The sequence below is a fragment of the Amborella trichopoda genome, chromosome 11 (assembly GCF_054954075.1).
Source record: "Amborella trichopoda isolate Santa Cruz 75 chromosome 11, AtrichopodaSantaCruz75HAP2 v2.0, whole genome shotgun sequence".
Lineage (NCBI taxonomy): Eukaryota > Viridiplantae > Streptophyta > Magnoliopsida > Amborellales > Amborellaceae > Amborella > Amborella trichopoda.
Window position 1 is genome coordinate 32,861,151 of NC_142346.1, and position 72,089 is coordinate 32,933,239.

General features: G+C 37.2%; 1 protein-coding gene across 6 annotated transcripts; it reads left to right on the top strand.

Annotated features, from left to right (window-relative positions):
* The first annotated feature begins 13,132 nt into the window (after window positions 1-13,132).
* On the top strand, window positions 13,133-48,164 carry LOC18441060 (putative magnesium transporter NIPA4). 6 transcript variants are annotated; one of them, XM_011627595.3, is made up of 9 exons: window positions 13,133-13,726; window positions 20,462-20,518; window positions 25,166-25,256; window positions 25,339-25,499; window positions 25,669-25,796; window positions 25,909-26,046; window positions 37,091-37,183; window positions 47,436-47,553; window positions 47,683-48,164. In XM_011627595.3, the coding sequence occupies exons 1-9, from the start codon at window positions 13,567-13,569 to the stop codon at window positions 47,787-47,789; spliced, it is 1,053 nt and encodes a 350-aa protein (XP_011625897.1). In that variant the 5' UTR covers window positions 13,133-13,566; the 3' UTR covers window positions 47,790-48,164. The 6 variants fall into 6 exon arrangements, with proteins under 6 accessions (XP_011625897.1, XP_006851256.1, XP_011625898.1 ...); XM_006851193.4 differs by having other exon boundaries at window positions 47,436-47,541; XM_011627596.3 differs by having other exon boundaries at window positions 25,196-25,256.
* Window positions 48,165-72,089: the final 23,925 nt, after the last annotated feature.

The following is a 72,089-nucleotide window of genomic DNA, read 5'->3' on the forward strand; positions in this document are numbered from 1 at the left end:
AAACTCAATGGAATCAATTTTTCTATGTGGAAAAGAAAAATTGGATATATTCTCTTTCAAGATAGGGTGCACTATGTTTTAGGTACAAAACCACCAATTTTAGAACCTAATGTCAATGGTCAAGCCAAAAGGCGACTTGAAAAATGGTTAGAAGATAACAAAGTTGCTAGGACTACTATATTGCGCTTTATGGAAGATGATTTAATTAGAGTATTTGATGATCATACTACAACTCAAAGTATGATGGGTGCCCTATCTGGAAAGTATGAGGCCACTTCTGAGACCCATGTAAAATTGTTATTAGAAAAATATAATTCTTATAGAATGAAGGAATCAAACTCTCATCGTCCGAGCATGTGCTCCCAAAGGACGTTGTTGCGGCCGGGATTCCAGTCCCCAACGCATGCAAGTGTCCATTATTCTTAATAGTCTTCCTCCATCTTGGGAGCCTGTTGTAATTGTATTGAATCACTCTGCATAAGATATAATTATGTTGAATCTTCCCATGCACCTCAATATTGAAGCTGAGAAAAAATGATGAAGAAGTCAAATGAGCTCCACTTTACCCAAAGTTCATCTTCTCATATTTCCAATAAACCTTAAAATAATCAGAACTATAATAGGTATAAAGGAAATGAGTGAAATTTAAAAATCAAATAATAAGGTTGAGAATACTTGTTTTTATTATAAGGAAATTGGGCACATCAAGTTTAATTGTCCCAAGCTAAAAAACAAAAATAGGAACCAGAATAATAATCATGCTCAAAATAATCAAAATAAAAGAAATTACTTAATCTGCATAGTCTTAAAATCTTTAGTTGCCAATCATGACCTGAGAAATTGGTGGGTTGACTTAGCCGACCAATGACGGATTCACATAATTGAACGATATTGTAACCGGTAACTAGCGAATTTATATAGGAAATGACAACTATTTTGTGAGATACTTGGTATCAGTACTTTCAAGTTGTGTTTACCAAGAGGAACAAATGTCCTATTGATTGATACTTTGTATGCGTCCAATACAATGCACAATTTGATTTCTATTCCTAGATTAGATAAGGGTTATAAAATAAAGTTCAGGTCTGGTTGGGTCACCGTTGGGAAGCATTCTATAATTATGATGTATCGTACTAAAGTTGACAATTTTGGTCGATTGAATATTAATAAAAGTTCATTTTTTTCTGGTTATTCTGATGCCTCTTTTGATGCTTTTGTATGTGTGGATTACTTATATTTATGGCACTTAAGATTATGACATATAAATAAAAATAAAATCAATTACATGATTAAAAGAGGCTTGCTCCCCAATCTAAGAGAAATTGTGTTCAAAACATGCGAGCCATGTATTTCTAGTAAATTAACTAAGAAGCATTTCCCTAAAAGGAAAATGTCTAGTGAACTACTTAGTATTACTCACTCTAATGTATGTGGCCCATTAAATGTAAAAACACATAAAGATAAGGAATATTTCATAACATTTATAGATGATTGTTCACGTTATGGATATGTATAGCTAATTAGTATTAGATGCATTAAAAACATTTAAATAATATAAAGCTGAGGTTGAAAATCAATTAGGAAGACATATTAAAATTCTTTGAAAAGATAGGGGATGTGAATATTGCTCCACTTATTCATGGAATTTTATAAGGAGTATGATATAATTCACCAAACCACCATGCCATATATACCACAACAAAATAGTGTAGCTGAAAGAAGAAATAGAACTCTAATGAACATGGTTAGGTTCATGATGAATCATTCAAACTTATCACATCATTTTTGGGGTGAGGCTTTCAACAATGCCGTGTATATTATTAATCGTATTCCAACGAAATCTATAGACTTAACCCCATATGAATTATAGACAACTAAGAAACATACCCTTATTTTCTTGAAAGTTTGGGGTTCTTGAGCCCATGTGCTTTTACCACTACAAAATAAAAGATAAATAACAAAGTAAAACTATAAAATGCTCTTTTATAGGTTATTCAGAAAATTCTAAGGGCTATAGATTCTATAACCATAATAATATATCATTAATAGAGAGCCGTGATGTTCATTTATTAAAAAATATAGATGATGAAAATATTTTAAGTAAGTCTATTGACTTACACGAAATTAATAAAGATAAGGGTCTCCAATACCATATTTCTTAGTCTCACTCTACAATTTGTGAGAATGATTCAATTGAATAGAGTATAGCAGATAGGCCTAAAAGAATTAGAGCCTCATCTATGACTTTAGAAGAATTTTATATATTTATGAATGCAGATAACTATTCTTCAATGAGTGATGATTCAATAGATGAACCTCGAAGCTACAGTGAAGCTATTAGTTCACATGACTCAACTAAGTGGACTCAAGCAATGAATGATGAAATCAATTCTATTAAAAGAAATCAAGTTTGGGAGTTGGTTGACATTCCTAAAGATAAAAAAGCCATTGGTTACAAATGAATCCTAAAGAAAAAGCTTAATACAAATGGATCTATTGATAAATATAAAACTAGGTTGGTAGCTAAAGGATTTACCTACAGGGAGGGCATAGATTATGTAGCCACTTATTATCCAGTAGCCAAATTTTTATCTATTATGATCATCCTAGCATTAGTTGCATATTATGATCTAGAATTATTTTAGATAGATATCAAAATAGTTTTCTTAAATGGAGAATTGAAAAAAGATATATACATGAAACAACCAGAAGGATATGTAATTAAATGTCAAGAAGACAAAGTATACAAACTTAAGAAATCTTTATATGATCGAAAATAGTCTTCTAGGCAGTAATACTTACTTTTCATAGTGCAATCACTAAAATTGATTATGTAGCCATGATTAGACCATTCTGTATATGTCTTGAATAGTGAGAGCAATTTTGTTATATTATTATTATATGTAGATGATATTTTGATAGCCAGTAATGATATTGGCATAATTAACTATATCAAATCATGGCTAAGTTCTCATTTTGAGATGAAAGATATGAGAGAAGCCTCATATGTATTGGGCATTCAGATAACAAGAGATAGAAGTTCGAAACTTCTATGTTTATCTCAAGAAAATTATTTAAAAAGTATTTAAAGAGATTTAAAATAGAAAATTGCAAGCCTATAGATACACCCGTTTATAAAGGCTTAAAATTATTAAAGAAAATGTGTCCATTAAATGATAATAATAAAGCTGAAATGGAAAAAATTCTATATGCTCAAGCTGTAGGATGTATAAATTATGTCATGTTGTGTACAATACCTGATTTGAGTCATGTATATGGTCTTGTGAGTATATTTCAAAGTAATCTTGTTATGGCTCATTGGCAAACGATAAAAAAGATACTCAGATATATTCAAAAAACTAAAAATTACAAGTTGTGTTTCTAAGCTGATAATTTAGAGATTACTAGATACTCTGATGTAGACTTTGCACGAGACACAGATGATAAAAAATCAACCTCAGGACTTGTATTCCTCTTTGGAGGTGGATGTATTCTTTAATCTAGCAAGAAACAAGGTTGTGTAGCTCGGTATACTGTGGAAGCCGAGTATATTGCTTGTGGCATTGCTACAACGTAAGCCGTCTGAATATAGCCAACGAACCCGTTAAAATTTTTTCTGATAATCAAGCAGTCATCTCATCAATTAGAAATAGTGCTTATCATTCTAAGGGTAAGCACATTGAAATTGATTATCATTACATTTATGATATTATTGAAAAAAATAAAATAAATATAAGTTATTTGTCACCTTCAGATATAATTTTTAATAATGGGATTAAGTGTAGAAATAATATCAAAGCATGTAGCTTTGATGAGACTCAGGAATATTTAAGTTAGGAACTCCCAAATGCGATATTTTTCTTTAATATCTTAGTCAAGAGAGGAAAAGCAGCATTAGCGTGAAAAACCCCATGACATGACTTTGAATATAGTTTTTTTGTTATGAGATATATAACTGAACTGGCATAAAAAACCTCTAGACAATTATATGTTCATAAATATTAAACTCACTATGTGGTATACATTTTATAATATTTCAAAATATCTTGCCCCCATGGCCAAGTGAGAGATGTTGGTACATATGGGTGGCCATGAGGCCTCAAACATGCCATGTTTCTCTCTCTCTTTATCTTTATTATACATTTTAATATTTATCATTGGAAAGGCTTCTCAGAGAGAGAAAATGCCTTCATCCAATGGGTAGAAGATAACTGCCCACCTCCCAAGATTACAGAGCCACGTTTCTCAGAGATTCCAGGAGGAAAGCCGAATGTTGGAGAACGACCTCATCTCATCCCTCTTTAAGAAGGGTTTCATGGCTATGCAGAGAAATACATAGTTCTCAATTGTTCTGGTAAAACCTTATCTTTGTGATCCACAGTCTTACGGCATTACCTTCGACTTCTGGGACTTTGATGCGTTCATGTCTTCCCATTAATAATTCAATAGTTTTCTATGTAAATAGGATTGACTCGTCTAATTTCAATGGAAACTCTGGCTTGGTTTCTAACACACTATAGAGAATGTACACAATGATAGCATTGACTTTCTATTCATATGATAAAAGCATTTGGCAGCCACCCATTTTCGATATAGTTGAGAGATCATTTATGATCAGTAGGCAACTATGATAAGTATTTTTGGTATGCCAACTCTAAGTTTTTAGAATTTTAAAATCAAAATCAAAGTTATAGAATAAGAATTATGATTATCAAAATTTTGGACAACCATATCTAAGACGTAGTTTGGATGTCAAATAAAAACCACCTTCAAGTTGTAAAAAATTGCTAGTTTTTTCATCTTCAATTAAGAAATATTGTCATTTTATTTTATATTACTGGTAGACTGTTTGGATGTCTGTGAAGATATTACAAATAAATCTTAATAGTTAGATATGCATGTCTATTAAAATATTAAAAGTATATATTAATAGTTAGATTTGTCTGTTTGGATGCTTTGCAAGTAAATTCCGACTTCATATTTTTTTTTTTTTTTTTTCTTCTTATAACAACTGTAACCAACCTTGATAGTAACTTTGTTCTTTCGTGGGTTTGATAAATAAATAGTATAGAAAAATTAATTGTTTCCGACATAAAAATAAGAGTGTTTATGCCAAATCCATAACCCATGGAAGAAAATCTTAATATAGTGCAATTTAAAGATATGGATCCCAACTCGTAATAATGCAAGCAAAACTATGTATTAACCAAAATAAATGCCACAAAATATTATAATCCATAATCTGTCACAGAAAAGAAGCATGAAAAACACAATTATAACCAATCATATCTTTGTATGCTAATTTGTACTCAATGGTGAGCACAATAACCATCCCAAATTGCATTAGCAATACAATCTCACAATTCATCACCATCATTTTATTAGCTCAATGATTTACTTTGTTATATCGATCCGATCTCAAGTTATTTGTTTCTTCAATTGATCCAAGTTCAAGATCGCTATCATACTCCTCACAAAACCAATCATCACCACCACTTATAGTTCAGATATGGCTATATATAACGTGCAAGCACCAATGACTACCTTAACTTGTGTTCTCATGAGGAAATGATGTTGCTACTTTCAAGAAAGGGAACAATTTCTTCAACAAACCAAAGGCACGTTCAATAACATTTGACAGAGATGAATGCCGAAGGTTGAAAAGCTTCCTTACATTTTGTGGAGCTATGAAGTTTCCTGTGTTCACATAACCGGCATTAACATGATAATATTTACTTGCATGTGTATAAATGACAATATTTAGTTATATATACTAAAAACAAAGTTATTACTCTTGTAGGAAGTCGATAAAAACTACGAACTTTAGCAACCTTGCAATGAAATTCAAATATTCTATAAAAAAAATATTTTTTTTACAATTAAAAAGCACTTTAGAAGGTAAAAAAAAAAAAAAAACTGTGACTTGGAAACCTTAAAACCAAAATTTAGTATGACTTTTAACACATAGAATCTGATGATGATCCCTACCAGCTAGCAAGTACATATAAAAAACTTTTCCTATTATGAGATAGAGCTTGATCTCCAATAGTAATACTCATTAGGATATATGTAACATCTTCTTCTTTTTTTGATTGTTAGGAATATGTGTAACATCTATTACCCCAATTCAATTCTTCAAAAAACAAAATAAGAAAACTTTAATATAATTTTATCGACAGTTTCTCGTAACTCTAGAAAGATGCATGCATTTAAAATAAATCCGTTGAAGAAAGGATAATATATGGTTGTTTTGTGAATTTCTAGAGGTGTGCTACTAAACGAAGATGAACATAGTAAAACGATAATTTATATGCTGCATTGAGAATGCTCTCAAAATGATAGCTAATGGTTTTCGCCTTAGTGTTGAAACCAGTCTTGTTCTGTGCGTTTGCTCCAGGTCTTTTCCATGATGTATAACAACATTGCCAACCGCTTTTCAACCTTTACACATCGGTGTCACTCAAAAGATGTCTACTTGGAAGAATTTCACAAAGGTTTTAAAATATATGTAACTCCATACGACAAACTTGAATGCATCGTTCCTTATGACCTTTAAGTATTTTTTCCATTGATGCAGAACCAGGTAGAGAAGAATTACAAGGAGGTATATTGTTCATGTAAATTTCATTATAATTACAAAGTGCAAGTGTATGTATTAGCCGTCTCTTACGTTGTTGCCTCTCATGCTATTTGGCTAGTTCCGTCTCAATCATGCTTCTTTGTTGATTATGCGTGACCTCACAATTAAGAATAATTGAAAGAGATTCAACAAAATTGAAAACAATAGTTCAACATATGCATTGTTAAAAAAAGGAATCACATATTCTTCTTTAAATTAACACATGGCAGATAATAACAAAAGCAACAAAACCCATTTATTACTTTTAAAAAATATATATCTAACTCAAACATATCAAATACATATCTATTCCAAATATATCATTTACCATAACAACTCAACTTCAAGAAACAACAACCGTTACATTATTATTCCTCAAAATATTATGTTAGCCAAATTATGAAGTTCTTCAAGTCCCTCAATGAAGAATCCTTAGCCAAAAATTAAAATAGAGAAAATAGATGTATCTCTACTATCCTCCGTGACATTTAGCAGACAACCAATCCAAACTTGGTTCTCCTTCAAGAGTCATAAATGCAATAGTCACTTTTTCATTAGCAACTATATTGCCTGCAAGCGCTCATTTTGACTTAACCCCTCCAACTGTTGCAATTCTATCAAGCACTTCTTATACGAAACTCTTCATTTTCTATTGGCTTTTGTATTGTGTGTGAGGCGGACATTTCTAGCCTGACCAAATTTTCAATTGTTGCTACTTACCTACTTGCAAGGCTAGACCTCTTTTTTCTTACCATGATGTGGAATTATTTTTGTAGTGGCTTGACGTGTGCTCCTTTTAGGTATTTTTATTGGTATCTCATTTGAAGAGCTCAAATCATTCTCATCGTCATTATTTTGGAGGTCTAATTGTGGACTTTGCTTGGAATCGTTGTCATCTATGCCATCTTCTTGTGGCTCTTTGACAAATAGTTGATAATTGTCCTTTCCATGTAGCATGTCTAGCAATAGGTATAAAATGTCATCTTCTAATGCATTTTATTGTGTGATATGAAATAAAGTAAATATTAAATATAATCAACAAAGTGGTAAAAATTTCCGTCTAATATTATGATAAGCTGATCATAAAGGGGGAAACTCAACCTTTTAAGTAGTTTTGCTTCAAGATATGTATGTTTTCTTAGATATGTGAGTTTTCAAACATTTTGGATAGATAAATTTGAACTATAATTAAAAATAACATTTAAAACTTACTTGCAGATATCAACCCCATATGTCATTCACAACAGTTACAACATGAGCATGGTCATCCTAGCCAAAACCACTTTGGCCAATAAGATCCTTCACAATGAAATATTACTTCTTAAGTATGGCCTAACGAGTTTTCAATTCTTGTACGATATTTTGAACGCCAATATTTTTATTAAATGCATCCAAGATAGACCTCCAATCCTTTTTCTTCCATCCAATATCAGACCTCTTCCCAAAAAAGTGTAATTTTTTCAAAGGAAAGGCTTCTATACTTCCCGTACTTTATAGAAGGTATATACTTCATCCCATCTACCCATCCAATTTAGATCAAGTGGGCTACTGACCATTTGATCTAGATCCGACACCTCTGGATAATTTATTTCAATTTTTTTCTAAATATTACATGAATATGGAATTTGGTGCATGCCATCATCTCAGTGGGGCACACTTAAAAAAATATTAAAAAATATTTTTGATAAAATACAATGACTAAAATACGGCTAAAAGTTTTAGAGCCATTTTGGTTATTTTATTTTATTGAAAATATTTGTTTTATATTTTTTATAGGTGCAACTTTGAGAGAGGAGTGGACACCCATAATTTGGTGTCAAAATATTTTGTAAAAAAGTTAAAAATAAAATAGTGTAGAGGTATGACATTGTAATTGGTGCCATCTCAGCCGTCTATTTAGAATGGATGGTTGGATAGGGGGAAGTATATAAGTTTTATACAGTAAGGGAAGTATCGAAAGCTTGCCCTTTTTTCAATTCGTTTAACCATGGATTCATCGTGTGTTGCACTCCATTTGTCTTTTTAGGATCTTGAGCAGTAGGGGGGTTGTGTAGACATCTCTAGGTTGAATAACACCCTCTTACACTTGTCCATAAGAGTAGTAAGGGGTTGTGTCAACATCTCTAAGTGGAATGACACCCTCTAACACTTGCCCATTTATTACACAATTTTGACTTTATGTAAATACACTACTACAAAATTGAAATAATTATGTGTTGTACAACAATACTTTATGATTTTTAAACATTATATCATGAGTTCTTTATAATTTAATCCAATATTACAGTAATGTATATTGGTTGAAAATTAGTTTAGGAGTTGATTGATCAGTTTGCAAGTAGAATGATCAATAACAAACTACTTTGGATAGAAGGGCACGTTATTGTTGCATAAACCTCACCAAAACTAGCTGATGATTCTTGTTTACTGTTGTGATCACTAAAATTCAATAATGAATCCCTATAATTTGGCCAGACAATAATATGTCTTTTAAATGATGAATTTCATGACAATTTAGTTACCATCACTCTATCAAAACTTTATGACCGCAATCATAAACTGATGTAATATCATTTAAAAGTAATTTACAACAAATTTGAATAGAATCAAGATTAAAAACCAGCTGAATTTTTGGTGATCCTTGCTTATTAATTTTGATCTTTAGATCATAATCAACTTTATTTGATTTAGATTATTTGATAAGTTAGTTTAAAAGCTAGATTGATCAATTAGATGAATGATTGATCAATCAATTTGATCTTATATGGTATATGCTGCTAAAAACTACAACAACGTGTAAACCAAATGACTAATCCAATATATATATATATATATATATATATATATATATATATATATATCATACAAACTAAAAACTCGAGAAAATTATGTAAATATCTGTTATTTTTTCCGTTATTATGAAAATACCTGAAAGTTTATATTATTACACATATGTTCTTTTTTTCACCATCATAATGTTTTTTTTTTTTTTTAAAGATCGAATTGCTCATTTTCGGTCTTTCAAAAACCAAAATGGAAACCGCCAAAGAATTATTATGGCAATTCACATAAGCTGCTGGCTCCCATTAAGTCTTTTGTTATTTGGATTGATTTTAGTTGTTTTGAAGTATTTGCAGTGTTTGTTGACTGATTGTTGTATGTGAGATTTTAAATCATATGACAAGTAATATGTAATCCCTATTTCAAGCCTATTGATATCAATTTAGAGGGTAGAGCGCAGGCATTCCAAACTGCAATGTGCATAACGAACCTAATATTTGATGACATTGTCGAGCCATATATTTGATGAAAATAATAGGTTGCCCTCATAGGAATACAAGACCTGGTATCGCGGAGTCACTCATCTTATAATCCACAATGTCGCAAACCCATCAAAGGATATAACGCAACCTAGTAACCAACAAGAAGAAGAGGTGGATCATGTACATGAACCATAATATATTATGAGACCTTGATGTTATAATGACGAGATTGTATGTTTCTATCTACCTCAAAATTATTTTAGTATTATACTTACGTATTAGTCTCTCAAAATTGTTTTAGTACTATACTTACATATCTTGTTTCTGCTGGTTAATGAAGTTCAAGTTAATACAACTTTGATAACAGAAGCATTGGCCTTGTGACAAAAGTGAAATCCAAAAGTTATGGATCGTGTTACCAATGTGTTTGAAATTATGTCCAAGTATATGCCTGTGGACCTTGATGAAATAGAAGTCAGGATGACAAATTTATAACGTGAAATAAATGTTGAAGGGGTACATGAGGAAACCAATGCTGAAGAGGTGTATGATGAAATGAATGTTGAAGGGGTGCATGATGAGCTTAGAAGTGGTGTAAAGGGTAAAAGTAGTCGTATTGTAAAAGACCTGGCCCCTTCCACACAGCCTGTGGTTAAATAGTCCAGAAGGTATAATACCTGAAAGAAGCAATATCAGCCCAAGAGAAGGCGATGACTCCTAATTTCGTTTTATCTTCTTATGTACAATTGGCATTGTATTATGTGTTATTTAATGTAATGGAATTTGCCCCAGATACTCTTGGAATCTGGGCAGTTTTATACTTTTGAATGTTTTGTATTGATCAATTTATGAAGAAGTACATGATACTTTCCTATGTCATGTTCCTTACTGAACTGTATTAAATAAATACCAAAATTTGCGTTACAGACAATAAATAAAATAAGACATAAAAAAAATGGGATATATAACTAATTGAAGGTTCATAAAGTATGAGTTTTACGTAATAGATATGGTGTGTTGGCTTTGCCCATGAGGCAAGTCTGAACAATACAATGTACTAGTAAATAAATCAATTATTCAATCAAAATTTATCCAAAATAAATCCACTTCAAAGATAATTAACAAATATTAATTCAAAAAAATTTACTCAACAGTATAAGGCAAGAGTAAGAAATGTGACAATCTAATGCAACTATGATTCCAATTGATGTAAATTGATGCAAAGAAATAATAACACCATAAAAATAAAAAGAAAATATTAAGAGAATATACCCTCGTTTAAGGTCTGCAATGGAATCCACCATAATGTTGAGAGAATATACCTTATCTCAAGGTCTGCAAGGGAATCCACCCCAAGATAATATCTTAACGCAACATTTTATTAACTCTTTCACTTTTTCTTACAATGAAGGGAAACCTCCCAGACTAAAAAATGAGATAAACATTAACAAAAAAACAAAAAAACTCTCTCTATACTTTTCCTATTTTATCTCTTCTTCCCTATTTTCTTTCACCTGTTCTTACAATGAAAGGAAACCTTCCTTTAAATAGACTAAAAAATAACAGACACGTTAACAAAAAAAACTCTCTCTGTACTTTTTTTATTTTATCTCTTCTTCCCTATTTTTTCTCTGTTAACATCACGTGCTAATTTTTCCCTATCTTCTTTCTCTTTAATTCATGTATATCTTCTCTTTCACCTTTTTTTATAATGAAATGAAACCTTCATTTAAATAGACTAAAAAATAATATAAACGTTAACAAAAAAAACTCTCTTTATACTTTTCCTATTTTATCTCTTCTTCCCAATTTTTTCTCACTTAACATCATGTGCTAATTTTTCCCTATCTTCTCTCTCTTTAATTCGTATCTATCTTCTCTCTTTTTAATTCTCGCCTTTGATTATCCTTGATAAGGATAAACTCTTTCTAAACTTAACCTTATCTTATTTATATTCCTAAACTACCTCCTCTAATTTAATCTTATCTATTTATATTCCAAACTAACTATTTATATTCCAAACTAACTAACCCAAATCAATCAATAATTAATTAATTCAAATCCATAAATATCAACTCACACACGAACTCAATGCCCACAAATATCCTTGCACACCTCCTTTCTTATTTTTGAAGAGATAAACTAAAGAATAATAAAAAATTAAAATAACCTTAATATTATTTGCATCACAATTAAAATAACCCTAATATTATTTGCATCACAATCATAACTTGACAGGGAGAAAATATGTTCAAGTTCTCGGATTAGAGAGAGAGAGGGACTTTGAGAGGTTGAGTGGAAGAGTAGGGGAGAGAAATTTTTTTGGAGCCCTAAAATATAGAAAAAATGCTTGTAGGATAATGTTATTTGACGGGTTTTAGCACAAAAATTATTAAGTTTTCAACAACCGAAAAAGTTATGAATTTGGATTTTCAAAATCCAAAATTCTTAAATTTTTTTTTTTCAAAATTTGAAATCTTAAAGATTTCCGTTTTTAAAATACAAAATATTTGTAAAAAATCAGTTTTTGAAAAACCGAAAAGGGCAATTCTATTTTTTTAAAAAAGTATTATAAAGTTGGAAAAACGGATATAGGTATAATAACATAAACTAAAAAGTATTATAATAGATATCTACTTAATTTTTCCAAAAAACTATAAAGTAGAAAGAAAATCATATGAATACATGGGTTAAAGGTTTGCAAGAGCCATGATTGAATTTAAGTTTTGCAAGAGCCATGATTGAATTTTTTTTTGCTTATTTTAAGTGGTTGAAAGGTCTCAATGGTAATGTATTGGTTAATGGCTCCAGGATAAAAGAGAATAAGGACAAGTACAATGTATTCTCTAACAAAAAAATGAAAAATGAAAAATAAAATATTATTTAATATCAGATCTAAGATGAAATGGTTCACTTAATCTAAATTAAATTTTACAAAGAGGAAATATATATTTTCAATGCCGTAGGCAAATATAAAAACGTTTCCCATATCAACTCCTTATCTCCCCATTTTCCATTTATCCCAACATTTTCTTTCTTCTTCAACACTTACCGACTTCTCTGAAGCCTGGAGAACCTAGAGAGAGAGAGAGAGAGAGGAGAGATAAATTTTAACTTTTTTATCCCTTCCCTTCCCTTCTGTCTCTGTCTTAACGAATCAATCCTGCTGCACTCACTCACGAAGCATACGACGCAATCATAATGACATCTCTCTATTTCTCCGATCAACACCTTCTTCTTGTCTGAAACTCCACATTTACTCGTCCTTTCCTTCTTTTTGTTATTAAACCCACTGCTCTCTTATTATTCCCTCCATCATTAGAGAGAGAGAGAGAAGAGACAGAATATAGAGAGACAGCTACTGCAGAGAGGAGAGAGAGAGAGTTTGTCATTTTCAAGATCTGCATTTGTGTCATTATGCATGTTATATGAATCGAGTTTTCATGGAGGAGCGAACGCATGGATAGGAGGTTAGAGGCTCTGTGCATGTAAGTGGATCTGGTTTTTTGCTGGATCTCTCAGCGTTTGGATTCATGGGTTTTGGTGTCTCTGGTTTCGAATCGAGGTTTAATTCATACCTTGAGAAGAGTTGGAGTTTAATGGTGGCTTTGAATCGGAGTTCTACTGGTGGTTTGGAATTGAAGTTTTAGTGGTGGTTTTGGTTTGGGGCTTTTTTAGATTTGGATGGCGACAGTTTCAGAAGGTTGGCCCTCTTACAAGGGCATGTCTTCTGACAATGTCAAGGGTTTGGTCCTTGCGTTGTCCTCGAGTTGTTTTATTGGTGCGAGTTTTATTGTGAAAAAGAAGGGGTTGAAGAAAGCAGGAGCTTCGGGAATTCGAGCAGGTAACGCGTTTTTTTTGTTGAGAAAGTTAACTTTCGAGCAGGTAATACATTTGATCCAACAATGGACCATTGCTTCATTTTTCTCATTATTTTTGATAATTTTACAATTGATTTATGTTGGGTTTGATTATATTATTGAATCTGGTGCCAAAAATTTTAGTGACGTGTTGTGATTTAGTTTGATGCTGTGTTCTGGAGGTTGCATGAGTGGTGACTGGTAAGGGAGGGGGAAATGGTTAGGCCTTTCGTCAAGATTTCAAACGTTGGTTGGAGTTTGGAGATTTGAAGAGATCATTTTGCTCTTTGGCCAATTGTGTAGTTTCGTGACAATAAGTGAATAATTTGAGAGGAATTATGGAACGATGATTCATCCTCAATAATCAACTGAACTAACTTAACTCAAGGACTGGATCTTATCATGATAGCTGTGCTTCTTAAACCCTCTTTTGCAATGACAATTGCTGTATTTTAGGATTTGGAACATGTAGTCCTGATTGCTGCCCTTGTACTGTGGTACTTGAAAGTTGAACGGTCTTGTCTTAGGCGCAACTTGGATGTATCAAGTTAATATATTGCGTTGATTTAGATTCTTCATTTCTAGCCACACAATAACTGGTTGGGATTCTAGAGGTATGCTAAGTTGGTAATAATCCTAAGTTTGTTGTAGTTGTTTGATAATCTCTGTTCTGGCATGAGATGCTTTTTGGGGCTCTCAATATGTTCTATTAGTTCTAAAGGTTCACTCTATCCCCTTTGTTTGAAGTTACACAGCAGAATAGGGGAATTATCTTGCTATTTAACTTTTTTGATGCAGCAGAAGTTTGGATTTTTGATTTGGATCTTCATTTTATATGGTTATGTATGCTTTTTATGCTTTTTTCTCCTGCAAGTTGACAGTTATTGTTACTTGTAATTGCACATGTTTAATTCATTTTTCTTGCTACAATCATCACCTGAGATGTCCCAAATCATATGCTTCAACATAGAAAAGTATTCAAGTGTAGAGACGCACATGTGACATGAAAATGTTATGGCTTGTAATATTTGACTGTTGGATGGTCTTGATCTATTTTAGTGTTTTGTGTATCGGTGTATGTATGTTGGGTGTGGGGAATTTGGGTAGGGACCGGATCCCATAGTCATAAGGGTTCTGGCATGCCTCCACTAGAGGTACAATCTTTAGACTTTCAGAGTTTAAGGACAGGCATCATAACATTTTATTATATTGGGATAAGGGAGACATTCTATTATATTGGGATAAGGGAGTCAAAGGATGGGTTTATAGTTGAATTGAATCTTGTGTCCTCAATGCATTTGAATTCAGAAATGTTTTATTCTTCTTTTCTTGTACTTTTTAATGTTTTCACGGTGTTAGTCCCTTTTGTCTTCATATAAACATGGATCTTTTTGCCCTTTCTTTTATAATGATCGTGTGTGTAAACCAATGTTCGCAAAATCGAACCGGGGCGGTTAACTGGACATTGGCCTGGAAGCGATTTAACTGGTCTAACCGGTAAACCGGCCGATTCAACCGCTCTAACCGGGCAAGTCCTGAACGATCAAAAAAATGTTGAAAAAAATTACAAAGATACAAAAAAAATCTACTAAAATATAAAAAGCATATAAAGAATGTGATTAAAACAAAACACTCTCAAATGAAGTTGAAAAATAATAAAAAAAATGGATTTTAACGAATCGATTTGTTTCTAGGGATATTTTTAAAATTTTCTGAAAAATATGAGAAAATATAAAAGAGAGTACCAATGGCCAAATTTTTTTTTAATCTTTACCATAATGAAAAGAATATTAAAATAGTGTTAAAAATTTACATGACCATCTCTTTTTTTAAAAAAAAATGAAGAAAAACATTAAGTTATATACAATATAGGCCATTTCTTTTTGTAAGTACGTAGTAAATGGCTATTGATTAGTGAGTCTAATAGGCAACTAAATAGTAAATGGTGTAATGGTTAGTGGGTTTAATAACAATGATTTCTTTACAAGAACTTTCAAGTTGTGGGCAAGTAATTTTTTTGAACCAATGTAATGAATTCTTGTGGGTAATTAAATTTTTTGAACCAATGTAATGAATTCTTGTGGGTAATTAAATTTTTTGAACCAATGTAATGAATAAAAAAACAAAACCGCTGAACGGATGTAATATGTAATGAGAACCAATGTAATGAATAAAAAAAAACAAAACCACTGAACAAATGTAATATGTAATGAATTCTTCTTAAAAAAGCAATTGCACGCTGCGGGATTTGATCCACGATCCTTATAAACTTTAACCATCCACAGTAACGAACATGGCGATCTAAAGTATTTGGCGTATTATTTATTTAAAATTTAAAAAACCGGTTGATCACCAAAACTGCCCAAAATCGGAACCGGCCGGTTCCGATCTAACTGGGCTGTTAGCGGTTAGATCGGCGGTTGTGCGAACACTGGTGTAAACTAAAGAGATTAATAAACTTGCATAATATCATTTTATTAATTACTTCCTTTAATATGTTTTATCGGAAATTTGGGACTTCCCATCTACTTTTTCTTGTATAAGTCTGGTAACTTTTATTTGTATATGCATATTCCTATGTGTCATTACTTACACTTAAAGCTGGGCTTGTTGGTTATTTTTTGAGTAAGTTTTAGTGTTGTCTCTCTCATATGTGAAATTTTCCAGATCAGATGTCACTTTTTCCTTGGGCGTTTTATTTCGAGTGCTCTGGGTATCGAACTTTTGCTTTCATTTCTTCCTGTGAGCATTGTAATTTTTGTAAAAAGGGAACCAATCACAGTTACAGATGCATGTGATGATCTGTAAGCCACCAAATTATATACAGGGGCTCTATGCATCATCCATGCTGGTGCATCATGGGCAGATTAGGTGTTACTATATACTATTTAGCAGGAATTCAGAATGTGTTGCAGTGTCTGTCTTTTTCTTTTTTCTTATGCTGCTTACGCAACATCCTTAAATGAATTAAAACAGTTCAATGAGGGTCACACTCCTTTATGATGAACATAGGGATACATCGTATGTCCTAGCATCCGTAAGATATGACCTAGGGCTAATTGATTAGGGGCTGCCTCTAGAAATCTGGAATATGTAGCTTTCTGGCAACAGTCACAGTTCTTGTGGTTAAAGGTAGAGGATCGTGTCCATGGTAAATGACATTGCTAACAGGCACTGGAATGCCTGTGATGAGAGGATGTTGTCTATGTGGCTTTCTTGTCTGGAAACATGGGAAACAGACCATTCAATTCCATGGAAGACAAACCTTATTTTGGAGTGGATGTTATGACAGTGTGGTAGAGGCAGTCTGAACTTGTTTTTATTTCTTTTACTGATTGAGAGGGCTTAAACTATAAATATATGCTAACTTCTAATTACCTTCAGCCTTTGAAACATAGACAGGCGTGTCTTGGGGTCCAATCATGAGTTGACACTTGGCTGACACTAACATGTGTGTCGACACTCTTGGACATGCATACGATACCTTTTATTAGTATCCACTACTTTGTCCCCTTTTTTAGACACGTTTCTTTTTTTGAAAGTGATGTTTCTTTTTTAGAAACTTCATTCTTCATTGAAGAGTATTTATTTTGAAAATAACAAGTAGTTTAGAATAAAATAAGTAGTTTAGATAAAACAAAAAATATTTTTATTTGTTTATCAAAAAAAAAAAAAAATTTAGGGTTTCCATAAAACATTGTTATTATAAATAAAAAATACGATTTATTTCAACTGTCATGAAAATTGTTAGGGTTTCGTCCTCCTCAACTAGTTTCTCCCTTTGGAAGCCGTGGATCACTGGTTTGTCCCTTTTGCTCACTAGGAGGCAAGATGAATACAAGTCCATGTAGGTATTGGGATGTGTGCGTCAATAAAGACAACATATAAGGACCTACAAAAATTGACATTGAGATCGTGGTGTCTGATGAACCAATCTTAGAAAAAAATGGACCTATTGAGGGTGGAGTGGGATGTACTACGTTTTGAAATAATAATTAGCTAATACTGTATAGCTTTTTTTCCATATTGTTAGGATGCAACTTTGGATTGGTCTATAATAAATTTTGATGAATAAAATTCTGACTCACAAGTCACAAAGCAACCTTTTATGGACTATTAATTTAATAAGTTTTATTTTATGGATGCTTTACTATTGTTGTACGGCATGAATTGTTGTATGTATAAATGTAGTTTACACAACTACACATAGATCTCAATATATGCATATATAGACACGCATTTATGTAGATACTTGCATATTATACGGACGTGTCATGTCTAGATGAAGTTTTTTGGGGTTCATGATTTTGACACTCGTATCTGTGTCATAAATAGACATGCATGTCCGTGTCGATGTAACATAGCCTTCAGCCGATATCCTAAATCCATTCTTGCTATCACTAATTCAACTTCAGCTCCCAAAGAATAGATGCCACTCGCACCTTCTCCCAGTTTTGAATCCTAAATGCGGCTCCTAAAGAAGTTCTTTTAATGTGACCCTTGCCATAGTTGAGCTTGTCATCTGAGGTCCTTAGGTTGTTCTTGTCTCTGTGTGTGATGCATGCTCAGCTGTTGTTCCATTTTTTACACTGAGTAGGTTACTTCTGATGTATCCAGCTGAATGTGTCCGTTAAACATGCATTAGTTGGTTTCAATGAATAACAAACTTTTTCACTAAGGCGGGTACTGTTTCTTCTATTCCCCTTGGACCATAAAATCAGCTTTAATAAACCTTTTTCAGCATGTCTACTGATGAGTCTGTTTTATGGTCCTTGTTCCATCTTGTTGTGGCATTTGGGAAGTCTACCCTTTCGTCAATTTCAACCGGTGTCACATAGACATAGGTGGTTGAATCTGGTTCCTACCTAAGTGTCGAATGCAGTAACCTAATATGAACATACACAGATGTGGGATTTATACATATTCACCATTTAAAAATGTAATTTTTTATTGACAAAGTTTTTCGGTTGCATTTCACCATCATATTTGAACGCATTGCTACTTACACCTTCCTCTCTGTCCGACAATGTTCGGCCCCCATGATCAATGGGGAGAGGGGGAGAGAGAGAGAAGGGGAGAGAGATAGAGAAAGAGGTGGCCCATCTACTCAATTTTTTGATGGTTTTAGAGAGAGAGAGAGAGAGAGAGAGAGAGAGAGAGAGAGAGAGAGAGAGAGAGAGAGAGAGAGAGAGAGAGAGATGTCTCATCTTTCCTTTATTTTGCTGCGTTTAGATTGAGAAATCAAATGTCTACCCATTTACTATTGATTCAAGAGAGAGAGAGATGGCACATTTACCTGACAGTTTGTTGGTTTAGAAAGAGAGAGATGGCCCATCTAAACATAGAGAGAGAGAGAGAGAGAGAGAGAGAGAGAGAGATTTCCACTTTTCAAGAAGCAAAAACTGAAAAGATTAACTTGCGGACTCCTTCATCCAATTGTAGAATGAAAATGGAAGAAGGCTGTTGGCGTCGGGGGGAAGAACCGTAGGGTGATATGGTTTTACAGAGTGAGATGAGCCACACAAGCTCATTGAGAGAACCAAACTAGACATTTGTACTCATATCTATAAAGAAAATGAATCTAATGTTGTTGACTATTATACTATAACTTGTTTCTTGATGTTCTCTTGTATAATTATGTTCTTTTATATAATCTGTATTTTGCAAAATAGTGTCTTTTTCTTGTTGAAATTATATTAATATTTAATTTATCGCATAAGGCCGTCAACAATTGGAGGCAGAGCTTGTGGCTTCAATGCAAGAAGTCATGAGTTCCAACTTTTGCCTCCACAAATTGGGACACCTTGTGTTTAAACTTTTCTATAATTATAGTTGGAAATGGCCGGGCAGCCGGAGTGGCCTAATCGGCTCGACCCTAAAAAACTAGGGCCTAGGTCACAACATGTGGCCTGAGGGCTGGGTCAGGGAGGGCCCGGCCCTTCCCTTTATTTTTTCTCTTTTTTTCCTTTGGGTCTATTAGGTCAGCCCATCAATCCAGGGTCGGGGTCGGGACTGGGGCCTCTTTGGCCCATTCTGGGCCAGCTGGGCTATGGCCACCCTATAGGAACTAGGGCCAGGGCTGGCTGGCCCGGCCTAGGCCCTGCTAGTTGTCAGCCCTATCTCTTGTGATAGTCATGCCTGATGCTACCGGTCCAGGTGTGCCCCTGTACCCATGAGTATTGTATCGTGTCAAGATAGCGTGATGTGTTGGCCTGCAAAACTTGGGGAATTTGGGAGTGTTTGGATAAGATCGATCTGAAGCTGGAATCTTTCTACCTCTTATCACTATAATCTTGTTATATCTGCCAGTGAGAAATAAATGTGGCATGCTGTGCTTCATCTCAACCGAAGATACCACATCGTGAAGCTTTTCATCCATGCCTCTTATAAAGCTAGCTCTTCCTTTAATTTTCATTATGCATTTCTGTGTATAGGTTTATGTATAAAAGCAGTTTCGGGAATTAAACCTGGATCTGATAAACAAATCTTCATTTGTATACCCTCATATTGGTTGCTTACATGTAATCTCTGCTAACATTTTCCTTCTTTTTATTTAGTTTGCTGCATTAATTTCTTAATGTCTTGTTTCTTTTTTTTTTTTAAATCACTCACTTTGTTTGCTTATAAGTAATTTGTGCTATCATTTTCTCTTTTTCTAATTGGCTGCATTATTTGGATAGCCTTGATGTCCTGGAAATTGATTTGACTATTTTCTGTAGGAGTTGGTGGCTACTCTTATCTATATGAACCACTTTGGTGGGCAGGCATGATCACAAGTGAGTTTGAAAATTTGCGTTAGTTCCTACATTTTTCATATGAGTTGAGCTAAGATCTAAATTATATTGCCAATTCTTTTATCTTATTGCTCTAACAAATATGTTATCCAGCTTTACTTCTTTTGGGGTACTTTTATATATTATTAGATTTATTCTTGGTAATTCTGTTTGAATTTACATGAGAAGCTCTATGGTGTTTTGGAGCATGTGCATGTCTTCTGTATTAATATTTGTTTGATAGTGACTGCTGAGGAACTCTTAAATCATCACTTCATGCTTTCGAAATTGCATGGTGGGGTTATAGATGATACAATTTAGTTTTTCAATTATTGAATGCTAAGTTCAACTGTGTTTTTCTTTTTTCGGTCAATGCCTAGATCAACTTTATGCTGGAAGAGACAACTTTAAGATTTCAAGATGACTGTGTTATCTCTTTTCCTTTTTCAATAATTCAATACCAGGTCTATTTGTTTTGCTGATCGCAATCATCGAGTTATTATAATGTTAGCTAGCAATTGGTTTGATAATTCATGACCAGATAGAAGGGACACTTTTCAAGATTTTAGGACTCTCTTGCAGTTTGTTTGGGTGGCAAATTTGGTGATATCATGATACAGATTTGTCTTTTAGGTTTGTCAACCGGATGATTTTATAGGAAATGCACCTCAAGGTAAAAATATGTTTCTAAGATAGACATTGAAACTGGAAGTTGAGGGAACCATTTTTTAACATCAAAAGCAAAAAAGACCTTAAGAGACAGGAAAGGAGGCTTGGCCCGGCTGTGGCGGTGAGTATGCTAGCTTGGAAGCATGAGAATCGAGTCAGACTATTAGTTAACATTTCAGATTTGGTTCTCTTTATAATATAGCCATATCTTTAAATCTTGTTCTTCATGATTTCGACACATGCCCATGTTCATGCAATATGTTAAGGGAGACATATTGAAGCCAAAAAGGGTTTAAGGAAAACCATGCGGTCTAATCCCAAATTCAAAATACATTAACCTAATATTGCAATTACTAAAGTACTCCTCATATCTTTCCTACTGTATCAATCTTCGTTTGAGGTTGGGTACGTGAGATATGGTTGCATTGTCATGATGAGTGTAATATGTGTTAACTTTGTATTGTTGGTTTGCTGTTGCACTACTTCTAAATTTTTCTTATGATGCTTTGGGAAATTTTATCACTCATAGACAGTGTTCGCAAAACCAGCATGTTAGAACCGAAACCGGCCGGTTAGATCGCTGCCTGTGTGGGGTGGCAATTCCGGTTAGGGCCGGTTTTGCGGTACACATGGTAAGACGGAACTCCAAAAAAAATCGGGACCAAAACTGGCTGGTTCAATGTCGAACCGGCGGTTTTTCTTCAAAATCGGTCCGGTTTGCTTTTGTTTTCGTGCATTATAGCGCCGTTATAACGCATCAAATAACGACTGTTATTTGACACAGGCCTGTTATTTTCATAGATCAAGATTTTGCAGCTTTTTTTTCTTCCATTTTGTAGTTTTTTTTTTTGTTTTTTCAGTCAATATTGATGTTATACACCGTAAAGTTTCTATAGATTATCTATTGTTGAATCAAAAGTCGAAAAACAAGGCGTTCTTGGCTGATTGAAATTGGGATTTTTGAAAATTAAAAATTTCCGCCATTCTATCAAATGCAGCTTTAATTAATACCTCATATATTTTCATAAAAATGGAGGGCTTTGATTGATTGTTGAAGGATTCAATGTTTACATATTTTAATTTTTCCAAAACAATGAAAATTTGAGGTTTTTTTGGGGCCAAAGTACTGCTGCTCGAAGAACTGTTTTTATCCAAACAAATTGATTTCTGATCGATCAATTGATCGATTTTTATCGAATTAATCACTGAAGTTTGATGATGAAGTCCTTATCTATCAAATAAACTAGTTATTTTGATTTACTATTGATTAAATTTTTTTATATCGATTTTGTTTTGCTGCGTTTTTTCCAGAAATTTTCGTGACGTAAAAAATTCGCAATTTTTGGAATAAAGATCTCAATAGTGAATAAGTTTTCATGAAATTTGGAGCATTTGAATCTTAATTGAAGTATCTATCATATCCCCATATCAATTTGTTCAAAAATGAAAGATTTGGGGTTGATTTCGACTCTAAAGTTTATGTATTCTTCCGCTCGATTTTAGGGTTCTTAAACCAATTTTTTTTGTAATAAAATTACGTTTTGTTTTTATAAAAATATAAAATTTGTGATGAATATGAGAAAAAAAGAATATATTCTTTTTTCTAAATTTATATATTTTTGGTGAGCTTGTTGGATTGTTTTTAATGTTATATATTTTTTTACTAAAATATGTTTATTTGTGATGTATATGAGGAAAAAATTTGTTTCTTTTTAATGTTATACATTTTTGGTGAGCTTGTTGGATTGTTTTTTATGTTTTATATAATTTTTTATAAAAATATTATTTTGTGATGAATATGAGAAAAATATTGTCTTTTTAAGGTTATTTTTGGTGTATGTTACTGTTTAGTTGTGACATTTTCTTATAATTTGTTTTTTTATTTGTTACAAGCTCTCTATCGTTTGTTTCAACTTCATACTCCTTAAATCTGTTTATTAGCCTCTATGAAGAAAGGAGGTAGAAACTAAAAAGTGTTTTACTCATCTCTCATGTTTCCACATGCTGAAATAGATAAAAACTTAGCCTGCTTATTTATTTATTTATTTAAATATGCATCTTAATTCTACATTTTAAAGTTGCCATCTTATGTAAATTTTTTTTTTCTCGTTAAAACCCATCTCAAAAGGTTACTGAGTAAATGAGGTTTGGCCATTTCAAAAACGATTTGGTCATTTCAAAATCGATTTGGCCATTTGAAAATCGACTCTGCCATATTTTTTTAAAATATGCGAATTGGCCATTTGAAGCAGCACTTAACACCTTGACCCACACCCTGCATTTGATAACCAAGTTACTAAGTAAATGAGGTGCTCTCTCTTACTACCTTGACTCACAACCCTTCGAAAAGCTGGGAACATCATGCTACAAAAAAATACACTCTCAAACCCAATTCTAAACCGGATTAAATTTTCAACATTAAAACAACATTTTTCAACGTCAACATTAAAACAATATAGAAGCATATATTGTTGCATCATCCATTGTTAGTTGGACTTTGTAACTTCACCCATTGAATTGATGTCAAATTATAAATTGTCTTGCATACTTTCATAATATTCAAATATTACATTATATAAAAAGTTGTATCAAATTTTTTTATAAGATAAATGTATGTAATATGATGGTGTATACTTAATCTAAGTTTTTCTATTTGTTTTTAATTTTTTTGGGGATTTTGACCCATTTTTTTTAAAAAAATCTACTTGACTGGTTAGTTCAGTTTACCGCTTCGGTTAGTCCGGTTCCGGTTCGAACCGCTCCCAGCCTCATGACTGGTTAACCGTTCCGGTTCGATTTTGTGAGCGTTGCTCAGAGAGCTGAAAACCTAGACCCAGACGTAGTTTTGCTAGGTAGATAGGTTAGGTTGAGCTGGCAACCTGGTGGGTCAAAGCGCATGTTTTTCATAATTTTTAGAATAAATATTCTAGAAACTAGTCCCCGAAGTCCTATATATGTAATCCAAATTTGAAATTCTCATAGACATGCAGTTCTCGTTCATGGTTTATTATTTTTTTATCATACATTTTAAGTTACTTATTCATCGCCCATCATAGCGTCAATCAAAATCGAAAGTTTCACAATAAAAAAGTTTGCTTATATATGCCATAGAATAGACTTTATAACTTGAAAGGATTTGCAATGACTATTTTTTCCTGAAATAACGCAGAAAATGATTTGTCCTATCCATAGTGAACTTGATCAATCAGCTAGGATTAGGTCAAAACTTGAAATTTTTGGTTTTTGTGAGACATGATGTTGTAACCCCCTGTTTGGATGCTACTTATATTTTGATTAGACTATGGTTAGCATTCCAAAAAAATGCAGCATTTTGCAAGTTGGGTGAAACTGATATTTTCAATTTTCGTCTCACCCACAAAAAGTTACTTGGGGTTCTAAAGTGGCATGCAGAGGAAGCACTCAACCAGAAATGGTCCTTCACCTAAAAAGCTGCCCTAACAGCACTAAACCATGTTTGGGCCGAAAGAAATTGAGGCCCAACTAACTGGGTCTTGTCAACTTGGGAAAGTTCCTGGTCGACCTGCTGGATTTTTGGGCTAATTACGTCTTAAGGCATTTTACCTTTTTCCCACTTGGCTTGCATGCCTGTGATTTGATTTTGCTTGTAGACATTGTTCATATTAGTTCTCACTAGAGACCATTTTCTTCTTTCACTTGTGAAGGGTTAACTAAGAGTATTAAACATTTAGAACAATGTTATCTGCAGTATGCATATATTGCTGTTCTGTAGTCGAGCTTATCTTGTTATTTTTTCCTGAGTAAAGTTCACTATATTGCATTAGTAAAAGGAGCTCATCTTGTTATTTTATTTGCAAGCTTCTTGAGTACGGTTGTTTTGCTTCAAAGCACCTGGAAGTTACCCCTTCTCTGTGGCCTTGATTTTTTCTATGGTTTCTTGGACTTATATTGAGTTCAAATCATTTTTCCAAGCTATAGATTTTGATGATAAAAATGTAACAGTGATCGTTGGAGAAATTGCCAACTTTGCAGCATATGCATTTGCTCCAGCAATTCTCGTCACTCCTTTGGGTGCACTCAGCATAATTATCAGGTTTGCAAATAACATTTGAATCAAATTCTCCATGAAACAATTAACAGGATTCAGGATTCTTAACTGTTACATTTTCTTTCAGCGCTGCACTTGCACACATTATTTTACGTGAGAGGTTGCATATATTTGGGATTCTTGGCTGTGTTCTATGTGTTGTGGGTTCAACAACCATTGTCCTACATGCTCCTCAAGAACGGGAGATTGAATCTGTGAAGGAAGTATGGGATCTTGCCACTGAGCCAGGTAATTTTTTTTTTCTGGGAAAGACAAATTTTTTTCTTCCCCATGATTAGTTATATAATTTTTTGAAATTGGGATTCAATGTATATGGCATCATGCTTATGTCATAATTCTTTTATGGCGGTTATTGGCATTACTTTGATGAGCTGACTGTTATGTTTGTTTTTGGCAGCTTTTCTTCTCTATGCGGCTTTAGTTATGGCAGCTGTTTTTGTTCTTATATTCCATTTTATCCCACTTTATGGGCAGACTCATATAATGGTGTATATTGGGGTTTGTTCGCTTGTAGGATCTCTCTCGGTAGGTGTTGAGTTTAGGCTTCTTCTTGGAATGGATCTCCATAATTTGTGGTGTTTTGCAGACCTGTCTTTCTTTTTCCTATACATAACCTGTGACCTCTCTGTAATGGCAGGTCATGAGTGTTAAAGCTCTCGGAATTGCTCTGAAGTTGACATTTTCTGGAATGAATCAGCTAATATATCCTCAAACGTGGGCTTTTACTCTAGTTGTAATCATGTGTGTGGTGACTCAGATGAACTATTTAAATAAGGTAGCCGTTTCTCTTTCACCTTTCTTTCTTGAGGATGCCATCACATGTGAAGATGTTTTTCATCTCACTAATTGTGATTTATACTCTTGCTGAAGTCCTGATTTCAGGATCCTTATTAATAGTGGGGGAACTTACTTTAGTTTTCGCTTACCAAGAAGAAAATGAAAGTTGAATGAGGTCTTCTTTGAATAGCATTATGTTTGTAGGCAACCTATTTATCTTTTTCTATATAAATCATAACTAAATTAAGAGACAAGTAGTCATGTACAAACAACATCAAGAGATAGTATGCCTATGTGGCATAACTCCCATAAAAGCAGAACGAAATTTACGTATACCCAATGTGGTGTGTTATTTTCTGTTTACCTCCTTTAGGTACATGGATTGCTTGAATGGCATTAACAATTCAGTGATTTCTGAGCGAAACCTCATGACCTGTATATTTTATGGCCATGTATACATGTGTCATTGTTGGACACAAGTAAATGGCGACAGATTCCTCATGTCATGGAGAACAAGATTTGGAGACACGGCTATGGTATAAACAGAATTAAATCCAACGATTGTAACTAATCTTCAGTTTCATGGTGTGAAGAAGGTTAATTATACCTTAATTGGATGAACCCATTGATATTCTCAAAGTTTATAAGTGTCTACTCGAAACAAGAAGGAAGATGAAGTCTTTAAAATGTAGTCCATACATAGTTAAACGAGAAGAATTCAAACTCTTAAGAATCCGGATCATATGTCTGACGCGGTTACAACACCCAAACATAAGTATCCATGTAATATACCTAGTGATACATTCACGGAAGAGAGAGCTCCCTTCCTAGCTACCCAATAAAATTAAGGGAATTATCTTAATAACTTAGGGATTAATGTTACCTAAACCACCTTTATGTCAAGGCATTAGACCAAAAATTTACCAAGCCTGGGTCTCTGTAAAAGAAAGGTACTCATATCCCCGACAGTGCTTGGGTGCTCATGAGGTTTTTTACTTTAGGCTTAAACCCAAGTACACTTGAGTTTATAAAATTAATTTGAATTAAGGCATGTGATCATGTGGTTTGGAAATATCTAAATCATGTCTAAAGCAGATGGATCTTTGAGGGGTTATAGATTCCGTGAAGGCATCCTTGTATGACATCATTCTTTTCCATCATCATAAACAGGAAACCAAGAGGTTATTTAAGAGTTCTAGGAGCATGAGGCATGAGGATACATTGTCTACCTATTCTCGAATTGAATATGGGTGATGTGGTCAACACAATGAGTTTGTGGTGGGTGATGAAAAAGGTGAAGTGCATTAGGTATGGTACAAAAGTTTGATATGGTAAGTGGAAGATAAGAGTCCTTGTGCAGTGTTCTTTTCCGATCTTGTTTTTCATTCTATGTCTTTTTAATGAGGTGGTAGAGTGTGATGTGTCTCCGTATATTGCTTGTTCATTTTGGGTTTAGCTGTCCAGTCAAAGCAGTACTGGAATCAGAAAAGGTGGCAATTACCACCAACTGCCCCTGAAACTGCAAACAACCACCTGGGAAATTTGATATTCCCGTGACGAGGAGTTTATTAATATTCCACAGGCTGCATCACTGATCGAAACTATGATGCCGACCCATTGCTTGCTTGCTATTTCCCAGCCGGCCCTTTCCATACTGGCTCAGTCCCTCTCCTTCGCTCAGCTTTATCACGACCACCCATCCAATGACACCTTCCCCCCTCCTTCGCCCCCCTTCCCTCCCTCCTCCTGCGTTTTTGGGCCTCCTCTCTCACCATTGCTGATCGGGTCCTCGGTCATTTGTGTCCAGGACAACTCCCTCCAACCTGCCGTGGCTCTGCTCAACTTTCTAGTAGGTGTTTTCAACCCCCCCAGACCAGACTTGCGTGGCACAGAAAAATGGGCTTAACAAACTTGGAATGATCCCAACATCGGATGCCGATCCCTTCAAAGAGGGGTGTTCTCTTTTGCTTCCCCTCCCGGGAGGCGTGTACTCAAGTACTGAGATATTCCTTGCCAACCTTGAAAGGAGCATCTCTTTCCATCTCAAGATGGAACGCTAGCCTAGGAGCTTTTTTCCCTCTCCATATTTGGCTGCGGGTGTTCAACATTCCCCTCCATCTTTGCAACCCAATAACTTTTAATCAAGCAGTGACACAGTAGGGGGTTTCATCAGCATCCATTGGAAATACTTAGAGTTCCTTCCCCTCGGATCTATCCAACTCGTTGTTGAAGTGATCTCTCTGGAGTTTATCTCGGAAGCTACCTGGATTTCGTCTAATGGCCTTTTCTATAGGGTCCACCTGGCCTGAATTCCCGCCTCGCCGCCTTCAACACGCCATTTTCAGGTACTCTCTTCCTCGAGGCCCCTTAGGGAAGATAGGGATGTTCTCGAGCCCTCGTTTTCTTCAGATGGATGGATGAAGGTGCGCCGGAGAAAATGGTATTGGAGAAGGAACTACTTCAGAAGCAGCCGTCCTCGCCATTTTCCGACGAAAGCCCTAGTCAGTTCAGCTGCTGGTCGCGTCAGTAGCCCTAAAAGCCGTCTTCCACTTGCCTTCGTTGTCCTCCTGCCTACTGAGCCGACGCTATTGACCTTCGCCTTCCCCCCCCCACCCCCACCCCCACCCCACCCCCACCCCCACCCCCACCCCCACCCCTTTTCGTTTCCCCCTGTTGTACCTCCTGCCGTTTTGCAGCCTCCCCCTCCTTTGGGACATGTGGTGACACTCCCTATGCCATAGATGTTGCTCTCTTTGCTGCCCCAGGGGCACGCGGCAGTCTCTCTTGTGCGACAGGTGTCATCTCCCTAGTGTGCACTCGAACTCGCTTTTCCTCTTGTAGTTCCGTGCCCTCTCCAATCTCCATGCGGCTACCATTTTCTGTGGACTTCCAGGGTCCTCGCAACTCTCCATTGCCTAGCTCCCCATCCCGTCGCTTCCGGTTGGCCTTTCTTTCTTTGCAGCTCCTGCCTCGCACTACCCCCTTGAAAGTTCGCAAATCTGTCGTGGGAGAGCCCTCCCTACTTTCGGTCCCCTGCCTTCGCTCACCCTCTTCGCAACCGTGGTACAGAGCCTTTGGTGCACCCTGTGTCCCCTGCTTGCCTTCACCCTCCTGGGGATATGCCTCTCCCTCTCCTTTCTAGCCACCCCACCCCTTCTCTGGCTCTCCCTTTGGCCGTCTCCTCACCCCCCATCCCCTTGCCATCCCCTTCCTCGTGCTCTTTGGGAGCCTCTGCTCCTGCTCTTCTCATACCCCCCTGCTCGTCTTCTTCTACCCTTCATTGCTCCGCTCCATCCTCTCCTTTCATTGGGCTCCCTGGTAACCCCAATGCCCCCCTTTGGCTAGTGTCCCCTTTCTCTTGAGCCCCCCTTGTCTTCGCACATGCTGTAGAGCCCACAGGGTCTCCTCTTCAATTCTCTGCAAGGTTCTCCCCTTTCTCCCCTCTCCTTGTTCGAGTGGAGCTTGCCTTTTCCCCAGTCCTTCTGTGGGGCCTCTACTCCTCATGCTTCTAGAAGCTGTCCTCCCTCTCCCTCTCAAGCTAGCTCTTTGGGGACTTGTTGAGCTCCTCAGACCGGGCCTCGGTTGATTCCATTTTTGGGAAAAGCCCAGGGCGATGTTCTCAAAGTTATGAAGGTCATGGGAACTGTCTAATCTTGATCGACTTTATCAAGAATGATCCCCAGTTCAAAGCCAACTTGACTTCTAAGGGAAAAAGGGAACTGTCTAATCTTATTTGCCATATTAAGTATGATTGGGCTCCAGCCTTCCCGGATCAGCCTCTTGTTTCTGAGACTCCTTCGATTGGTTGCCCTACCACTAGACACTTTGGAAGGCATCCCGCTCGGTGTCTTTCCCTTCCTTGAAGATCTTAACCTGGAATATTAGGGGCCTCGGCGACCAATTTTTGTCGGCAACACTCTCCTGTTATCTTGGCTTTGCTGTAAACTAAGCTTCAAGAGCCTTCGCTACAAGAGATTTACTAAGTTTGGGGTCGACGCCTGTGTCTGTGGCTTGCAGTACCATCCAATGGAGTCTCGGGGGGCATCTGGGTAATTTGGGACCCTGCACTCCCTCTCTTCTTCCTTTGTGAGAGAGTTCTCTGTTTCCATCTCTCTCCTTAGAAATTCAGATGGGTTGCCTTGGAAGTTTTCAGCAGTTTATGGCCCACATTCTGCTTCCTGTAGATATTGTTTGTGGCAAGAGCTCTAAGAGATTGCTGATGTCTCCCCATCGATTTGGTGTATTGGGGGAGATTTCAACATTACCCATTGCTCCTTTGAACAGAATTCCAGCTCCAGACTCTCTCCTCGATGTTAGTTTTCTCATATTTTATTACGAGAAACCACCTGGTAAATGTGCCTCTCCAAAGGGCCCGCTTTGCTTGGTTGAACCATTTCGAGGATCTCTCTTTGTTTAAACGCGACTGGTATCTCCTTTCGCTGGATAGGGTTTCCGTGTTTCCCAACTCCCACTCAGTGGCTCTTCCCAAGCCTACATCCGACCACAGGCCCATCCTTCTCAACACAATAGACTCTGGACTCGGCCCTAAGCCCTTTCGCTTTGAGCTCTCCTGGCTGGAAGAGTCCAACTTCCCTTCTTTGGTAACCTCTTGGTGGCATTCTTTCGCCCCTCTCGTTCTTGGCTGGCCGGGCTTTCATATTCAGAGAAAGCTCTATATTCTGAAGCACACTCTCATCGAATGGCGCTAAATCCTCCCCAGAAACTTCCACGCCCCAAAACAACATTTTTTCAACTCAATCCTCTATCTTGATACTCTTGAGGAATCATCGCCTCTCTCTGCTGCTGACCTTAATATGCTCCTTGAACCCAAATTAGCTCAGCAATCTATTCTTTGTAAGGAGGAAATCTTCTGGGCGCAGAGATCGAGGGTCAAGTGGTTAAAACTTGGCGATCCAAATTACCTCCTCCTTTCTTTTTTTTTGAGAAAAAGTTAACATTGTATTGCTGTAAGGAGAGAGAGTACTAAATTACATCCTTTCATAAAATTGCTAATGGTCGGAAGCACGACAATACCATCTCTCTTCTCAAAGTTGACAACCAGTTCTTGGAAGACAAGGATCTCATTGAAGAGGCCATTATCAATTATTTCAAAAATCTCTTCACGGAGCAAAGGGATTCACGGCCTATCTTGTCATCCCTTAATTTCAGATCTATTCCCTTTGACAAAGCGGTGTGGTTAGAGCGTCCTTCTGACGAAAGGAAATCCTTGAGGCAATTAAGTCCTTAGGCCAAGATCTATTGCCCGGACCCGATGGCTTTCCCATTGCTCTCTTTCCATCACTTTTGGGAAACTCTTGAGGGTGACATGTTGGCCTTCTTCACAGATTTCCACTGCAGCGACATTTTTAGTAAGGCTATGAGTGCCACCTTCTTGGACCCTATTTCCAAGGTTGAAGGTGCTTGCCTCAAGAATTCGAGAAGTTCTGGGATGGGTGATCTCTCCTACTCAAGGAGCCTTTGTCAAAGACCGTCAAATTCTGGATAGTGCCCTCATCGCTCATGAGTGTCTTCACACTCGCCATTTGGCCATAGATTGGGAGAAGGCCTATGACCATGTAGATTGGGATATCCTCGACGAGACCTTACGTTGTATGGGATTTGGTGATCAATGGCACATGTGGATGAGAGGGTGTGTATCTTCACCTTCCTTTTATGTTATCATCAATGGTACCCCCAAGGGGCTGTTCCACGCTTCGAGGGGTCTTTGGCAAGGTCACCCTCTCTCTCCATTCCTTTTTTCCATAGCTGCCGAGGTGTTTAGTGCCTCCCTTTCGGGATTGTATCAAGCTGGTCTTGTCAGGGGACTCTAGGCTAGTCCTAGAGGCCCCTTTGTCTCCCACCTCCAATATGCCAACGATACCCTCCTCTTTTGTGACGCGCTCCAAGACCAACCTCAAACCCCTCGCCTCTTTCTCAAATGCTTTCACTGGGCAACGAGATTTAAAGTAAACCTTGCCAAGACTTTCATGATGGGGGTGACCTTAAGCCTAGAATCGGTAACACAATTTGCAAACTTGTGGGGCTGTAAAGCCCAACTATTGCCTTCCACCTTCTTAGGATTGCCACTATGCATCGGCAAGCCCAAAGCAGCTCAGTGGTTCCATATCATCGATAAGTTCGATAGGAGATTCGCGGGGTGGAAAGGGAGATTTGTTTCCCCTGCGGGGAGACTCACTCTCATCAAGGCAACTCCTTCTAGCATACCATCTACCAAGTTTCCTTATTCAAGATTTCGGCTTTAGTAGCTAACCGACTTGAGCAGCTCATGAGAAATTTCCTTTGGTCTGAAACCGAATGGAGAAAATACCACATTATTGCCTGGGAAACAATTTGTATCGAAAACGTCAGGGAGTTCTCGGAATTCGTAATATCAAAAGGGCCAACGTTGCCCTCATGGGTAAAAGGTGGTGGAGATTTGTGTCACAAAGGGACCACCTGTGGCAAGAGGTAGTTCGCCTCAAATATCGCTGCCCCCTCAATTTGTGGTTCTCGACAAGCAGGCCCCCAACAATGCCTCTAGCATTTGGAAGGGCTTCCATTCTTGCCATCCTAGATTTATTGCAAATATCTGCTTTCGACCCAGAGAGGGTACCAAAATTGCTTTTTGGTCGGATACATGGATTGGTCACGCCCCTTTGAGGGAGTCTTTCCATTTCCTTTTTCGTTTGGCCCGTTATCCCCTATCCCTTATAGCTGAGAATTTTTAACTCTCCCCTGTAGCAAGGTTTGGACCCCACCTTTCAGGAGGCTCCCAAACTATGCTGAGTTGCCTTCTTTCATCGAACACAAGCCCTTCTCCAACTCTTCTTCCTCCCCCCTTCCGGTCTCAACAAGGTAGTCTGGACACCCTCTCCCTCAGGTGCTTTCTTGGTTTCCTCGTTTTACAATGCCCTTCTCCCTTCTCCCCAAGGTCACTCCTGAACAGATGTATCATGTGTTGGAATGAAGCCGAAACTAATGCTCACCTCTTTTTGCATTGTCAGATTGCTTCCCTCCTTTGGACTTCTGTCCTCAATCTTTTTGGAGGGTATTGGGTAACCCCACAGTTCATCCTCCATCTCTTCTCTTCATAACTCTCACCCCCGTGGGCGAAATTTGGTATTCTACTTTGGGAAGCCTCGGTTGCAGCCATCCTTTGGACCCTGTGGTTGGAAAGGAACCAAAGAATCTTTAGGGGAGAGTTACCTAATTTGGAAACCCTGATGGAAAAGGTGCGGTCCATGGTCATATTTTGGGCAACTAACTCGAAACCCTTCAAGCATATTTCTCTTGAGGCTTTTCACCAAAATTGGAAAGCCTGGCTTCATCTGAGGCCGTACCACATCGGGCATCGTCTTTGTCCCCCCTGCCCCTGGCACTACCAAGCTTAATTTCGATGGCCGCTTCTTGGGGAATCCTGGCCCTTCAGGTGTATGTGGGATCTTTCGGGACTCCGAAGGCCGCACCCTTTTCTCTGTTGCACACTCCATTGGTTCTTCCGACGTCAACCAAGCCAAGGCCATGGCTCTCTTAGTTGGCCTGATAAGCTTTAGTTCTGACTGGGGAACCTCTTTGGTAATAGAAGGAGATTCTGCCAAGGTCATCGTGTGGGCTTCCAAAGCAGCCCAGTGCCCGTGGAGGACCCCATTTTTGAAGAGATTTACCTTAGAAGCTTGGACCTACACATTGCCTGGAGGCATACTTGGAGAGTAGCTGACACCATTGCAGATTCCCTTGCCAAAGAGGGGGCCTTGGCCTCCACCCCACTGGGAATTCCTACGTAGTTCTCCTAGGAGTCATCCCTGCCTCTGTGCTTTTTTAGTTTGTGGTGTAATTTTCGCTTTTTAACCCTATAAAGGGATTTACTGACTGCCCATCTTGTGTGTGGTCGACTTTGTATACTTTTCTTCTACTCAATACAACAGTAAACTTTACTCAAAAAAAAAAAATGCAAGCACCCACCTCCCAAATTGCCTCCACCCCCAATCACTACAGGCTTGAACCTCGGAAAATGAGAAAGACACCCACTCTTTGATCATTGCCAAAAATCTGTTGCTTTTGTTTTGGCTTGGCTCTGCTTAAATGCATGTTTGTCAAGGGGATCCTTTTTATTCGTATCTGCTGACTGAAGGTAACACTTCTCGAGTGTTATCTATGGCTTTATGCCATTAGAGACTGCATTACTGTTTATTTGATCAGTTATCTCCTAGGGTTATCATGGTGAGACTGTATACCCATTGGTGCATGGGCTGACCCTGCACCCCCCCATTGCCACCTTCAATGAATCCTGACAAAGACTTAGCGTGTGTGGTGGCACTTGGTGGCACTTGTAAATACAGAATAATCAGGGAATATGAATTTTGGCATAGCTGGATGCTGGCAATGGGTCCTGCACAGTTCCTCGATGCGACAACGATGCATACTGTGTGTTCTTTATCACATTCTCTTATATGTTTAATTTATCAGATTTTGTCTCTCTGTATGCTTAATAAATAATCACTCATGTGTGTATGACAAGTTCCTTTCTAATTGGTATTTGTGTTGTGCAAATTCTTTTTAAAGGCATAGAAGCCCTTATAGAGCTGTTTTATTGTGTTTACATGTTCTTTTTCTTTTGATAGTTGAATTGTCATTTTGCTGAAGTTATGTATGCATCAAGCAGACAGCGCACAAACGGAGATGTGTACATAAATGGCTGGATGACAAGAGAGAAAAAATGAAAATCACAAAATTTGGGATTGGTGGAAGCATAATTTTTGTTTACCATAATCGATTCGGAAACCAAAGCAATTTAGGAATCAGAAGCATGGAATTGCCGCTGGCTGGAAGATTTCTGTTTTCGGAATCGACTTCCGTACAAGATTGTGGGGGACGAGATTCCTATATTTAAGAATCAAGATTCGACAAAAATAGATGGAATTGAGATTCCTAGCTCTTTGGAATCAAGTTTCCGACCTAGTTGGAATCAATCGATATGGAATCAAGATTCCTTCATTTATGGAATAGAGATTCCGACATCTTCGGAATTGAGAGGGAAACAATATGTCTGAATTCCATTCATTGACCGACATGCCACACATGCACATTTACATTATTTGTATTATATTATTTATGTTATCTTGGAGTTGCAATATCCCCATTCAATCAATACAATGCATACTTAAATAATTAAGTAGAGAACGTGGACCACCACTTCGGTGTCTACTGGTCATTTCATGCCATAAAAGATGACTGCACCTTGTAGCTTGAGCTTGATTGTCTAGCTTGAGTAGTTTGATGCTTTGAAAACTTCTAAATATCACTTCTCAGGAAAAAAACAAATAGAAATAAGAAAAGGGGGAGGTGGTAGGCTTCTGATAAATGTGGAAACCAGTTTCACCAAGTGTAGAATCGAGATTCACCAATTGCGAAAGCAAGAATGAGTAAGTATTGGAAACACGATTCTCTAAGTGTTGGATATGTAGGTTAACATTCTCCAAAAAAAAAAAAAAGTCTTGGACATATGAGATTTTTAAAAATAAGGAATCGAGATTCTAGACTTCACGGAAATGGGTTCCGTGAAGATTCCTAGTCGGAATTACCGAATCGGAGTTTCGAATCAGAATCGCGACATTCGGTGAGAGATTTTTTGTAGTTATAGGTGGAAGGCAACATCATTCAGTTATTATAAAACACCTTATGACCCCTTGTGTTCCTTGCCAATAGGACTGCTTCATTGTTGGCCTCCCCGAGAACATCCCCGGAAGATGTATCAGGTGAGTTAGCCGAAATCTTGTTCTCCTCAAAAGAGTCCCTCATTCTCCATGCGTATGATCTCACCCTCCTTGCGAATATAATCCATTGAGAAAATCCCCTTCTACAATTATATGACACAAGTATCTTAAAGATTGCTCCCTTATATCACAAAGAACTGCCAAGCTTGTTGCCTCAGTTGAAGAACAAAATCCGTTGTTCTAGAGGTGTTCATTTCCACGTCCCCTAGGTCATTCCTTAAAATACTTGCAGTCTTGCTAGAACCGGTTTTTGATAGAGCACCCATCAAAGTGTAGCTGAAATTCGCATATGGATGGAAAGAATTTGGGAATAGGGCCAGTTTCTCTTTCACCCATTATGACGGACTTATGTATCCCAGCTTTTCAACAAAACACTGTCAAAATGTCCTTGAGCACGAAAAACAGGAAACATCTAGTTTGCTCCCATTTATAAATGACTCCCTTGCTTGTTGGAGTTGTTCAGCTGTCCATACCCTCAGGTTGGGGTTCTCACACAACCCTCCAGGTGAAATTTGTAGATCACTAACCCCTAAACTCTGAAAAGATGCCATATGGTGAAGCCCTTATAGGTTACTCCACAATATGACGAAGTCACAAATTTTGCATGTTTGGTATAGACGTATAGCCATGCTGCTTGCTTACTGCACTAGTCAGGGAATTTCATCATCGTCATCATCTAAGCCTTATCCCAACTATTTACTTTGATGGACATAATTATTTGAATGGTCTCCACATTCATCTTGATTGATATGATGAAAAGGCACGACCAAGAATCCTTACATTTTTGGAAACTCAATCTGTACCAAAGTTGATGAAGGTCCTTTGTATAATATCCTACTGCATTTGGACTCTTTTTAATAGTTGTAACCTATGTGTATGCTGACCTGTATTGTAATCCCCACTTGGATACATATGTATATAGTACACATTGCCTTATGATTAAAACAATGACATAGACATTAATATTTTGCCCAATCGTTGTGCTTGAATTTTTCTCTCTACTTCCTCAAACCTAACATAATTATTATTTGTCAAGCATTGTAGGCTTTCTTTAGCAACTAATCTAGTCAACACATATTAGTGTCGTCCATGTTCTCTTGAAACTGTTACGCAAAGGTGCTCAGAGAATTTTAAACGTTGAATATAGAGTGCTACTCAGATTTTTTAATACTTACTTGATTGTGACCAAATTCATTTACCTTTTCTGTCATATTTGCTATAGTATTGTTAGGACTTGTACACCATTTGATTTGTGCCTGGTGATTGCAGGCCCTGGACACATTCAATACAGCTGTTGTATCACCTATATATTATGTGATGTTTACATCTCTAACCATTTTGGCTAGTATCATCATGTTTAAGGTAACTTTCTGTGGCTTAAAGTTTCAGTTCTGTAAAGTACAAAGTTCTCTCTTGACTACTTAAGATATGGATACGGCGCGATGGCTTTAAATATGATTTAATTGATGGCTTGAAATACGAGATATAGATTATGCATATAGCTTATGCGTAGGTCATTCAAAATCATGGAAATCTCATTTTTGGTTGAAAACATCTTAAAATAATATGTCCAATTGCAATCACTCTACAATTACAAACACATAATTGAAATGCATCTTTCATGTTGCTATGGATACCTTGCATCCCCAAAATTTGCATAGGTGTATGCTTCCTGGTTCGGTTCTTGCAAGGTAAAAGGACACAAGAGAAGACATTATGGTGACTGTAAACTAGACAGATATTGTCAGAGTGCCATAGCAAGGATGGATCACCTTGACCCCTGATCTCACTTGATAATGTTGAAGTTTCCGTTCATAATCTAAGGCTCGAAGGATCCATCCTTATAGACCCTTAAACCTTGGAGCATTGCTTGACCCATGTCAACCCTCATGTTGTCCCTTGTGATCAATCCTACCTGGCATTGGGGTATTGGTTACCTTTAAACGTACAATTCAATATCGTATTGACAAACCCCTTGGAAGGAAGATGCCATTCCAGCCAATGCTGCGCCTTGTCTATGTTCAGTTAGGTTCTTTATTAGCTCAACCACAATGAATGCACAAACTTCCTTCAGCAAACTGAAAGAATGAGCAACTCTCTCTTTTGGCAAGCTGAAAGAAGGTAGTGTAGCGTACAAACCGTTAGAATTCACAATTGATTGATTATATTCACCCTACCAACTAATTTCCAAGCCCATGATATGACGCTAAATTGCGAAGTATGATCACCAGTGGCTTGTCAATATGACAAGCTTTTTATGATTTCAATATTTTCCTCAGGCACCTTCATGGCCGAGCAATTAAAGCATGCTACTGATAAAGGTGGATTGGTGACCACAAAAATAAGCTTAGAATTTTCAGAAAAAATCTGTCAACACGGATTATCCAAAACTCTGAACTTCACAAGTGCTACGAGTTTTGAGAGAAATATCTTCAAATTTTGACATGTGTGAATTAATATAGGTTCTGAGTTATTTCTCCAAATTTTGACATATTTGAGTAGCACTGAGATATACTTTTAAATTTTGATGTGTGAGGGTTTGAGTTGCATTTCATTGAATTTTGGCGTCTTAAGAATTGTAGAAACTTGACTGCCCATTATTGAAAAAGTTAAATTCTTTCTCAGGTTGACATTTGGCTGTAAGCAATAGTTTTCTTTCTTGATACGTTGGCTGCTTTTTCTTTATTTTTTCCAATCCTCAATCCTGTTCAAGTTAGCATTTATTGAATTAAAGTGTTACATGCCTTATGGATGTTCGGCATATGTAATTTTATTTACAGAAGAGCTGTTGATGTGCTTTTGGTCTGGACAACCATAGTATCCATGAAACTATAACTGTTATCTCTTAATGTTTTAACTTGAAAGATCATTGGTTCAGAAAAAATTCCAAGGTGTATCCTAGAGGCCTGTTTTTTAATGTTGTAGATCGTTCATCACTTGATTCCCAGTAGGCTTGCTAGATATATTACAGTGCACTCGGTGAGTATTGTAAAGCTTTATCTTTTTAAATAATGCTGCCCTGGTTCTACCTTGCATAAGGAGGATATGCCATCATCATCATCATCATCATCACTATTGGTAAAGTAGGACAATGATAATTTACTGCATTGCCTCAAGTTTGGAATGAACCATGGATGCATGGAGCCAGAGCTTGAGTGGAGCTTGCTCCAGCCCCCCATCAAGGATTCTCGATCCCTCTGTCATAGGAATCTCGATCCCTGACTAAAACGGATATCTACCTTATGAAAGGGGACCTCAATTGCATTGAAAATGGGGGTGCAGTCCTGGTTTGAATGTCATGATCCCAATGGGAGTTGCAAAAGTTTTTCAATTTTGAGTCTTATATCTTTACTTTCGTGGTAATGTTTTGCTTTTTGACAATTTACCAGTTAATGACCACCTAATGACGGTTTTGTTTCCATTTTCATGGTTGTGGTTTGCATCGGTGGTTGAAAACTAGTGAGCCAGCACATAATTGCTCGTGTTAACTTGCACGCGAGGGCATCCTACAGAATCGTGTGGGTTATCCAGAATTGCGTGATTCACTTCAGTGGATTGCCCGATTCACTTTAGGGACTCATGCAATTCTTACTTTTGGTTCTTATTGAATCCCTATAATGCCATTTTTCTCAATTTTTTATGTGATTTTCAGGCTAAGGAGTTCTCATTCTGCATGCATATAGATAATGCTAGAAAAGTGGATTGTACATTTTTCATTTTTTGAATAACACTTTAAAGATAAATTAAAATAATATATAGACGATCAATTTTAGATATTAAGCGAGACGGTACGCCCTTTATTTTTTCGATGTGTCCTTTCTCTTCAAATTTCATCCATTTAATTTCAAATAAATCCTACTTTGTCCTTAGCTATATTTTTTAAAAATCATTTTCTCCTATTTATGAGATATATGTGCAATATTAAAAGGAATTTTTTTGACCATTTTTAAAAAGTTTCCTTCGGGGGAAGAATCACTCTTATTAAAGCCACCCTTGCCAACATTCCTATCTACCACATGTCCCTCTTTCAAATCCCATCTCTGTAATTTTTTTTTGAGAAAACTTAATTGTATTCCATTTAAAGAATTTACACAGAAGTAATAAAATCGAGGGTCCCTTTTCTGTGGGACTCCTCATAAAAGGTTGTCAGTCAACCCTATACAAAGTTGGTTAAAAGGACAGCCCTTGATGCTACAAGATATACAATGATATTAAAAAAAATAGGCTTTATAAAATTGCCCCTTTGTACAAAAAAACTCTATGATATACGTCAAAATTAGGTGGCCAAGAACTGCTGTTCCTTTATCCCTCTATGGTTCGGATCAAAGGTGACCCATAAAATCTTCAGTGTGAGCTTTGGCCCCGTCCTTTGCTAGAAGATCAGCCAAGTCGTTTGACATCCTCAAGGTATGCGTCCAAGAGACGTCCATATCTCTGCAAATGTCAGCGATCTCATAAAAAATGGGAGCAAGATACCAAGGAGGGGAGGAGCCCCCTGATGCCCAGGAAATGATGTTACTAGCATCCCCTTCCATAATAAGTTTAGCCCCCAAGACAAATTGAAGCTTTTCAACCCCAAGAGAAGGGTCATTGCCTCAGCATGCTAAGAGTCTTGGATGTCCAAGTATTCAGATTACGTTAACAAAATTGACCGGTGGTGGTCCCTGAACACTCCTCCCTCTCCGGCATGACAAGGGTTCCCCAAGGAACACCTGTCGAAGTTGAGTTTAATGTAACCTCGGGTGGGGGGTTGCCAGTTATGGGATCTTTGGGCCTTGCGAGGACGGTGGAGCATAATGTTTTTCCAGTTGTAGAGGAAAGTATTAGTAGGGAACCCTGGAAAGATGCCGTTATTGGAAGCCTAGAAAGTTACTAAGGATGTAACTTTTGTGGAACAAAGCTGGACCTTCGGTAGCAATTCCTAGGAAAATCCTAAAATTCCTCCCATTCCAGAGTGTCCAAATAATTGCTGCTACTACGGTTCTTTTTGCCTTTGGCCAGTGAAGGACGCGGTAAAGAGATAACAAATCCTTGCCTGTCGCTAGCATGACCCATTGGACTCCACAGAGTTGCAACATTTGACCCCAAAGACCATGAGCCATGTTGCAATGGAGGAAAAGATGTGGGTTAGATTCTTCTTCGCAGAGACATATCACACATCTGTTGGGAATTGGAGTTCCTCTTTTTTGAAGCTGATCCACCGTAAGGGCCCTCTGAGATCCTGCTATCCAGTTGAAACACTTAACTTTGGGAGGTGTGATAGTGCACCACACCTTTGATAACACCGAAGGGGGGTTACGAGGGAAAGTGGGTGGTTGTATAAGTCTTTTATAGAGAGATGCCACTGTGAAATTACCAGGAGTGAGAGGCCAAACCAACTGATCCCTCCCATGGGTGGCAATGAAAGAGTTTTGAAGAGTAGTGGAGAGAGAAAGGAAGTGTGAGAGTTCCTCATTTGAGAGATTCCTTCTGAAGGAAGGCCACTCCTTCGATTTCCCACCACTGCCATTGCTTCTGCGACAATGGCTTCTTTGTTTGAGGTAATGGAGTAGAGGGAAGGGCACAGTTCCCTATAGGGGGTGTGTCCAAGCTAGATATCCAACCAGAAGCGCACTCTTGTACCCTCCCTTGAGTGGAATCGAATGAAATTCCTGAAGGAGAGGGAGTACGTGAAAGATCTCCACGCTCCTGAAGCCTTGTTAATATTTATCATCTCTGGCACCCATGTACCCTTGGCGATCTTGTATTTATGGCGCAAAACTTGAACCCAAAGGGAGTCAGTCTGGGTTGTGAGGCGCCACCACCATTTACCTAGGAGGGTCTGGTTATGTTTTCTAAGTATTTTGATCCCTAGGACCCCTTGCTATTTTGGTAGGCAAACTTTATCCCAAGAGGTTAGGTGAAACTTAGATTGCTCCACTTGGCCTGACCACAAAATTTTTTTCATATGTTGTTCTAGCCGGTTTTCCACAGAGATTGACATTTGAAAGGGTGGCATAAGGTAGATCGGAGCATTGGCTAGAGTTGCTTTAATTAGGGTAGAGCGACTTGCCTGAAAAAGGTATCTACCTTTCCAACCCGCCAGGCGCCGGTCGACCTTGTCGATAACGTGTGACCAGTGCCTCTTTTTGGGTTTGCCAAGGCCTAAGGGCAAACCAAGATACATAGTGGGGAGATCCTCCACTTTGCATTCCCATGTCAGAATCAAATCCTTAATACCAGTAGAGGAAATGAGGACACCTATCGTTTTTTATTTTTCCATGTTTACTTTGAAACCAGTGGCCTCTTCGAAGCGCTTGAGATACAATCTCAAATTTTCAACTTCTGCTGGAGGGCATCTAAAAAAACTAATATGTCGTTTGCATACTGCAGGTGTGACACCACAGGGCCTCGACGAGATGTATGGAAACCCGAGAGAAGGCCTGCCTGGAAGAGGCGGGAGATGGACCGGCTAAAGACTTCAGCCATAATAGTGAAGAGAAAAGGGGGAAAGAGGGTCTCCTTGGCGCAGCCCCCTTGTGGAGAAAGAAACCTTTTGGGGAGCCACTGATAAGAATCGAAAAAAATGGGTTAGAGATACAACCTATCAATCATTTCCTCCACCGATCTCTAAACCCCCATTCTTCTCATGGTCTCATCTAGGAGGGCCCAGACTACATGGTCGTAGGCTTTCTCCCAAGCAATTTTGAAAATGAGCCCCGGCTTTTTAGACAAGTGCTTGGAACGAATACACTCGTGAGCTAGTAACGCTCCATCTAGGATTAGTTTGTCTTTGATGAAAGCAGATTGGTATTGGGAGATGATGGAAGGGGAGGAACTGCTGCAGCCTTGAAGCCAAGAGTTTGACCAGGATTTTGTAAGAGGAATTCAACAGACTTATTGGCCGAAAGTCCTTAAGCTCCTCGGCCCCTTCCATCTTTGGTACCAGAGCTATAAAAGTGGCGTTAATAGCCTTATGTAAAATTTCCCGGTGGAAGAATTCTTCGAAGAAACTCAAGAAGTCTGAGCGGAAAGTATCCCAAAATAATTTGAACGGGGCTATGGGGAAACCCTTTGGACCAAGTGCTTTGTCTCCAGCTAAATCATGTTGGGCTTTAAGAATTTCCTCTTCCAGAAATGGACGCTCAAGCCCATCTCTGTTATTAATCGCCTTGAGAAGTTCATGTGTGATTTCTTGTGGTTGGGTACTGAGAATAGCCATATTTTTTTCACCTCATTACCTGGGATAAAGTTTGCACCCTTAAGAAATATGGTGGGCTAGGCATCAAGAAACTTCGTACCATGAATATTGCCCTACTAGGCAAGTGGTGGTGGAAATTCACTTCTCCTCATCCGCTCTTGTGGAAACAGGTCATCCAAGCCAAGTATGGTCTTAGTAACGAGGATTGGCTGCCTAGATCCTCCTCCCAATTATCCTCTGGTGCCTGGAAGTGCATTATTTCTAATAAAACTGCCTTCTTTTGGATCAGAGATATACCTCTGGTGCCTTGGAAGTGCATTATTTCTAATAAAACTGCCTTCCTTTGGATCGGAGATATACCTCTGGTGCGAAGTACATCAGGTTTAGGTTAGGATACGGCTAGACAAAAATTCTACTCTGACCTTTGGATCGGAGATATACCTCTTAGGCAGGCCTTCCCCTCTCCGTTCCTTATAGCCAACAACCAGGCGGCTGCGGTTGCCGACTACGTAGAATTTAGAGGGTCACCTTGGTTTGCACGCCTATCTATAGGAGAAACCTTTCTGATCAGGAATCCACTTCCCTGTATCCACTCCTTCAATTGCTTGCCCCCATTTTCTGCCGTCTTCTTCATCAAGATTCGATCATTTGGTCCCCTAACCCTCAAAGTTCTTTCTCAGTCTTCTCTTTCTACTCCTCCTCACATTTAACAAAATTTTGTTCCTGCCAATCCCTAACAAAATCCAAGCTTTTATCTGGGTACTCCTTCAAGGCAAAACCCTCACCTTAGACCAGCTTCAAAGAAGGGGACTCTCCTGTCCTAACCGATGTATCTTGTGCCTCCAAGAAGAGGAGACAATCATTCAACTCTTCATTCACTGCGAGGTCTCCTCAAGTCTCTGGTCTTCAATCCTTAAAAATTTTCATGGCCTACAGTGGGTCACTCCCCCTTCTTTGAACAACCTCTTCTCTTCCTTCTTTTTAGAAAAACGGAAGAAAACTTTGGTATTTGTTTGTTTCTACCCTACTGTGGAGCATTTGGCTTGAGAGGAATTCCAGAACTTTTTTTAAGAATGTTAACCTTTAATAAGTAGAAAAAAGAGTACAGTGAAACATCGAGAATGGGCTATCCATAGGGTGGATAACTCAAGATACAAAAAGCCCTTCTGAAAAGGGAGGTGAGAGAGTAGAATAGAAAAGCCTTCTTTTAAAGGATACAATGACATAGAAGCAAAGGAACCAACAAAAAGAAACCGATCCCAAAAAATCGATCCTATAATCCATCAAGGGCCGCCACTTCCTTAGCTAGAGCATCTGCTGCCTGGCTTGACCCCCTCTAGGTATGCCTCCATAAGACGCGTGTATTCCTGCAAAGGTGGTTAATCTTATAAAAAATATGAGCTAGAACCCCAGGGGGCAATAACATTCTTGGAATCTCCCTCTATGCTAACAGACTCTATACTGTGAAGATGAATAAGCTTGAGTCCCTCAAGTAGTGCAGTGGCCTCCATGGAATCAGTATGACCGATGTTTTTGGATATGGAAGCGATAGTTGATCCCAAGTGGTCCCTGAGGATGGTACCGATACTGGCAGGCCCGGGGTTATGCAAAGAGGAACCATCGAAGTTAAGCTTAAATTGGCCCTGGTCAGGTGATCTCCAATTTGATGCTTGAGGTAGACATTTTCTACAGTGCTGTAGAGTAGCAGTCCAGTCCTGCTAAAAGGCTGAAGGAGGAACCCTTTTAAAACTTTTAGAGGCATTTCGAAGAGTCAACATTCTATCGTTGACTACATTATAACCTCAATCTCCCTCTGGGCCAAGATGATCCTAATATTTGTTTCTATCCCCACTCACTTCCTTGCCAATTGGCAATCCCTTTTGAATTTTTGTGCCCCTCTAAGGAGATTGAGAGCAGTGTGGACCCCCCTCCCCCACCTGGTTTCCCCAAACTCCACACAGATGGCTCATCCCTAGGAAATCCTGGATCCTCCGGTATTGGCGGTACTTTGGCTGATGCTCCAGGTTTTCTTCTATCCTTTTTGGACTACATTGGATCTAAGGACTCCACCACTGCTGAGTCTTTGGCCCTTCTTGAAGGCCTCAAGCGAGTGCCTCAATTTGGGCCACACTTTCAAGGACTCATAGTCTAATCTGATTCAAGCAACACCATTCTGGGTCAGCCACCAACCGCAGCCACCGTGGCATCTTCAGGTTATATTTGAGCACATTTACTTTCTATGCAGTTCCTTTTCTCAGGTTCTTTTTAGGCATATACTTCGACAGGCTAACACCGAGGCAGACAGACTGGCCAAAGAAGGAGCAAGTCAAGCCACAGGTGCACCCCCAATCCCCTGAAGTCACAAACTGTTCATTCTTCTTTCTCTCTCCGCTCTCCCTCTTCTCCTCCTTTCCTCTCGTCCTCCTCTTGCCTCTACTCCAAAAAGAAAAAGGAAAAATAAAAAGGGCAAAAAAAGGAAGGAAAAAAAAAAGTTCTTTCACGTTCTGCCTGCTGTCTATTGCCCCCTCGCTTAGCCCCCCTTTTTTATCTCATGCCGTCTTTTTCCCCTCCCACCTTCTCCTTCTCTATAAATATCTCTCCCCCTCCCTTCTTTCCTCTCTTAACCACTCTTCGCTTCTTTCCCTCTCCCCTCTGCCACTCACCTCCAATTTGTTTGTCTCGTCACCCCCTCTACCTAGCACGACAATGACATCCTGGAAAGGAGAATCTAAAGACCTGTTACAACAATGTGGAGGCACTAAAGTTGCACTCCAAGATGGCTCCATATCGCCCTCAATCTTTTCTCTTTCTCGCACAATTCTCTATCTAAACTCTCTTCTCTTCAGCCCATCTTCTTCCCCTCTCATCTCTCTCCATCAATATCTCTTCCCCTCCCTTTCTCTCTCTCTAAACCATCTTCCTTTTCTTCTCCTCTCCCATCCGCCCCTCATCTTCCCTGTGCTTGTGCCTTGTCACCCCCTCTCCCTAGCACGACAAAGACATCTTGGATAGGAGAATATGAAGACCCGTTACATCTTATGCGAAGGCACCGAAGTCCTTCTCCACTCTCGAGGTGGCACCATACAAAGAGCCTCTCAAGTAGAAATCCAATTTTCCTCTTTTTTCTTTTCCTCTCTAGTTCTCGTCTCTCACCCAACGTTTGGGTAGCAGACTTTTGTTTGTGTAATCTCTCTGCCCCCGTCTCTCTCTGTACCTTCTTTTCTATGCTCTCCTCGCTTCCCCTGCAATTGTATATTTTATCGTTTGAGCACCCAATATGTGGGATGCCGTCTTTTGCTTCCTTTTGATGTAATTCTTTATACTATAAATACAAAGTTAACCATTCCTCAAAAGAAAAAAAGGTTTACTTAAGGGTGAGGCCCTAAACAATCAAATTAAGGCACACCTCAAAAATTCACCCTTTGTTGCAATTTTTGCAATGTCCTTGTTGCATGTACCCTTTGTTGCTCCCAATATCTTTGTTTGATTAATTAGAAAATATTTTATATACTCGTTTTTTAAATGTGGCAATATGATATACTCTTGACGGTTCTTCACTAATATATTTAGTAAATAGGAGTTTAGTTAAGTCTTTCACAAGCGAGAAACCTTCTTAATGAACATATTGAACTCTTTAGTTATTTTTGCTTTGTTTTATGACTTTACGTGATAGACAAACATTCACTTAAGGAGTTGTTAATGTATTTCTCTAGGATATACTGCTTAGAAAACGTTAGCAATATTTTGGTCCTCATGCTCAAAACTTTGAATTTCTAGTCAGGGTGAAATTTTTGGAGTTATATGTTTTCTTGTGATACCTCAATTTGTTTGAGTTAGATCATCGTTTGCCTTTGTTGCTTTTCCCATCAACTGGCATGAATATGTAGGGTCAAGAGAACCAATTCTACTATCTCAAAAGAATATGTTCTTTACTGTCTCAAAATAATATGTTCTTTGGAGTGAGATATATAGTACAATACTGAAGATTCAATGTGACATCTCACTGATGACGTCTTTTTTCACTAAACCTGAGCATGGCATTCACCATTCACCACGGTTATTGCTTGCACCCTCCCCAAACTAATGGCTTTCTTTTGAAGTTGGTTCCTAGGTTAGGGTCCTAAGAATCCTTCTAGGTAGGGTTTTACCCAAGGGAGTGAAGTCCAAAATGATCCCATGAGAGTGTGCAGTGCTTATTGTCCCAAATAGAAATTTCATCAATATCTTGGTCCGAACCCCTCTCAACTGAAACAACTGCATTCCTTTGAATATTTATTTATTGGGGATGAGAATGATTATTAGTTTATTATTTCTTTCTCATAATTATTTCTCTCAGTTCTGAGTTTGTGCTCATGCTTCTCAAAGTAACTATTCAATTTATTAAAGTCTACCACAAAATTATCTTAAGTCACTTTTATTGGCTCTTTTGAATAGGACTGGGATCGGCAAAGTCCAACCCAAATAGTGACTGAGATGTGTGGGTTTGTGACAATCCTCTCAGGAACATTTCTGCTCCACAAAACAAAGGACTTGAGTGATGGTAACTTTGCATGTGTGTGTGTGTTTCCGTTATTTTGTTTGTTTTGTACATCATATTCTTTACATAGTATAAAAGCAAAGGTAGTTTTGAAATGGTTTAGTCTCATGTGAGATCTCAAGAGTGGCAGTGTAACATGGACAGGTTTATCGCAATCATTATCAATGCGTCTTCCAAAGCATGCTGATGAGGACGGCTTTCCCACTGAAGACATCCCACTCCGCTGTCCAGACTCCTTCCATTCACCCTGATGATTATGGTTGATATATGCCGATGATGATGATGTGTGCCTTTTATTTGCCGTCCTTACTCTTCTTCTGTGTTTTTTTATGCTTTGGATGGCCTCCGATTCTGCCCCTCTTTGTAATCCTTGAAAGTATTTGAGTATCATATTCTTTTTGTCAGAGTAAATGTAGAGGGTTCTTCCAAGATGAAACACTTAATGTGAACCCTTTTTTGCCTGATACCTGAGATTAAGGTATCTCGCCATAGTTATGGGCTTTATACCCACGGTTGTGTAAAAAATGAAGCAATTCAAGCCCGTTCTTGAAATAATTACTGAAATGAGAACCATAACACCGAATTTTGATTTAAAACTGAAACCCGAAGAGCACTCTTTCTGAGCATGATCGTGTGCCTTACTTTCTCTGTCCTTTTTTCCCCTCTTGTCCTGTCTTATGTGAACTCTTTTCTTTATGCTTCCTCAACAGACGTTCAAAATTACAAAATCAGATGTACTTTTGCCCACCCTTGTTTTGATTGTGAACAGTAAAGATACAGGCGATAATAGCAGCTGCAGTTGTTTATATATCTTCAATTTTAACCTACTGTTTGAAGAACTGTCTCCAATATCTTATGTTCTTTCCCATTGATCTTCCTGAAGACAGTTCAATCGTGTAGAAGTGTTGAAAGAAGCAATAATGCGATCGATTCTTTTCTTTTATGTTGGAATATGGATCAAACTAAAATCCATATTCTTTGCAAAGGGTGACCTAGGGAAAGAATTAAGGGCTAGTTTTGCAAACCTTATAAATTCGGTCACTCGGAAAAAGAACAATTGCTGCCGGTGGCTGAAGTTTGTTACTGAACAGGAGTTATCAAGGAAAAAACAGATGTTCCCTTGCAAGATATTTCTGTGGGCTTGGTTACAGGCCCCTCTCTCTCTCTCTCTCTCTCTCTCTCTCTCTCTCTCATGTCAACTTGGTTACCGGTGCGAATGGAACTCTGAACATTATCCAGTGGCACGTGCTGCCTGTAACACCTCCGCCTGGCTGCCTGGGGGCTGTTAGTGCCTCAGTTTCTCTCTTACGTGGCGATTTTCTATCCATCAGTCTATACCAGTCTCAATCCATCAGTGTCAATCCTAGGTACTCTCTCTCTCTGGATAAACAAAAACTAGGTCCCGAGGAACTCGGTGCAAAATGCAGTACATGGCATTTCAGGGCTTAGGGTGCTTAATTGAACCGAGAAAGTCCTGTGTATGCGTTTTCTAAAGGTACCATTGATTATAAAACAAAACAAAACAAACTGATCGTCAATTAGTTTATTGCCAATTCTTAAAAGGTGGATTATGCAGATATCGATGCACCGATTGATACATTCAAATGATTGCTCCAATTGTGAACTTTAATCATTCCATTGGATTGTATACATTGAGATCATTTATCTTTGATACAGGGAGGTCACAATTACTTATCAATTGTGAACTTCAATCATTCCATTAGATGGTATGCAATGAGATCATACATCTTTGATATAGGGAGGTCACAATTACTTACAACTATTTGATTCGATGTGAAATTGGATATAAAATTTTTTTTTTGAACTTTAAATTCGATGTGAAATTTGAATGTCAAAAATTTCTTTTGAACTTTGAATGTAATAGAATCAGCATGTGTTTGTCGTAATAAATTACGTCATGAAGATCAATTTGATGATCGCTTGATCAAAAGGTTTCCTCAAAATTCGAAGTAAATTTCTTTGCACCACCAGTCCAAGCAAAGCACTTAAAAATACAAAGCAAGTTCTAGAATATTAGGGAAGTCTTTGAACTACGGGCCAATTGACCTTTGTATGACTATTTACAAACTCAAATTACAGCCTAAAAATATTACTATTTCCTCTCCATTACGATCTATAGTAAATCCAATAACAATAACCATTTAATGATCCATCCCATATCACTACAAAACCAAATTAATCTTTCTTTGCAAAGTGAGAAGTGTGAAGCATGAGGAGCTTCCTCAGAACCTTTAATATCATTTGTAAACCTGGCCTTTTCAGGGGAATTCCAGCCTTAGAGATCTTTAGAGCTTGAATGCAACCAAGATGCCCTATCTCATGTCCTTCGGCGTCGGACTCGAAGCTTGTCACTGACTCGGCCCCCTTCATTTTCCGGCAATCTTTCACAGTTAAAATCTGACCCACCCCATCTTTTCCGGCCAAAATCTGACCAACCCCATCTTTTCTGGCCAAAAGCTGACCCACGTCATCGTTGTACTCCTCCCATAGAGAATCCATCCTTTCTTCATCTTCTTCATCGTACCCGTCATCATCTCTAGCACTGACAAAGCTCTTTCTACCATCATCTAAATCTATTGAGAATTTTCGAAGAGACCCAATTGCTTCTTTTGCAGTGATTTCCCATAACTTATCCATAGATGAAGTGTGACGACTGGGAAATGCTTTAGGCTGATAAGTTGGGATCTCGAATTCGGGTGAGTTGGTTTCATGGGCTTGGGCACATATGGGGAAGGAACAATTTGAGGCCTTTCGAGCACACACCCAAAAGGAGTCCTTAGAAACTGAGAATTCATGGTAGTCATTTGGAACGGTTGGAAAGGTGAATTCCTCTGTTGATTCTTGATCGAAAATCGTCATGAAAAACCCACTTGTAATCTCTCCTCTCTCTAGGAAGGGGTGATGGTTTTTTTGAAATTGGAGGAGAGAAAATGGTGATGGTCTCTCTTCTTACCTCTAGCCTGGATGTTGTTCTATGCAAAGTTGAGAAGCGATATGGTTCTCTCGTTTTCTCCCTCCCCTAATAGCTGTTGTTTATGAGAGAGAGAGGGAGAGAGGAGGGAGAACTTATGTTTCATTGAAATGGGATAGGGAGGTGATAGCCCAAGTGGGGTTGAAGAGAGAGAGCTGTAAAGAATTTTGGTGGAGAAATGGGACCGAGAGAGAGAGAAATGAAATGAGGTGAAAAATTGAAAATAAGAAATTTTCGCTTTCAAGGGGGTTGAGGAATCCCATCTACTGCCGGGTTCCCCGGGTGTTGCGATAAGAACAGCTTTTCATTTCTTTGAAAAAGGCGCGATGCTTGGCCAAAATCTACCCATTGGACGTTTTTCTCTAACCTACCTAAACAGCGATGGAATTTATCTTCTTCAAACAGATTATTTACTAAATGAAGATCGTCCCAAGGGATCATACTGTTCACTTACTGCCGGGACCGACAGAGTTACTTTGGAGAATTTTTCAGATCTGGATTTTTGGGCAATTGAGACCTCTAGATGATTATTTTTTAAAAAGAATGGATTTTCAATTCTTCAAATGTTAGATCTCAACTTCCAAAAGTTGAATGGTCTCAGTTCAATCTTAGAATGGTTTTTCTGAGGCACAAACAAAGTGAGATTTGACTTTTATTTTTAAGGGTAGTCATGAGCTTCAAGAGAGCTTGGATATTGTCCGAGGGAGTAAATGGATAATATGCTCTCTAGGACCACGAAATCCTTTGACGCAGTGGAATACTTGAACTTAGGACTCAAAATATATCTTAAATCACTTAAATTCATTGCTCCCTCAAATCCATAAATTCAGAATTCTAAAAATAGTGTGGATTGGTATGAAGAATTAAAATGACTGGTACACATAGAATGTCCAAAATGTACTATTTTTAAGGCTTGGAATTTATTTGCCTCTTTTTCCTTTACACACACATACAAAACTAGTCCAGAATAAATCTTGGAAGAGACCTTTGTAGTGCAATAGGTGCATCCAAGGACACACCTTTTTTTATTTCGGTAATTTAGTGGGAAAGACAGGTCCCTACCCATCTTTTTATATAGATTAGAGAGTAAGCATTTTTAAGATGTCAGTAGGTAGTGTTAGCAAAACTAGAAATCACAACGTGGTAACTGAGTATGGAGGTGCCGAAGCTCCTTTTCTAAAAGGGGGATTTGGCCCCCTACCCCTTTAATAAATGTGAAAGATGAGGAGTCAACGTATGAATTTTATGAAAGGGTACCCACCCTATCCCCCACACACTCTCACCCATGTGAGGAGGACGAGCATAGATGAGGAAGTATGCATTCTAATGGGACCAAGCAACCTGTCTTTTTGCTTAACACACTTCCTTTGGATTTATATGTGCACCGGGGATTGCGGTTTAGATGGGCGTGACTTTAAGTGAGGAAGTTTAAGGTGAAAGATAGGAACTTTCTTTATGGTGAAATGTGATTTTTCTATGTAGAAATTAATTAACAGATCCTCATTTCTTAAAGGGTGCAGTTTGCTTACGGATGTAGAGGTAAGGTGCACCTTCAAATTTTATCATGGTATATAATTTTGATGTAAAATGTTTTTAGGATTATCTCAAAATCTATTTTTATATCAAATTATAAAATTTTAAATTTAAAAAACGGTTAAAATCAAGTAGATCTATAAACATATGAAAATCTTGAAAATAGACAGTGTAGATAATATGTTGCAAAATGCACTATTTTTTATACTTAAATTTTTTTATTTTTCATAATTATACATCTCGATGTCGAGATGATCAATCAAAAGGCTTTTTAACATTAAAACTGCCTTTCCGATAGAGTTTTGAAACGCATCCGTAGTTCTACATTATAAGGTAGAATCCTTATATAAACCTTTTCCTCTCTTAAATAAAAAAGTAACACACACAAAAGTACTCAAAAGCCAATAATATTCCATTAATTTAAGAGGTTCCTCCCTACTGTCCCCAATGGAAGAGGGTCCGTCCACCTTGTTAAAGGAGTACTGATATTCTTACATTTCTTGTTTATGTATTTATTGGGAGCAAACCTTTAAAATTTGTCCGCCCTTTTGTATTTAATGCAAATTCCTTTTATAATACATGCAATATGCTTTGAATCATTGTAGTTATTGTAGAGAGGCTATTTCAAAGAATCTTAGTGGAAGAAGCACCATGAAGTTTCAGTAGGAACTAATGATTATTAATTGCTGGGTGAGGTGGCTTTGTGATGTTTTTAATAGGATTGGGGCTGACCCTTGAATTGGTCCATGTTAAATATGAAATATTTTTATGATCAGATTTCAACATGAGCCAAGGTCTCTAGGGACCACCTTGAGGCTAATATGAACATGACGTACCTTGCGGTATCAATGTGACTTTAGCCGGTCCATAAATGTCTCACTTTTGCTCAAATAAATGCTCAAGAGTGGCAGTTGTAAAGAGCCCTGTGCTATTTCTATTTGCTAGGAGAGCACAAAAATGGAGTTTTTGCAACTTCTAACCCATTCTCTAACAACTCTACCAAACCCACCCTCCATAGTTGGCATGGTGGTCGGTGGGTTTGAAAAGGCACCAATACTCTCACAAATACATGTTCCAAAACAGAGTTAACAAACAGAAAATGAACAAAAAAAAACAGACAAGCACCAAGCACTACAAATTCGAAAACGGAGTTAAATAAGAGAAAATGAACAACAAAAAACACACAGGCAAGTACCAAGCTCTTGAGAGAGAGAGAGAAAGAGGTGAACATCGTATTTCCTCGCCCAAGACCGCAAGAGAAGAGTAAATTGCACCAGTAGTAATAAGGAGGTAAGAGGGGGTTCATATATGTCTCTGGTGTTTTAAACCCCATCAACTTTCCTATTGTAGTCATTGTGTACTTCATGTGGTAACTTATTGTATTGTGATCTTAAAAATGGATAAAATTGTATAAATAGAAAATGCATCTGAGGTTGAGGTGCCTTGGGTCTTCTATTCCTCTGAAACATGAAGCTCCTAAACGAACATGATCTGGATGGTTCAAATTTGTATGATTGTATCTCTACCTCGGGTTCATGTGTACACTTTCGACACTACAATTTTGATAGAATATCAAGCTTTCTGAAGAGAAATCTCTGCGTATATTGATCATAAGTAATATAAATGCTTTGTATAAATATACAATAAACATGACAAGAATAGAAAGATATCAATGTCCTTACAATACAAATCAATGACACCTATAATAAACAAATCTTACCATAAACAAAAAATATTATATCTACGTAATATACACTTTCTATAACACCCTCCCTCAAACTCAAGATACTTTAAAAGCACACTTTCTATAACACCCTCCCTCAAACTCAAGATACTTTAAAAGCACACTTTCTATAACACCCTCCCTCAAACTCAAGATACTTTAAAAGCACACTTTCTATAACACCCTCCCTCAAACTCAAGATACTTTAAAAGCGAGCAGTTGGAGTTTGGACAATAAATAGCACAAATTAAACGCTTGAATGGGCCTTTGTGAGAAGATGTGTTAAATTGATCCTTCAAAGAAACAAATGGTAGGATAAGAGTGCTTTGAAGAAAATGATGAACAAAGTGACAATCAATTTCAATATGCGTTGTATGCTCATGAAACACATTATTTTGAGCAATTTGAATTGCTCTTTTGATGTCACAAAAAAGTGTAGCAGGACCAATTTGAACAACACCGATATCTTGGAAAAGCCGCCGCATCTAGATAATTTTAATAATAGTACGTATAAGAGCTATGTATGCAGCTTCAACACTTGAGCAAGAAACTACCTTTTGTTTCTTACTTTTTCATGAGATAAATGAATCACCCAAGAAACAAGAAACCCAGTAGTAGATCTACGATTACTAACATCCCCTACCCAATTCGCATTAGAATAAACATGGAGCTCAAGAGCAAAAGTGGAAGACAAGAGCAAACCTTGATACAAGGTACTTCGAACATAGCATAAGATGCGAAGGACAGAAGCATGGTGAACAGAGCGAGGGCCAGACATGAATGGACTCACCGACATGAATGGACTTACCATAAGAACAACGTGACTGATGGCAGGGCAAGTGATAGTTAAATAATTACGACCGCCAACAATCTGCTAGTATCGTGTAGGATCAGAAAGCAATTCTCCATATGTATGGCAAAGTTTGACATTCAACTCAAATGGAGTGCCAACAATTTTGTTATCTGTTAGAGCGGCCCGAGACATGAGATTAGATGCATACTTCACTTGAGACAAAATATATCCACGAATTCAAGAATGCACTTCAATGCCAAGAAAAAAAAGAAGTTGTCCAAGGTCCTTAATTTCAAAGTACTTGTTTAAGTGCAATTGAGTATCATGAATGCTAGCTGAATCACTACCAGTGAGCACCATATCATCAACATAAAAAATCAATATAGTAAAACTGTGAGCCAAACATTGAACAAAAAGTCTTGAAACATGAGCACTTTGAATGAACCTCAATGTGTTGAAAACATAGCAAAACTTCTCAAACCAGGCACCGGGTGCCTGTTTGAGACCATGTAATGCTCGTCGAAGCTTGCAAATCTAATGAAGCTGATGGAAAAGTCTAGACTACATCAATTAAGGTCTACACTTAGGTTGTTTGAGTAACTGGTGTAAAAGTCTCTTCATAGTCAATCCCATACTCTTGAGTGAAGCCTTTTGCAACTAATCATATTTTGCATCATTCAATTGGACCATATGAACTAGTTTTAATTTTATAGACCCATCGATAACCGATTACAAACTTTCCAGGGGGTATATCAATAATATCCTAGGTAAGAGTTTTATGTAAAGAATTTAATTCATCTGCCATAGCTTGCTGTTAGCTTGTATCTAATATAACTTTTTTATTTGTCTTAGTGTCATGAAAAGAAAGAACAGTGGTTAGGAAGTAGTGAAAATCATGAAGACGCTGAGGTGCAGAGTGCCCTTGTGCAGGATATGACATTCATGGAGAGGAGGTTGCATATCGCTCCCAGGAGGCGCAGAATCAGAACATGACATATCAGGCTGGGGTTCAGATGGGATACATGGACTGGTCTCTCTATTATCTTGAAAGTTCTCTTGATGATTGATAAGAGAGACATTAGGTACTACAAGATCGACTGAGGAGTCAATAAGGGGTCAAGATATTAATTGGACTTAAGAGGTGAAAGGGAGAGACAACGAAAATGTGAAAGTGAATACACTGGTATACATTCCCAAAAGGTCATGTTTTATGAAATATGAAGTTTATGTGAAATGACATCATAACATCGAAAACCTTTTTGCTGAAGATCATAACAACAAAATACGCAAATGGCTAATTTTTTGGACAACTTGTTTTGCTCAATTTTCTGTAAGAGAACAAAATATATTGATAAAAAAATACGCAGTTGTGAATAATCAAGACTAAATGAATAAATTCGCTCAAAAGGATACAGGCCACCTAAAATAGATGATGAAATACATTTGATAATATAAATAGAAGTATATACAACCTATCCGAAAAATTTACGTGGAATAGAAGAGGAGTTTAGTTTTCATAAAATAACCAAAATGAATTGTGAAAAAAATAATAATAAAATTTCATAAAAAATTTGAAAATCATAATTAAATGAAAAATGATTATAAAAAAAAGGAGTTACCAAATCACAATTTTAAACATTAAATAAAAAGCATGTAATAAATAAAATTTTTGGAACATGAATTTATCAGCAAGTATGAGTTGTCATAGCGGCTACTCTAAATCTCAAAGATCATGTCTTTCTTTCTCTGTCTCTATCTCACGCCACCTATCTCTCTCACATACTTACTCTTTCTCTCTCTCTCTCTCTCTCTCTCTCTCTCTCTCCCTCCTATCCTAAGATTTCTCTCTACCATCTTGAATACCCCTATAGCCTTTTTTCTCTCTATATATCCTCTGCTTCCTTGTACAAAAACAAAAAGATCCATGCGCACTGATTATGGAGGCACAGTAGGAATTATCTCTCTCTCTCTCTCTTTATATATATATATATATATATATATATATATATATATATATGGGTCCCTTTCTTAGGTTCTTGGGTGAGCAAGAGTATTTGGGTAAGTAACTCTCTTTCTCTCTAATATAAAGGCCCTCAACTTTTGGATGAGTAACATCTTTTTATGATCTCTCTTTCTCTCTTTCATTCTCTATCATAAAGGCCCTAAGCTCCAACCACATGACTGAGGCAATAACTCCCTCTAACAAATGATCTCAAAGAATAAAGTAAAGGTAAAAAAACTAAGATTTAAAAGACAGAGAAAGAAATAGAGAGAGAGAGGAGCGTACCTTCCTACACTTATCTGTCTCTCTAACTCCTTACTCTTATAACAAACCCAACCTTCTTTACTTTTTGCTAAAAGGGTAATTGAGAGATTGAGAGGGGGTCAAAACTTCATTTTTAAAACCCTGAGGATTTGTTCCTTAATTTTCAATTCAAAAAATCCAAAAATTACTCACCCAAGAATCCTTTCTCTCTCTTCTATTTAATGACTTTGCATATTGGAAATCCAAAATCAAGTAAAAGCATGGCAAAACTATGTAATGAAAATACAAACTTTAATGAAACTGAACCAATATAACATAACAAACCATAAAGCAAGAAAGGGGAGCTATTACCTCAAGGAAATACTATCTATATATATTGGAAATCTAAAGTCACGTAAAAGCATGACCAACAAATATATGATGATGAAAATACAAAATTTAACAAAACTGAACTAATATAACATAACAAAACCATAAAGCATGAAGAGGCGAACCATTACCTCATAGAAGTCCAAAATCAGGTAATATTGGAAATCCAAAGTCACGTGAGCATGATGAACCAATATATAAGAAAACCATAAACATGACGAACCAAATATATATAAGGAAACCATAAAGCACAATTTTTTTTTTTTTTTTTTTTTCATATATTAAGGAATATAGAATCGATACAATATAGTTTCCCTCTCTCTCTCTCTCTCTCTCTCTCTCTCTCTTATTAAGATATAGAATATGATATATTTAGATAAGGATAGAATATGATATCTTCCTCTTGATTATCTAATCTCTTAAATATCTATCTGTATCTTTCTCTAATTAGGATATAGAGCCTTTCCCTCTCTCTCTCTCTCTCTCTCTTTCTCTCTCTCTAGATCTCTTTCTAAATGCAAAATAATTTCTCCCTCTCTCTCCCCAACGTCAATCTCTCTATATCTCACCTACTTCTCTCTAACTAGGATATATAGTCTCTCTCTCTAAATGAATAATTGTCTCCCTCTCTCTCTCCTCAACATCAATCTCTTTATGTCTCACTTCTAAAATAGTATTCTTATATCTCTCTCTAAATGGAAAATACTCTCTCCCTCTGTATCTCCCACTGAATCATTTGTCCATAGTTTTCTCCTCAAATCTTTAACTCCCATTAAAATAGGAGTTTTTCTTTAGCTCTCACTTTTCACCCTTATCTACTCCATAATAACAAACTAAATTCTAATTAGGATAGAATATGGTATCTCCCCCTCTCTATTTTAGCATGCACATCTCTCTCTCCCTCTCTCTCTCTCTCTCTCTCTCTATTCCCAATAGAGATTGCTATCACCAAGATTTGAATTTTGATGGGAATGCCCCATATCCACTTCTTCGCTCTTCGGATGATTAAAATGAATAACTGTTGATTTATGGTGAATACTTGGGTCATTGCATTGATGTTTTTGATGCTATATGGATCAACATTTACTTAGGGGGCGGTGGAAAGTTTCCGACTTTCTCATGTACTGTTCCTTTCTCAAGTTTGGGAACAATAGAAAGTGGAAAGTCGTATATCACTTTTTCCCCAAATCACTATTAGTGTTGTCACTTTCAAAGAAAACAACAAGTGGGAGAATACTACAACATATTTAACGGGTAGAAAAATAGGGGTAGCTACAGTAGACTTAACGAGCAGAAAAATAGGGCTTATAAGGAGAACTTTGGAGAGGAAAAGCTTTGCAAATCTTTAGCTCCCTCAACTACCAACATTGAGGATGCTCCTTGCACTGATCTCTCCCTCTCATCGCCTATTTCTTGTCATCCTTGTTGCTAAAAAGCTCCCATCTCTTGCCCTAGAAAACACGGAGAGTTGTTTCTTCTTTTTTTTTGAAGCTTGAACAATATAAATTTCAAATCTTGTACTTTTATTATGATTAGGATTTTCCCTGTTGTGATCACTGAGTTGTGATCTATGTAATCTCTATTATTGTTTTACTTGTATTTTGTAGATCGTAAAATATGTCTAAATAAAGTAAAGAAAAAGAATAAAGCAGAATCAAAGTGAGATTTTATTTCTGATATTTCTTAGGTTCTTCTTTTTTCTGATTAAGCTCAAACAAGATTAACCCCAAGTCTACAGAGAGCTTTTTTTGTTGTTTTTTTTTTGGTTATGCACAAAGAAGAAAATCCCCATATTGACAGAGTTTATTTATTTATATTTATGTTTTATTTTCTAGTTTGACACATAAATTTTAATGTGAGTTTTTTGTTTATTGAGAAGTACTATAAGGGGCTCGAGAGTTTGATTAGTTTGATTGTGTCTATGTAAAATTTTTTAGTCTTTAGGTGTTTGATTAATTGATCATTGTTGCTATTATTGATGATGTTGTTTTTGTGGTGTATCATTGAACCAATTTTCATTTGGTTTTATGAGTTAATATTACAATGTTTTTTTATTCTTTTAATTTTTTATTTATTGATGAAAACTTATTCAGGAGGTTATATTATGCAGTAGGATTTCATACATAAAACTGGGTTCTATTCTATTGTTATTTGCATAAACTCATTGTTCAACCCAATGAATACAAAAACCAAATAATATAAACCCCTGTGAATTATGTAAGAATTTTGGATCCACAAGTATTGAGAATTAATCAGTAAATTGAATGGGTTTTGAAAATATGCATGTTTGCTAGACAAAATTTGGAAGCACAAATTGAACGTTCAACAAACACACTGAAACTTATTGTAGCTTAAGCTTATAGAGAGTCTGCTACCAAATGGTGGGTGATAAGTGGGAAGTAGGATGTCTTAACTATTGAACATGTGCATAGCCAAAATTTTTGAATAAAGTGGTATTACTGACTCTGTTTATAAAGTGAACTTCTACAATATGGATCACCATTATATTCCATTGGGATAGTTTCACAGATGAGTGTTTTTTAATATAATACTAATTGCTGCATTCAAATATGGATCACTGTCATATTCCATTGTGGCATGTTGACGTCTCATAGACAATTTGGCTATCCATATTCTCTATTCATGTCTCTTGCTTGTTCCTTATACTTTTGGGGTCTAACATGGTTTTTCTTGTTAGTAGGTCATTAGAAACGTGAATTTATCTTGCTTCTACATTTTGTGGAACACAATGAATGGATTAGTAGAAACCTGAACTTATCTTGCTTCTACTTTTTGTGGAACACAGTGAATGGATCATTAGAAACCTGAACTTATCTTGCTTTTACTTACTTATAGATTAGCTCTATCGTGAATGGGTTTTGGTATGTTAATGTCTACTAGTGTACTAAGAATGGATGTTAGTATGTTCAGTGGATGGATATTGGTATGTTTATTGAATGGATGTTGACATTTGAGTATTTGGTATGTTTAATTCTTGTTGACCATATAGGAATTAGGTCCAAATATTTTTGTGTTTGCTTATCCGTAAAACAAAATTTTTACATTCAACGATTAAAATGTTATTTGTTTCCACAACGAACGAAGGTTATCCGTGTCGTACCTGTCCTCTTTGTCACTTACCATGCAATACAAGTATATCAAGTTCCCAAATGAACCCTAGGAGAGTGTACTTTAGGTGTCTATCTTACTTTTTTCCATTGGTGTGATGATTACATTGAAGGGATGAACTACAATGCAAACTTTAGGCATCACAACACAACGAAGGATGCAATCCCCACATTTGCAAGAGTAAGTCATGGTTAATCCAGATGAAAGGGTCATTCAAGATCCAATTGTTGATGTGTTGAGGCATGTCCAACAATATCTATTTTATTTATGTATAACATACACATTTATATTTGTATTAATACCTTTTAAAAACATTTGATTTATTTGTGAAATACATTGTTATCTTTATGTGGTCTATATGTATTTAGAGTATTCGTCAAAGAATTTTTGTATGTATGTGTGTACTAAGAGTGGATGTTCGTAAATTCAGTAAATGGATATTGGTGTGCTTATTGAATAGATGTTAATATTCAAGAATTTGATATGTTTAATTCGTGCTGATCATGTAGGAATGAGTTCCGATAATGATGGAAATAATTACCAATGGACAACACCACACGATGAATCACTTCTAAAAATCATGGCCGACTGTGCAAGAAAGGGTATGACAGCAAATGGGCAGTTTATTAGAGAAGCATGGGCAATAATAATACGCTACATGTGTCAACAGTATGAACCAGGGTTTCAATGACTAAGGATAAAAGGTAGATTGAAGACTTTAAAGACCCAATATTATGAAATCAAGAGACTACTTTTGGAATCTGGATTCAGATGGAATGATGATAGGAGGATGGCCACTACGTCATGGCTTGCATGGGAGGATTATGTTGCGGTACATGCTAAATCTGTAATCATTTCCTTTTCTAACAATTAGTTAGTAATGTAAGTGTTTATGCTCATTGTGTATTGTTGTTGTTCACAGCGACCCCAGTTGGCATTAAAATATCAGAGCAAGAGCTTCCCTTCCATGAACAACATGGACGTAGTGTTTGGGGACGGGATTGCACAAGGAAATAGAAGTTAGCCAGTATTAGATGGTGGTCAGTGTGAGTCTTAGAATGCACAGGATGATGAATTGAATTCGATGTATGAAGAGGAAGATACAGGGGAGGAAGAGCTAGGGGAGGAAGAGCCAAGGGAGGCAGAAGCATCTGCATCTATTGGCCGGAATACAAGGAGTGTCACCATTTCTAAAAGGGAGAGGAATGGAGGTTAATCTTAACGAGCTAGGGGATCCTCTCAAAGGCAAGAGGTCATTTCGATTGGTCATGAATTGACTGCTACTGTTGGCACGTCTTCATTAGATCAGACGTTGGATCATTCAGTCCTCTTCCAGACACAACATATGGAAGCAAGGGTTAGTGTTTATAAGGATGAGGGCATGGATCTACTTTTTTACATCAAGGTTGCAAACTTATTTGCAGATCCTGTGAAGGCTCGAATTTTTCTATCCATCGATTCGAAGTATCGTAAACTATGGCTCCGAACACATATACCCCAAGATTAGATTCATAGGTTGCTTGGTTTTTAAACTCTTATTCTTAAATCCTTGTCATATCAGGGAGAAAACTTTAAAATGTCTTTCATAACTTTTGTATGGAAGATGGTTGGTTTATAATTTTCCTCTTGAATTTGGTTGATTATATAGACAACTATAACTTTTTCTTTTTTGGTGGTTAATATAGATGTTTATGCGATTCATTTTTTGTGGTTAATGTGGATGTTTATGTAATTCATTTTTTGTGGTTAATGTGGATGTTCATGTGATTCTTTTTTTGGGGTTAGTGAGGACGTTTATGTGATTCATGTTTTGTGGTTAATGTGGATGTTTATGTGATTTATTTTTTATGGTTAATGTGGATGTTTATGTGATTCATTTTTTGTGGTTAATGTAGATGTTTATGTGATTTATTTTTTATAGTTAATGTAGATGTTTAAGTGATTGATTTTATAATCATTCTATTAGTGAATTTTTATGTAGGTGATGAACTTTTGGATATCTTGTGCTCGATTTGTAATCCCCTTATGGATTTGAATGAAGGATAGACTTTTAATATGGATCCTTATTATAGACTATATTATGTTGTATGTGTAGCTGCCTTGAATTGTGTCTGGTATTACTACCAATTCGTGACACTAAGGAATTTCGTTCACACTACTTATTTCATCAGTAATGCATTTGTTTTGTACTTACTTAAGTCCCATAAGATCAATTGTTTCAATTTCTTGTGGATGGATACTTCATAATTCATGATACATGATGGTAGAGGAACAAGTTGCTATATTCATGTACACAGTTGCACATAATGAGCGTAATAGAGTGATACAGATTCAATTTCAACATTCTAAGCAGGCTATTAGCTATTACTTTGACAAAGTCTTAAATGCAATATTGGGACTGGCCCCATATATTATTGCCCTTGCCTCGAGTGAAACACACGACGCAATCAGAAAGAAGAAGACATTCTTCCCATTTTGCAAGGTTAATATTGACATCTAATATTTAAAAAATGACGATGGTATTAACTACAATTGCTTACAAGTGAATGTCTTCTTTTAGGATTGTGTTGGAGCGCTAGATGGGACCCACATTCCACTTCGGCTCCTATTTTCCTGCAACAACGTCACCATAATCGGAAGGGGGAGCTATCTCAAAATGTTTTGACTGCAGTTAACTTTGACATGTGTTTCACATACGTACTAGTAGGTTGGGAAGGTTCATCAGCAAACTCTAGAATTCTACATTATGCAATTGTGAGGTATATGCATCCATGAACAATGTGTCTCAAGATAATATTGTTTATCACAAGTTGCGAATGATAGATACTGATATGTTGTCCATATTTGGTGTAGGACAATATTACCTTGTGGATGCAAGTTACTCCACTACATGTGGATTCATGACTCTATATCATTGGGCAAGGTACCACCTTAGTGAAACCCAAATAAGGAGAAATCCAAGGACATCATAGGAGCTATACAATCATCGGCATTCATTATTAAGGAATGTCATGGAGCAGATTTGGAATTTGGAAAGCAAGATTTCCCATCTTAAAGTCCTAAGATCAATACTCAATTGCAACACAGGTCAAGATTGTAATTGCCACCTGTATTTTGCACAACTATATCAGTTTGAGGAGAGCACAAAGTTCTTTGACTGAAATATTTTTTGAGCTTCAAATTCTTAGGCAAGTGAGACTAAATATCACGATACGTGCAAGACATGAAGAAGAATGCGAAAGTGAAGAGGCTGAAGCAAGGGAAGAAATTGAGCAATTGAATTCCCAAAGTAGAGCTGACCATAACTTTGAGGTACTATTGAGAGATGAAATTGCCATGCAAATGTGGGTTGTATACTGAAGACGTCATAATTATTAGTGAATTAATAAATGTTGGTGTGCTATAAGCTTGTCTTCACTCTCTCTCTCTCATTTGTCTTTCATCATACCTTCGCGGTGAACTTTTGGTATCGTTATGTACTCATCTTTTCTAGTATGCTTGTGTGGTTGAAGTTTGAATTTTTATTGGAGGTATTTCTTAATTTACATAGATGTGAGATTAAATTTCAATACTGACCATACATTGTAAGCAATGCATCAGATAGGTAGTAGAAGAGAAAAAATATTCAAAAATATACATTACTTGTACCAAATCATGGAAAGACATAATGAATGGTTAAAACATGTAGTTTTGTGCTTTCCCAGCATCAACATTACCGAACAGGAGAAAGTAGCAGCACCATAGTTTATCAAACAAGGTTCACAGCTTTCAGGCTACCAATTTTTACTTTTTTTGAAAAACATAAAAAAATAGGAAGCAAAAAACATAAAAAAGTAGGAATTAAAAAAGATGAATTTGAGAATTAATAAAAACTTTTCTTTGATTTTCTCTTATCATCAATTTTTAGCATAAAAACAAATTAGTTTTTTTGCATAAACCTCTTGGTAATTTCAGAGTTTATGATTTCAGGGCTTGCATTGGGATAAATCTATTTAAAATGTATTGCATTTCATGATGAACTAGGATACATATTTCATGGTTTTTTTTCCCCTTTAATTTTCAATAAATAATTGATATTGCTACACACACACATATAAGAAAATCATGCGATTCAAATTCCTTGCCGCAATATATATTTTTGGATCTTTTAATATTGTGAATTTTCATTTTTATTGCTCTATTTTAAATGTAAGTTTTTCCACTGGCTTTCCTTTATGCCACTTAATTTATGGGTGAAGATACTACCCCGAGCTATATATATTTGTTGTTTGATTTATTGGGGCGTCGATGATTGAATACTTTTGTGCCATATATGCTATCATGAAGTAACTGAAAACATGCTTAAATACAAGCTCTGTTTTTTTATGAGTGCTCCTATTCCAGTTGCCCATTGCATATTTGAAGCTCACCGTTTTTTTTTTTTTTTTGCTAAAGTTATTACAAGTTTGTTTACAAGGTTCTCCATTAGGGTTCTCACTTCATACCTAGGGAAATCATGAAAGTTTTTATTTTGATGCTTTATCTCTTTACTATCTTTATGATTTAGGATGTTATAATTATTTTTGGCATCAACGATTAGTTCTTTAGGCATTTTTTTACCGTAGCATTTTTTTTTTTTTTTGAATGGCATCAAAGATTAGTTCTTAGGCTTTTAAGATATGTATCATAACTAATTTTTTATATATGTTTTTAATTTTAGAAAATTTATCAAATATGTCTTCGAGATGAATGGTTTAGCATTGGTTGTCTCAAAATAACTTCCTCTAATCAACTATTTGAATGTTGACTGACCAGAAAAATAAAATTTTGAGTCTTTAGGTTAAGACAGGAAGTTTCCAGCTTTCTCAATACCAAACAGGTGAAAATAGCAGCACCACAATTTATCAAACATGATTCCCATCTGTGAGGCTACCAAATTTCCTCTCAGAATCCAAGGCTGATATATTCCCACCGAAACTATAGAAAAAGTTTTCACACGCACCCCTAATTTTGCTAAATACCCCATGCTTATCATATTTTCTTCCATTTATAAAAAGGGATTATGCTGTAAGTCTATTCACTTTTGGTATGAGGTTACAATGATTCTTAGCTATTGGATGTGAAATTAGACCAATTAAATTGTGTCATAATATTTAAAAAATATTATTTTGGACTTTGTGCCTAATGAATAAGACACCCTTACTTGATTTCATATCCAACGATCAATAAAGATTGTGACCTCCTGGTACCAGAAGTAAATAAGTTTATTTTATATATTTCATTAAAAGAAAAGTAACCTGTCATAGCTAAAAAAAATATGTCGAGTGCTTTATGTACTGACCCTAATTCTTTTCTTCTAAAATAAAAAATAGTCCAATTAGAGGTACGAATTACAAAGATTGGTCAATCTAATTTTTTTCAAAATTACCCATCGGTTTGATGATGGAATTCTCGGTCCGAATTTTATTTTATATTTTATTTTAGTTTCTTTTTTTCGTTAGTAGGCACTGCTCCAAGCTTTAGGGCCGTGCCCTACTAAAAGAAAAGCTAAAAATAAAAAATAAAAAATAAAATTCAGTCCTTGGACATCCTCAGACAGAAGAGTAATTTTGAAAAAAATAAAAAAACAAATTGACCGACCATCTTTGTAATTTCTATCTATAAATGGATCATTTTGTATTTTAGAAAACTTTTTAAGGTCCACACATAAATCACTCAATTTGTTTAGCTATTTAAAGGGAAACAACACTTCTCCTAAACCACCCCTCTACGCCATTAAAGCAGTCACTTTGTGAGATTTCATGCTCTTGTAGGAGCATTGTGTCCATTTGCTCCCTTGGACAAAACTCAAAGTTACGAATATCTTTGGGAGACCAAATTTTGGAGATTGGATACCAAATTTTGGATGTAATCTCCGTAGAGACCAACCTCAAAGAAGCGCTCTCTATATGCCTAGAAAGAGATGAACAAGAATTGTTTAATTTTTATTGGGAAAGATATCAATGTTCAAGAACTCAAAATCCAAAATTTTTATCCATAAAAATAATAATATCGTGATACTTAGATGGACATAATTTTGGATAAAATAATCTTGATGAAGTTTCTAAGGCTTGGGCTTTATGAAAATAAATAAAGCCTCACCTCAAATCCTCGTCTAGAAAACACTTTTGGCAACATAAATCTCCATGATGGATCTCAATTAATTTCCAACATCTATAATAAAATTTGAAAATAAAAAAATGGTACAAATCTTGGGGATCTATGAACACTTATGTTTAGGGTAAAATAGACGGCCTAAATAATTTGTTACAATATACACAATTTTTAGATCTTAAGAGGGAAAATATCTCCGAACCTATTTTAGGTTTTTTTTTTTTATCTCCATATACTCAAAGTTTCAAAATATATCTTAGCATATAAATCCGAAGTTTTATATCTTCTAACCCTTTAAACTAATTTTATCCATTTTATTTATATTTTTTTAACCTAAACAAATTGTATAAACACAGTCATTTCCAAACATATCACTTGGTCTTCTTATCTCTCCTTGGTAACTCTTCCCAAACCCCTCTTTTATCTCTGCATGTTACCTCCACTCTTTCTCTCTCCATATCAACCCCCACTCTTTCTCTCTCTCCATATTAGCCCCAATCTCTCGGTCTCTTCGTGTCTCTCCCTCTCTTTCCCCCGTGCTTACCTCAACCCCCTCTCTCTCCCCCCAAACCCCTTCACTCTCTCTCTAAGCACAATAACCTGCAAAATGCAAATTGTGAGCCCAAATCAGCCACAAAACAACGTATCAATAAAACTAAAAGGAGAATGTCTCTGATGAACCCAAAATCAGCTGAGATGGTGGCAAACTAGAAAGCTATACAGGGACCATAAAAGAAGAGTATTGTCGATATGCAACTGAGATGTTGCCATACTGGTCTAATGTGCTGAAGAATTGGAGAATTTATGGTTGTTTTTTATATGTTTTGGAAAAGCATTGGGCCAATATGTCCATTTCCAAAACAAGATTAATGGAGATTGCTATATTAGATGGGATTAAAGTGCTTCTGGTTAAGTGGTGATGATGCTGGAATGCAAAGAAAATCATGGTTAGGATGATATTAATTGGCTTGTCAAGGAGCAGAGTAGCAAAGGGAGATGTTTGGGAGCATTGAATCCCATAAACCACTGCAACTTTATCTTTAGTAACACTAACAATGTAGGACTGCAGGTGGGTGATGGTTCAGACTTCAAAGATACAATTTTTGGTTGAACCACAGGACCGAGGGTCGAACACTTCATGGACCATACCCAGAGCTGCTGCCGTGGCACTAAATCCAAGTGCCAAAGTTGCTCAAGTTGTGGAAGGATGGGTGCATGATGCTATTTCGACACTATGCTTCAGTTAAGCATTAAAGGACAAAGAGACAAAGGTTCTCACAACTTTGCTCCAGAGGTTGAAGCAGCTTTTGATCATCCTAAGTTCACCGAGAGAGAGAGAGAGAGTGAAAGGGGTTTGAGGAAACAAGAGAGAGAGAAGTTGGAGGAGTGAGAGAGAGGGGCTAGGGGAGAGAGAGAGAGGTTTGGGGGAAACAAGTGGGAGAGAGATGGGGTAATATGGAGAGAGAGAGAATGGGGTAATACGGGGAGAGAGAGATGGAGAGAACGAGGGGTAATCTGGGGAGAGAGAGAGGGAGAGAAGGGGCTTGGGGAGAGTCTCCTAGGAGAGGGAGAAAGAGAGAGAAGTTTGAGGATTGACACGTGAAGAGTAGGAAAAAAGATGTGTTTGGAAATGATTGTCTTTTTACAATTTGTTTGGATTAAAAAAAAAATGATTAAAAGCCGTAAATGTAATCTAGGGGGTTAGAAGATATAAAACCTAGGATTTGTATGTCTCAAGATATGTTTTAAAATATTAAATTTATGGAGATATGAAACCTAATAGGGGTCCTAATTTTTTTCACATGCTTTTTTGAAGTATTATGCGCTTTTTATTAATGTATTATGCGATAAAATGTTATTTCTCTTTGAAACGCTTGCAGCGTTAATGGCCATGCACTCAAAGATCCTAATTTTCACTGTATAATTTTATGGGTGCAGTACAAGACCGAGGAGATGGAGGAGTCCAAAGTTTCTGATGGGGATGGTGATGTTGAAGGTGGAGATGGCGCGACTTTGGTTAGTATTAGGTATGATCGTTCAGGAGGCATTCTCTCAGAGGCACAGTTCCCGGTGGTGGGATTTTTCTCTCCCCCTTCAACAGATATTTTCGGTCTTTCTGATTGAGCTAAAAGGAATTGGAGATTGTCATAGGCTCCAGAGGTTAAAGTTATGGGGAAGAACAATATCATATTTCTCCTTTTCTCTAAGATAGACTTTGTTGAGGCTTTGAAGAATCGTTTTGTACGTATTGGAAGGGAACTGTTATCCTTTAACCCTTGGAGGCCGGATTCTCATCAATCGTACCTACGAAAATGTAGTCTGTGGATCAGACTATTGGGTGTTCCTGGCCATGCTTGGTCGTTACAAACTTTTTGTAAACTCGCTAACATATGTGGTGAGTTCTGTGATGTTGACAAGTCTGCTTTTACTTGGGCTGCTCTTAGATCTGTAAGAGTTCACATCTGGAAATTGGAAGTTGCACACATCCTAAAATATTGACCTTGTGAGTGGGTCAAGAATTTTTCTCTTTTGTGTGATGCAAGAAACTATTGAGAGAGGCTCTTTTATTCAAGACTGCAGAAGGTTGACAATGAACCTGATGGAAAATCTGGGTGGAAGGAGGTCGTACACCTTCATAAGCCTAGGCTAGAAAAGTGGAATTCCGGCTAGCAGTGGGTAGGTCCTCGCAATTTCGGTAAGTTGCAGAGGAAGTTGCAAAATTTGAAAATTCGTAAGCGTTGGGTGCCTGTGGGACGTTTTACGAATAACATGGCGGGCTTGGAGCAATCTGTTATTGACCGTGTTGCTGGACCAACAAAGGCGACCGAGGGTCCATCAAAGATATGTTTGCAAGTTTCTAAGGAAGTTTCCAAAAAGGATGAAGGTGTAGGTATGGGAGTTTTATCGAGTCGCCTAAACGAGCAGTTTTCCTTGGGATGAGTGTAATCTACGGCGGTTAGACACCTGTAGCTCCCTGACATTGCTAAGAAGGGCGGTGATTGGTTCACGAAGGTGAAGGCGGTCGATTATGAGAGGTTTGCCTCTCATCCCTTAAGTTCAAAGACAACGCTCCTCCAACATTTCAAATCTTTGGCTTCACAGTGGGAGACTCAAAAGAAGGTAATAACTATCCAGCTGATACTTGCAATTATGGCCATCATGTATCCTCTGTGGCTTCGACGTGCAGCAAGGAAGACCCGAGTTATGAAAAGGTTGCCTTTCGATCCTCTGTTGGTCAATCCACTAACTTTGGTGGTTATAGATGATGTTGAACTAATTGTTATGGCAGAGGATGGTGATGTTGAAGACCCTGTGCTGAACTTATTAGAGAATGTTGCTGTGCCTCAAGAAGAAGAGCAGGAGTTGGTGTCGAGAATGGAGGTAGTGGACGTGGCCCCACTTTCTGTGATTTGTGAGGAACATCCCCTTCTTCTTCATCTCTCTAAGATGATGCCTGGTTTAGTGCCGACGGAGAATCAAGACAGCAAGTAGAAGGGTATGGATTCGACTTCTGTGGTGGATGGTAGGATTGATCAAGAAAAGAAGTTAGTAGGGTCGATAGTGCATGATAGTGGCATGCACTTCGATTTACCCTTTGGGGTAGTTTTTAATGATATCATAGAGAAAATCAGGGTTGGAAAATTGGCTCCCACTGACGGTGAAAATCAAAAGTCCAATTCATTAATGTCTGGTGGAGATGCTGAAACTCTGACCCCTGTTAAGGAGAAGAGTGCGAAGAAGAAAAAAGGTAAAAGCCCTGTTAAAGGTACTCGCTCATCTGTTAGATTGTTAGCGAAAGGGAAGCATGCTATGATGGCCGGAGAGGTGATCAAAGAGGCTAAAATTAATGATATCGCCACCACTTCTTCCTCAAAGGATGATGCTGATGATGTGACCATGGAGGAGGCAATGATGCTCGAACAAGTCTACTTTGGACCAAGGGATGATGGTTCAGGTTTTTCCCATCCTAAATCTCTTTAATGTTATTACTTTCTTGGAATGGGTGGCCCCAAACGTAAAAATGACATTTTATTTTTGGTTAGTAAGTATAAACCTATTGCTCTTATTTTGCAAGAAACCAAACTTCCTAGCCCTACGCTTTCTGGGGTTAGGGAAGTCTGGGGATATGGAGCAGTAGACTTTGTGGGCATTGATTTAATGGGTCAGTTTGATGCTATTTGGATGATATGGGACCCTATGGTTTTGCTTTCTTTCTGTGTTGTCAAAAAAGATTTTTTATTGCTTGTTGGCTTTATGGGTCCTGAAGCTGAGTTTCAATGGGGTCTGATGAATGCCTGTGGTCCACATAGTTATGCTTAGAAATTTTGTTTTATAGAGGAGATGACTGAAGTCATTTCTCAATTCTTTATCCTATTTGTATTGGGGGGGATTTTAATTTTACCCGTTGGCCGGATGAATGCTTTGTTGGGGGAGCGATTACTTCGTCAATGCGTCTATTTAATAGATTCATTGAGTCGCATGCCTTCATTGACATTCCAATTGTAGGGGCAAAATTCACTTGGTCTAATGGGAGTGCGTCTTCTCTCTCCATGTCTAAACTAGGTAAGTTCTTGGTTTCCCTTGAATGGTCTGAATTTTTCTCTGTAGCCTCTGTTAAAGCACTCCCCAGGCTCTCGTCAAACTATACTCCGATTCTGTTAACCTTTAAGATTTTTTTGGGAGGTACTATTTCGTTTTGAAATTGGATGGTTAAAGGAAAAAGATATTCTAGACTTTATCAAAAGCACGTGGGAGAATACGATTATCAATGGGTCACGTGATTTTCAACTCCATAAGAAATTGCTCAATATTAATCATAAGCTTATGGATTGGAAGAAAGAGAAATGTTATTCAATAAAAAGGAAAGTTGATGAAGTGTTACTTTCTATTGAGACCACATACTAAGTAATGCATCAAACATGATCTTGAACTATAGAGATGGCTGGGGAGAGAAGTGCCAAGTTGAATGAGTTACAAGAGCTTAGGAGGGTGGAAGAAGTGTATTGGAAACAGAGGTCCAGGTCAAGTGGCTGAAAGATGGGGACATGAATACAAAATTTTTCCATGCTATTGAAAATGCCAGGAGGCACCAAAATGATATTTCTGGCCTGGCGGTTGATGGTGTTGGCGCGGATTATGGTAAGGGTATGAGTCGTGCTACTATTAACCACTTTCACCGTGATTTTACCCCTAGACTGAGCCGGGTATGCTTCAAAGTTTTACCACCTCACCTGAGTTCTATCCTGGACAGAGATGTTTCTTTGGAAGAGATAAAAAAAGTAGTTTTCGCATTACGTGGTGACAATGCAGTTGGTCCTGATGGCTTCCCTCTAATATTTTTTCACCAATTTGGAATTTGATTAGTTTTGGGCTATTGGAAATGGCCAAGGGATTCTTGCGAAGTGAAAACCTTTTTAAAAGGGTTAACTTTACTTTTATTGTATTGATCCCAAAAAAATCTATGATTGCTGTATTGGGGGATATCAGACCAATTAACCTTCTTACGAGTCTATACAAAATTGTAGCTAAGGTTTTGGCTGAGCTACGAAAGGAGGTTTTACCCGTTATCATTTCTGGCCCGCAATCGGCTTTTATTAATGACAGAATGATTTCT

Bases quoted from the DNA above. Each gene is read 5' to 3' on its own strand.
- LOC18441060 (XM_011627595.3), top strand. From the start codon at position 13,567: ATGGCGACAGTTTCAGAAGGTTGGCCCTCTTACAAGGGCATGTCTTCT. The intron at 13,727-20,461 runs GTAACGCGTTTT...TATTTTCTGTAG, and splicing joins AGCTTCGGGAATTCGAGCAG to GAGTTGGTGGCTACTCTTAT. The intron at 47,554-47,682 runs GTGTGTGTGTGT...TAACATGGACAG, and splicing joins GAGTGATGGTAACTTTGCAT to GTTTATCGCAATCATTATCA.